We start from the raw sequence: 70137 nt of genomic DNA, 5'->3' as shown, positions 1-70137 counted from the left end.
ATGTTTCCAATTCAAAAGAATTGTTAAAAATATGTTCATGATTTTAAAAAATGTTTGTAAGTAGTATAATTTTTTATGAATTCAGAATATGTTCTTAATTTTTAGAAATGCTCAAAATTTTGTAAAAGTGTTCATGAATTTGAAATTGTTCATGATTTCAAATATGTTGACGAGTTTAAAAGAATGTTCATGATTTCACGAAATTAAGAGTGGTAGTGTATGTCGGTGATGTTGGAAAATGTGACCATAGCCATTGGAGATTATGAATTATTATTTTTCTTCCGTTGCAATGCACGGGCCCTTTTGCTAGTAGTAGTATCTTCTATATCTAAATAGTTAACCCCACTAACTATTTCTCTCCACATGCAAGCATGTCACATCATCCCACAACATGCATGAGAAAAGGCCCAACCCCACTATCATATGTCTCCCAACATACAAGCATGCCACTTCATCAGTAAACATACATGGAAAAAAGACTCATCTCAACATGCAAATATGCCTAAGAATTTTCATTCTTTTAAGCTATTTATATTTCATAAATCATATGTATTTTCAGTTTTAGCTTTTTATATTATTACTTCACTTTAAATATTCATGTTTCGTGCAACAAATCACATTGAAATATGTTACAAGTATTTCCGTAACAATGTGCGGGGTATCATCTAGTTATTAAAGATGGTAAAGAACAAGGAGAAGGACATTCTGCCTGTTGGGGAAGGTGAAGAAGTGAAATGGTCGTATTGTGTCCTCCTCCATGCCAAAGACGCGACACACGGACCAAACTACGGAAAGCGAGACACAAAGTAACGCACTGGTAATCAGGCACAATCAAGGAAAGAGACACACAATGTAAACGCACTGGTAATCAAGCACGACCAACTGGCTCCAATTTTTAACCCAAAGCTGGTACAAAGACAGACTGACGGACTACAACCTCGATCCTTTTGCGAGGGAAGTGCAGGAGGTAAGTGCAAATACCAAACTTAACTTGAGTAGTGGTGGAGGTGTACGGATAGGGACTAGCCTCCTTTATTCATACATACTCCCTCCGTCCCATAATATAAGAACGTTTTTTTATACTATATTAATGTAAAAAACATTCTTATATTATGGGACGGAGGGAGTAAGTAGCAGCAACTAACGATGCTGCGCAGTCCATGCAAGTGAACCGTGTGTTAGGCAGAGGATGCGTCGAGGCAGACCCACTGGCCGACGAAGATCCTGACGCAGTTGATGTTGGGGTTGAAGCCCAGGAAGTCCTCCTGGGTCAGCCCGGCGTCCTCCGCAAGCGAGGAGCAGGTCTCGCCCTGTTGCACCGCGCTCACCTTGTTGCACGTCAGCACCGGCACCGCCTTCTTGTTCGCCGCATAACCTGCGAAACGTACAGGCACATTTGGCCACTGCTACACATGCAGATCAACTGGATGATGTTGATTGGCTGACATGGACGCACCTCCGTTAACGCTGTCGCGCTGCACGTTCACGGTGATCCTGGCGTCGGCGAGGGTGACCGCCACCACGAGAAGGGACGCGATCAGGAGAGCGGCGACTCCGTGGTTGGCCATTGCAGATGCTATGCCGACGCCAAGGAAGGATAAGCGTAAGCGGATATGTGCTTGTTTAGGCTCTGCTTTGGTGGTGTTGTGGTGGAGAGAAGCTCAGCCCTGGCCCTTTTTATAGCGTAACGACTAACGAACTCGGTGCTTGAAAGTCGATAAGATGGAGGGAGAGTGTGACGACATGGTTTCGGTCATGGCCTTGGAGACGGCTCCAATGTACGGGCGATACTGCTTATGCTGAGGGTATGGACATGTCGTTCCTAACATTTACAAGCCGGGCCCGGGTAATCTCATCTGTGATTCCTATGGAACTGCTTTGTAATATTTTTAGCCGTGTGATTTTGACCGAGCAAATATTTTTTAGCTTCACGTTTCTCGCTTTTTCTTGAGAAAAACTGTCTTGCTCTATCACGGAACAGTAAAACTCAGCTACCTACGGCCTACGCCCTTCCGCAGCGCTTTGACGTCCTTTGCGGTCGGATTAGATACACTTATATATCAAAGCGTTCAGTATGTCAAGAACGTGTTTGGTAACCTGCATGAGATCCAATCAAGCCACACAATGCAAAAATCATGCATTTGAATGTGTATGCTATGTCAAAATCTTGGCATGCACGATGATTAAAGCATCCTCCAGTCAAGCCCATTAGAAACTCTTGATTCGACCGTTTCTACCAAGCCAGACTTGAGCGATGCAAAACAGTGCACTTGGGTGTCTCGAGCGATGCAACCTGATGGAGGTGTGATACATGGTTGAAGTGAGGTTGCACCTGATGCCTTGTGTCAACTCTTAATCTCCTCCACCTCTTAGTGTATTTCAATCTACACAACAGTGCTTCGATTTAAGATAAGATCTACATAAAAAAGATACACCTCGATGTTGTGGTCTCATTCAGGTGATCAGTTTGTAGTCACGCCTCCTCTTGGAGGCCGTGGCCACGGACGAAGAGTTCTTGCGGCACATCAAACTGCTGACAGAGCGGTCGCTCCGGGAACGTGGTCCAACGCCGCCCTCGCCGCCTCCAACACACGTGAAAGAGGAGCCGCACTTGCCACCATTCTACCGCGTCAAGCAGGATCTGGCATCGCCTCTCCGCCGCGTTAAGGCGAAGCTGACGTCCAAATCGGGTGCAGCGTGAAGGAGAAGCCACACTCGCCGCCATTCTGTCGCGTCAAGTAGAATCCGGCGTCGCCTCTCCGGCGAAGCCGACATCCAAATCGGGTGTCGCGTGAAGGAGAAGGCGCTCTCACCTCTGCACAGCCATTACACCCGGACCGACAGGCTAGCGTCGCTGTCGTGCCTCAACTACCATGGCAAGGTCGTCAAGGAGGGGCTGTCGCCGGTGATCGCGAAGGAAGGCAGGTGCATCCTCCACTACCTCGGTGGTTGCCGGTGCTACTCGTCATCGTAGGCCATCACATCGACTAAGGAGAGGGTAGCCAGGGAGGCGGAGTGGTGGGCGGCCCTCACCGATCCGCGTTCGCCAAGTCCGACGAAGCTCCGGCTTGCGTCCACGAGGATCCCGACCTCGCGGAGGCATGGACCTACAATCAATCACTAACCACTGCGGAGACGGCCGCATGGTGTCGTAGCCGCCTCGACAAGGAGCTCGCCAAGATCGATGAGTGGTGGCTCAGCGACACCTCTGTCGCTGCCGGCAAGGGCAAGACCGCCGCCGGGGTCGGCATTGGTCGCGGCAGCCCTCCGCATGGCACAGGAGGAACCAAAGTGGCTTCTCCGCGAGGAGCAGGCATTATCATGGTTACTCTGGGCAATATGATGAGTAGGCAGCATCTAGATAAGCAGCACGTACCACCAACGCAACCGGTAGTAGATCAGCAAAGCAGCACAACCTCACCTAGCAAATCCGACCGGCCTTTGGATCCGGGGAGCGCGAGCCAGAAGAGAGGGATCCCCATATATGAAGGAAATTAAACTAAGGACCAATTTTAGTGCTTAAAAAACAAGCACACAAACAAAGTGCAGCTATAACTTTTGATCGTCAGTTTGGTGTTCATCATCAGAACTAGGAGACTCCATTCAGATGGCTTGTGGATGTGTCCGTTGTTATGGTAGCCCTAAGCCCTAGCTGTGGATGTACATGAAACTGAAGATAATAACCCTTTTGAGTTCGCCGTAAACAGAGAAGTTCTATTTATTCGGCAACTACCAACTAAACCCTATTTTAGGAGAAGAAAAATCTCCTAGTTGTACTTCGAGTTGTTGAGCATCTCTCCTTTCTGAGAGCCATCTTTCACACGCCATGCGCTGATGACCTGGTGGACAATCGGTCTGCCGTTCTCCGTGAGGCGGCTCTGCCCGCCATCCTCCACGCGCCATGCGCTGATGACCTGGGGCTGGGGGACAATCGGTCTGCCGTTCTCTGTGAGGCGGTTCTGCACGCCATCCTCCACGCGCCATGCGCTGATGACCTGGGGGGCAATCGGCCCGCCGTTCTCCGTGAGGCGGTTCTGCCCGCCATCCTCCACGCGCCATGCGCTGATGACCTGGTGAACAATCCGCCCATCGCCGTCCATCGCGCGGCGGTTCTGAAAGAAACACAGGCGCGGTTAAAAAGTTGAGAGAAGAAGAAAACGAAACACGATCTGTAAAAGGGATAAAGAGCATGCATGTACCTGAGCGGTGGAGGACTCCGGCGCGGCTTGAGCAGATCGGGCGACAGGACCGCCCGAGGACCGCTGGGACAGGATTAGAGAGCCTGGAAAAATCTAGGGTTCTATCGTAGTGCGACGGCGTGGGGTAGCCCGGCGTGCGGATGGGTTTCTTTTATAGGCCCTTGCGTAAGTGAGGCTCTATGGGCCTCGGTTGCTGAAAGGCCCTCAGGGCATGTACAATGGTCACGCAAATCTGGAGAGGGCAATAAAAATCATGTACAATGAATAATATCATAGTCTTATCTTTGCTAACTAGATATCCTTATATATATAGTGAGAGAAATTGTGCTAAGAGATCATCTCTTAATTAAAAGAAGGCAAATATGGTTTCTCTCTCCTCCATCTTAGCATTTATCCTACGTTGCAGTACTAAGATAGCACCATTGTACATGCCTTGATAAGTGCATCTTCAACGCCGACCTCATGTCCAGACCGCGCAAGCCATCCAACGTGGTCCTGTATTGGTATGTGGTGCGGTCCCGATGCGTTTTCTGCCGCAAATCGAAGATAAACATGGGGGATTTGCGGGAGACGGACCAATCCCACGCCTGCTTCTGACCGCCCTAGCCCACCAAAAAAAACCCACCTGTCCTCCCGCGCTTTTCTTCCGATGCATGCGCCGCTTACCGCGCCGCATTCATGACAGAGTCGGCATCCCCCGTGCGCTCTCCATCGCGCAACTGTGGCGGTCAAATCGGACGCCCCATGAAGGAAGAGCACATCTCACTGCCGCCAATGTGTGACGCCCCATGAAGGAAGAGCACATCTCACTGCCGCCAATGTGTGACGCCCCATGAAGGAAGAGCGCATCTCGCTGCCGCCAATGTGTGTGAAGGAGGAGCGCCTCTCGCCGCTGCCCCAGCGTGTGAAGGAGAAGCCCCACTCTCCGCCCCGGCGTGTCAAGGCGGAGCGCCGCTTGCCGCCGCCCCGTGCCCCATGTGATCGCGAAAGCACGCGGTCGCCTTCGGCACTATCTCAGTGACGGTGGCAGCGGCAGCTCTTCGTCGTCCCAGAGCGCCATAATGGCTCGGGAGTACGACGACAGAAAGTGGCGCCGGCATGACAGGGGCAACCCGAGCGCACCGGTCGGAGTTCGTTGACTCCGTCGTCCCGCCGCCACACATCGCGGTGGGCCTGGAGCTGGCGTACGCTTGGGCTCTGGATCGCTCCATGACGATGGCGGAGATGAGCAAGCGTCATCTCCGCCGCCTTGACGAGGATATGGCAAAGTACGGAGAGGAGCGAGATCGCCGCCGCCAATGCCACCTCCTCCAAGGCCCGCCGGCCTTTCCCCCACCCACCATGTCGGTGGTCGCGGCCGCACTACGCACAACGCAGGAGGAAGCGGAGAGGATCATCCGCGAACTTCAGGTGGCTGCTAGGAAGCCCTACCGCGACGCCGCCACCTTGTGCCAAGCGAAGCCCGACGACTCCGAATCCAACGATGGAGCGGGCGACGATGACGGAGGAGGAGCCGCCGGCCAGCCCGGCATGGCGTACGAGGTCACCATCAAGTATAGGGTAGTTTAGGATTTTAGTTTAAGAAGATCATCCGGTTTTATGTACAAATTATCCCTTTTCAAATGAAATCCACCGTGTTTATATGAAAATTCGCCACGTTTGCACTAATTTTGTAGGGTTGGTTCAAACTATTGCCAAATGTATGCGGCTACAATTGGATGGCTGTCTCCCACATTCATGTCCGCAGACTAGTCCCCTCCCTCCTCACCCCCGGTTCGAGGAAAATGCGAAAGGAAATTTGCGGGTTGCCATTGGAGATGCCCTAATGGGTAGATCGAGTAGTCTTTTGCGGCGAAGGCTATATCTCCCATGACCAAAGGCGTTTGATGTTGCAGAAGCTTCTTGTAGTCGGTTTTTATTTTGGGAAAAACTTCAAATCTATTTATCAACTTTCAAGGAAGTACAAAGAACACCAGAAGTAGAAATTACATCATGATTGTTAGCCATCAAGCAACGGTTACAAGCACTAGAGCGAGCCAAAGGTGCGTCACCGCCATCGCCTCTCCATTACCAGAGCTGGGCAAACCTTGTTATAGTAAACAGTCGGGAAGTCATCGTGCTAAGGCCCTAAAAGACCAGCGCACCAGAATAGCAATGGCCACCGGTGAAGAGAGGCGTAGATCAGAAGAATCCAACCTGTAGACACTGAAAAATAGATGAACGAAGACCGGATCCACCGACGACAAACCCCGGCCAAATTTCCTGACATATGGCAGAGACAAATCTTCACACACCCTCCTGCGACGCTAGAAGCACCATCAGTACGGGGCCAGGTGGGCTGCAGGGAGAACCTCATTCCATCTTCAGGAAGCCATCGCCGCCTCACCTTCCTATGCAGGACACAATCCCTACCAAAACTAAAAAAACCTAACCATGGAACCCTCCCGTCGGTAAGAACTAGGATCCACCACGCCTCCATGGTCCTGAGGCCAAAGAAGAGAAGGCAGGCAGGCTGCGGCAGGCTGCGGAAAGCCTAGCATTGGGTGCCTTGCATGCGTCAGGCGTACTAAGGTTCTAGATGGTGCTGATGTTGGAGAAGCTTCTCGTAATCAGGGTTTTGTCAAGGCGGTAGTAGTTGTTGATGTTTTGTTGTTCTTCTCTTATTATTTCTTTTTTCTTATTTTTTCTGAACACAGGACGCTCATACATGCACATATACACTCATCTCTATGAATGAACACATGTGCCTTTCTGATAGATTTAGCTGACATATCATATTGAAATTAACAAAGTCATCACATGCGCCTCTATAGTCGACGGGAACATCTCCTTTCACTGAACGAACATCACCAGAAAGCCTGAAATAAATAAAGAAAAATGCGAGCACCAGTGCTAAGTCTAGGATTTGAACCCTAGTGTGCTGGTTATAGCACAAAGAACCTAACTATCTGAGCTAGGCTCAGTTCGAATAAAGGTTGGGTGTGTTTTCTTTGACATGACATTATGAGTCAATAAAAGCATCATTTATGGAAGAGAGAAAATCCAGTTACTCTCTCCGTCTCAGTTTACAAGTCTTGCACGTGTATCTAGGTCGTTAATTTGACCAACTAAATAAGAGGTATACATTACAAAAAAAATATCATTAGATACTTTAGATATTCTATTTTTTAATGATATAATTTTTATGTTAAACAATTTATTTTATATAAGTTAAATTGACGACCTAGATACACGTGCAAGCCTTGTAAACTGAGATAGAGGGAGTATCTCATTCTTTTGTGAGGCGTTGACGTATAAATGCATAACCCATGTTTTCTCATCAGCTTGAGCTTTTGGGTAAACTAACTGATGTGTGCACTTATACAGGAAAGTACAAGTACAAAACTCAACTCAAACTCCCTCTAATCCATATTAATTGACGCTTCTTTAATATAATTTGTACTGAAGTTATACTCAAGCGTCAATTAATTTGGATCCGAATGATAATAACATTCTGAGGAAAGGACTAGTGATGCTCTTAGGTGCAACCATGATAATTCGGAGACTGCAACCACGACACACGGACCAAATTTACGGAAATCGACACACCAATCTTACATCTTACATTCTTAAGAAGTTGCTCCCCACTCCTATCAATTCTCTCAACATGCACACTACCCACATCACCAAATCTGCCACATCATCAAGCATAACAGTCTTCGTTAGCCACCCGCATGCAGCATATAATTAGCACACAGAAAAGTCTCACTGGACACTGCATGCAAGCCTCCATCGCTTGGCACGACCAATAAAGGGCAATCAATACACCTCATGCAGTGGTTTTACAGATAGGCATCAATATAGGATCGCAAATGTACCGTCTACTCCTAGCTTAATTATTAATTAACACATAAGAAGATCAAGGAAACTACTTTGATTAGGATGGGAAGGTTCCTTCATCTCTCTGGTAGAATAAATCTCCACCGACTCCTACAAATAAACGCATTGATTCTTCTCATCTTCCCTTTACCTCTAACTCTCTGTCGCCATACCTCACCGCCGTCGGCCAAGCCTTCAAGGGCCATCACCGTAGGTACTTTTCATTAGTATATGCAGCCATCCCTGGTCACCAAAGCGATTCGCCGTTGTTTCCTCTTCTTAATTGAAGAAGCCTAAGTGGAACAGAACAGCGTTACGCAGCTCCTCCTCCCCCTAGAAAAGCGTTTGATCTCCTCCTTATCTTTCGTCTTATTGTTGGATTGAATTCTAAAATATATAGCCGGCTGCCACCGCATCAGCCGTTGCAGAACTACCAGATTGAAAGATCCTCACCTTCAGTAGAGATGGTGGTGCTGATGGCGTTGCTTGTCTGCCGAACATCGTCGCCTCCAGAGACCTGCTCGCTACTGCTGTCCCAGGCCCCTGTGATCTCCTCACTTGAACGAAGCCCCATTGCGGATGAATCAAGCCCCGATGGCTCCGCCTGCCCAAGCTCCGCGCCTCGGCGTTCACAAGAGATCCCGTCAGCCGACGGTGTCCTCCTCCAACATCATGCTCCCGGTCAATCACACACGCCACCATCGACGTTCTGCTCCAACATCACCTAAATCAAAGGTGGGGTCTCTCCTTCCGTTGTATCTCCTTGGATCTGAGATTTTTGTAGTTAAGATTGGTTTGGATCAGGCTTTTTTTTTAATAATACATTTTTTTTATTAATTTTCATAAATATTACGCTGGGTAAAAAAATTCAAAAATAATACACCGTCGGCCCGCTGCAGGCGCCTAGTCGGCCCACAGCAGGCCGATTGGATTCCAGTCGGCCTACAGCTGGCCGACTGGCCCCTGTCGGCCCACTGTGGGCTGATTGCGTCCTCTCGGCCCACTGTGGGCCGATTGAAGCTAATTGGCTTGCTGTGGGCTAATTATTTTTGCAAAAAAGTAGACATAAAAAATATATGTTTAAAAAATGTTAATCATGTAATTAAAAAATGTTAAACGTGTATAAAAAATTGTTCCTGATATATACAAAAAATGTACAATATATATGCAAAAAAGTTGACATAAAAAATATGTTTTAAAAAGTGTTAAGCATGTATTTAAAATTGTTAAATGTGTGTATAAAAAATGTTTCTTATCTATTCAAAAAATATAGAATGTGTATGAAAAAAAGTTGACACCAAAAAAATATGTTTGAAAAAAATGTTCCAGCTCCATACAAAAAGAGCAACAAATCATACTACAAAAATATGTTTTAAAAAGTGTTAAGCATGTATTTAAAATTGTTAAATGTGTGTATAAAAAATGTTTCTTATCTATTCAAAAAATATAGAATGTGTATGAAAAAAAGTTGACACCAAAAAAATATGTTTGAAAAAAATGTTCCAGTTCCATACAAAAAGAGCAACAAATCATACTTAGGTCCGTGATGCTCCCATACCGGATCCGGAGCTGAAACATTTTTTTATACACATTTAACCTTTCATTCCAATACATGAAACATTTTTGTGTACTCGTTGAACATTTTTTCAAATACATGATTAACATTTTTTTCAAACATATTTTTTGGTGTCAACTTTTTTTCATACACATTCTATATTTTTTGTATAGATAAGGAACATTTTTTCAAATACATGATTAACATTTTTTTCAAACATATTTTTTTGGTGTCAACTTCTTTTCATACACATTCTATATTTTTTGTATAGATAAGGAACATTTTTTATACACACATTTAACAATTTTTAAATACATGATTAACACTTTTTAAAACATATTTTTAGTCAACTTTTTTGCATATATATTGTACATTTTTTGGATACATCAGGAACATTTTTTATACACGTTTAACATTTTTTAATTACATGATTAACATTTTTTTAAACATATATTTTTATGCCTACTTTTTTTGCAAAAACAATTAGCCCACAGCGAGCCAATTAGCTCCAGTCGGGCCACAGTGGGCCGACAGGACCCAATCAGCCCACAGTGGGCCGACAGGGGCCAGTCGGCCAGCTGTAGGCCGACTAGGCCCAGTCGGCCTGCAGCGGGCCGACGGTGTATTATTTTTGAAAAAAATTTACCCAGCGTAATATTTATGAAAATTAATTAAAAAAATGTATCATTTAAAAAAAATTAGCTTAGATCAGTAGGAAGCCTTTTTTTTTAGAAGAGAAAAGCTCATTTCATCTCCAGGGCAACAAGTCTGGCCAGTTTGTCTCGCCTAAAATACTCTCCAAGTCAAGCACAACTGGCAAGTATGCGTCGAGATCAGGATTGGAACGGATCATGTTCATCTCTCTGATCTGGTTGATTTTGATTGGAAGCGCTACATGGTGAAAATTTCGTCTTCATTCGTTTCATTTATTTTTCTTCAAAGAATAAACAAACAGAACTTACCATTTACTATGTACAGCTAGAATCGTCTCTCTCTCACACACACACATACATATGTTATTTCAGTATACCTTTGATTTGCATTTTTATTGCTTTCCTTTGGTTGTTCTATAGAATCACAACATATGGCATAGCGCAGTTCATTTTCAGGTATGTTGCTGTGTGGCAGTATTATTCCAATATTTTGAATGACTTGAGATCGATCTAATACTCGACTGGTACCATTGTGTGACTGACATTGTCGTTCTTCTAATACAAAGGTTCAAAACAGAGGGTTTTGTTTGTCAGCTGCTAGGTATGATGGAGGTTCCATTGATAAATTACTTTAGTGTTTTCTTTCTCCTCTCGACCTGTGCATACAAGATTGCTCCTCTAGGACTTGATGAGTTAGAATTGAGAAGATGGATCATTGTTTACTTTTCTACGCTGAAATGTGTCAATCTAATAAATATCACACATGATCAATTTCTATTTTTTCATCTCTATAAATCATTGCTGCATTGCCCGCTGCAACGCGCGGGGTATTGTCTAGTTAACTCAGTGGCAATCAGCAACAACAAGGAAAGAGACACACAAGGTAAACGCAACACACTGGTAATCAAGCTTAAACCAACTCAACCAATTTTTAAGCCAAAGTTGGCACAAAGACAGAGTGACGGACTACAACCTCGATCCTTTTGCGAGGGAAGTACAAATACCAAATTCAACTCGAATAATGGCGGAGGCACACTGAAGAGCGTCAGAACGACTTAGCCTCCTTTATTCATAAATAAGTAGCAGCAACTTAACGATGCTGCGCACGCACATCCATGATCCAACGGCGTGTTAGGCAGAGGATGCGTCGAGGCAGACCCACTGGCCAACGAAGATCCTGACGCAGTTGATGTTGGGGTTGAAGCCCAGGAAGTCCTCCTGGCTCAGGCCGGCGCTCTCCGCGAGGGAGGAGCAGGTCTCGCCCGTCTGCACCGCGCTCACCTTGTTGCACGTCAGCGCCGGCACCGCCTTCGTCAACGCATAAACTGCGAAACGCACACGTCCAAAGGGTTACAATCCAGCACATTTGGCCAGGTCATGGACGATGTTGATCGGTTGACGTGGACGTACCTCCGTTAATGCTGCCGCGCTGCAGCTGCATCGCGGTGACCCTGGCGTCGGCGAGGGCGACCGCCGCCACGAGCAGGGACGCGATCAGGAGAGCGGCGGCTCCGTGGTTGGCCATTGCAGATGCAGATGCTGCCGACGAGAAGGAAGGATGTATAAGCGGATAGTAGGTGCTCGTCAGGCTCTGCTTCGGTGGTGATGAGATAGCTTGGTCCTCGGCCCTTTTTATAGCGTAACGAGAGCTCGACAGTCGAAAGTCGATAGGAGAGTGTGACGACATGGTTCCGGCCATGGCCTTGGAGACGGCGTCCAATGCACGGGCGATACTGCTTATGCTGAGAACGGTATGGACATGTCGTTCCTAACATTTACAGGCCGGGCCCGGGGGTAATCCCGTCTGTGATTCCTATGGAACTGCTTTGTACTGTAATATTCTTCGACCGCCGTGTGATTTCGACCGGGCCTAATATTTTACACTCACGTTGCTCACTTTTCTTTTTTCTGAAAACTGTCTTGCTCCATGTTGGTGGTAGCGCAGTGACAGTGGAGAAACAAGAACGAAAATCGTAGGAAAAAAAAAAGAGATAACAGTGGAGGAATGGGATTGTTGTCTATCAGTCTCGATCTGTTCGGTCAGTGCAGTTCAGTCTCCGGTGTATCAGTTACTCTAGATCTCGTATCCTCGATGATTTTCTTTTTCATACCATGCAGGAGAACACTCTCTCGAGCGTTTTTTCAGCGAACGGTCAAATTGACATGCAATTTCTTCAACTAAGAGGGTGCTTGGATCCAAGGGACTTATTTTAGTCTGACTAAAAATAGTCTCTTTAAGAGGCTAAAGTTCCAAGCACCCCTGACTAAAGAGGGGCTAAAACTAGTCTTGAGACTAAAATTTTCTAGTCAGGGTACCCCTACTAAAATGTGGATTAGTCCTCTCTCTCCTCATTTAACTCCTCTCTTTTAACACGGGCGAGTTCTGGATTGGAGAGTTTGGAGGATAATAAATGCTCATAAATTTGATTTTAGTCTCTTTAGTACTTGGATTCAAGCATGGGTGAGGCTAGCAAGTTTTAGTCCCACTACTTTTAGTCATGAGACTAAAACGTATCCAAGCACCCTCTAAGGATGCGTTTGGTTGAATGTGTGGTATGAATGGGTTGGGGCCGTTTAGTTTTTTTGGGACTGAACCATTCAATTCATGTGTTTGGCTCAATATAAGAGCTGAGCTAATTATTTAGTACGGGACCACCAGTCATGCTCACATGGTCATGCATGTAAAGGGTGGCCATTTGATTCGACCAATTTGGCTGGGTGAAACGGTTCAGCATCTTTGAGGCATATTTTCTTTTTTTTACTCGAACCATTCAAGTGATTTATTACCAAACACGTATATTTTTTGGACGATCCCAACCCATCCCTAGCCACCCTTGCAACCAAACGCACCCTAAAGTTGCCAGGCTCGACCATATGATTTGATCTATGCTAATCAATAAGGCAGTGACAGCTCTCTCTCCCCCTTTTTCCGATGGAGGAGTAATAGCTACTCAGCCAGATACTAGTACCAACAAGCAATGGGCAGGTGGTTTTTGGGTGCAGTTTATAGAGCAGTTTTGTTAAACTAGGACTGAATATGTCAAAATATACCAATCACAGCCCCCCCCCCCCCCCCCCCAAAATACATTCTTAAGATAACAATGACAACTAATATCTTGAGATCAAGCACTTGAGAGGTACCTGGAATCGCTTCAAAAGTGTTGTCCAATCTTTCTAGTTACTAAGCTCCCTTGAATTCCTTGCCTCTGGTGGCTCGGGGCTGAGGGCAGCGTTATTGGCCAATTTGTCAATGTGTGTCCATTGCTTAAGTGTGAATGAATATTAGTATATGTTGTTGTGTCTCTCAAATGCAAAGTATATGTATAGCATACTCTTATTTCTTTTTACTTCGTATATACATTTTGTCTTAAGTCAAACTCAGTGTAAGTTTGATCAAGTTTTCAGAAAATATTAACATGCACAATACAAAATCAATATCATTAGATCTATCACAGAAAATATTTCTAAATATAAACTTGATCAGACTTTACAAAGTTTGACTTCAGAGAAATCTAATACGTGTAGTAAAAATAAACAAATGCAGTATATAAGAACATCACTGTGATTCTCATTTTCCTGCTAGCTACCCACAACATCACATGCTTAAAGGAAGGACAACCTACTGTATAGCTGAACTGGAGACGGAAATGGCATTTTGGCTCTAGGGAGCATTTGTTGATGATAGTAAATTAAAAACAAATAGCAAACCACATTAGAAAATGTTAATTTTCTTTTCATGTCCATGTTAGTGTTCAAAAATGCGTGCAAATTTTCACGAGAGATGGAACAATAGTCTTTCGTCAATGAAAAAAACAAAACTAAGTATTCGAGAAATGTCAAAAATTTGTCGACCAACTTGTTTTTTACACATATTGAAATACTTTGGTATTTTATACATGAATATGTGCATGTTTGACATTTTAAATATTTTTTGTCATTTACAAAAAATAATTGGTAAACATGACCAAATGCTCCCTAGAGCCGAATTGAGTACTCTCGCCATTTCATAATGTAGTGCATATATATTTTTGAAGAAGTCAAACGACACAAACTTTGACCAAGTTTTTTGAGAAAAACTTTTACATCTATAATGCCAAGCATATATCATTAGATTCATTATAAGAAGTATTTTCATACTTTAGATATTGGAATTATAGATATATATAGTTTTCTCTATAAACTGGGTCAAAGATCACAAACTTTGACTTAAAAAATATTATATGCACTATATTATGGAACAGAAGGAGTATTTGAATTTATACCAAAAATTGATGGCTCTTTCTTTTACAATGCATGCAAGAGGCCGATGACAAATAGCTCATCGAACTTGATTGGTCGACGCATTTCATTCTGTGAACATGCACGAATCACCCACTGAACTAACAATTTAACCTATGAGCAACAATACTATGTAAGATAATTAACTAACAATTACGGACAATAAGTGAGCAAACCATAATAAAACCATGTAGAAAATAAATAGACGAGACTTAACTCACGACCGAAGAACGACGTGGCAAAGCGCGTGTCACAGTCTAGTTAATATCATGTGATAACATGATACTCTGTTGTCTGAACATATATTCACAAGCAACAGTAACACTCTTTATCTAATGGATACTCGATAGTAGTACTACCTACCATCCAGGCGAGTAATTGACAAATCATTCAGAGAGCAGCTTCCTTCAGGGACATCAGCTTCAGTTGGAAGCAACATGGATACGAAACCAGGTTGTTTTGCGGCCGGCAAGGTGGCATTTTCGTTAGTAATCATAGAAATGACTTCGGCCATGGAGGGCCGATCAGCAGCATTCTCCTGAACGCACAACAGGCCGACGTGAATGCATCGTAGCACCATATTCTCAGGACATGCATCGTGCAACGATTTATCAATGAGCTCGCGCCATCTGCCTTCTTTCCACAGCTCCCATGCCTGCAAAGTTCAGTTGCAGGCATCAAATTAGAATAAAAATCAGGTACAACAATTATAGAACAGTTTGAGCTTGTTGGAACTTTGACCCACGTGACCAAGGAGGTTTAGGGAGTTGCCATGTCCACGAGCTGCTGCATTTCTTAGTCCACTGATGATCTCCAGAAGCAGTACCCCGTAGCTAAATACATCGGACTTGACAGAGAAAATACCTGCCATAGCATATTCGGGGGCCATGTAGCCACTGAAAGAACAATAATCTAGTAAATTCGATGCCCATTTCTCAGTATAGTGGTTCTTCCACTTTACATGTAAAATACCAATAGAAGTGCTTACTATGTTCCAACGACTCTTTTCGTGTTAGCTAGTCCTCCTTTAGGATCAAATATTCTTGCCATTCCGAAGTCCGAGATCTTAGGGTTCATATCAGTGTCCAGCAGAATATTGCTTGGCTTCAGGTCCCTGTGAATAATTCTCAGCCGAGAATGCTTGTGGAGATAAATAAGACCTTGTGCAATCCCTTCAATTATGTTAAGACGCATTGCCCAGACTAAAAAAGCCCTTCTCGATTGTTCTTGCAAAATAAGACTTGATCGGTTCAACAAGGCATGGAAGGAAAATATAGCTATGAAGTAGGGATATTTATATACAAAGTGAACATACCAAATAGGAAGAAATCCAAGCTTTTGTTTGGCATATACTCATAGATTAGTAACATTTCTTCCCCGTCAATGCAGCAACCTAAGAGTCCAACTAAATTGCTGTGTTGAAGCTTGGCTATTAATAAGATTTCATTCTTAAACTCTGGTAGTCCTTGCCCTGAATTCGCTGCAAGTCTCTTAACAGCAACATCTTGTCCATTTGGTAAGTTTCCCTGGAGCATTGTGTCAATTTTTCAACAGTCAAACATTAGTACAGTCATATATCAAAAATAGATTCAGCTCCCACTATCCATGATATTGAGTTGATGGTTTAATGTACATTGAATTTGCCGAACTGCTTGATCGAACAACACAACGTATTTGCCACACATGACTAACAAGTAGAGGATGCTGTAACTATGAACATCTTACAGGACGACTGGACAAAGATATGCTCCATTTTCCCCTTTCAATTAGTCTGTTTTTTATTTAAGATAAGAACATTCACTATCATTACTTGGCTACAGACAAAGCTATACATGCTGACTACATGCTTCAGACGAAATTATCACAATTAGCAAACATTTTAACGAACAAAACTAAAGAACATAATTAACCTTGTACACAGGGCCAAACCCTCCTTCTCCAAGCTTGTTTTTAGTTGAGAAGTTGTCTGTGGCATTTTCTATCTGTGAAAAAGAAAGCATCATAAAGTGAGAGCCTGTGTCTTCGCTCTCCCAAAGTTTCATTACATCTGAAGCCATGACGAGGGGGTGATCATGCTGTTTTCCTTTCCCTGATTCACAAAAGGGGACTTATCATGTGTCTATCAGACCAAGGCATGTCATTTCTTTAACTACAAATTATTTTTCCAACTCAGAATGGTTACCTTTATTTTTCCATCTCCTAATCCAAATAAAAGAGATGAGACAAAAGACAAGGAATGCAACTGGCGGAAGTACATACGCTATCCAAAGCATTTTGTGACCTGCAAAAAAACAGAGCTTGTCACTTGACACAATAATACTATCAATAATGTTTCTGTTTTCTTGCAATTAACCCTATCTTCACATACTGTCTCCCCAGTGGCACTAGTCCTTTACCATGTGATTCTGATGCAGCTACACGAAGATGAAGAGTTTCAACTCCATTCTGCAAGTGTGTTAGATTGCCATGCCATAAGCTGCAACCATCGGAGAGCGAATGAGCATATGCCGTACAAGAGCAATTTTCCATACAGGCAAATTCACATTCACTTTTTTCCACAACTGACAGCTTCTGTCTGTTGTCAGGAAATGTCATATTAAGCATATCAATAAATCTATCACCATTACACTGCAGTGGGGTTTTTCTAGTGCACCCTTTCCTGGAATTTGATTGTTCTTGTGGTGCAAATCCTTCTGGACACTTACAAATGGATTCTGATGTTGATACGGATACGCTGCTGTTGCATACACCATTAACTCCACATAAATTAGACACATCACAACTATCTGGATGTCTCCATAACAATGTCCACAATTTGGCTTCCGAATTGAACTGTGTTATGTTCAGTGAACCACTTTGATCCAAAACAATCTTAGTCATTATGTCAGCAGGGTTGGGAGTGTACATGCATGTAAGGTTGTCACACTGAAATGAAACAGGGATGATACCCATAGATTTCAGTACTGGAATGAGAGAATTCGTGTCACCATTCCAGGATTCACTTGTCCAAAATGAAATCCGATTCCACATAATAATGAATTGTGATGCTGACGGATTAGCTATGCTCGGTCCAAAACCAAAAGTGTAATCTCCTGTTGCTGGGTCATCATAGCTCTTCCATGATTTCAGCAAATTTCCAAGTGTAATATTCATTCCTGGAAGCCATGTATCAGTAGGAGAGGCAAAGCTCTCCCATATGATTTTTGAACGGTCGGTCATCCTTAGCACAAAGTTGCCAGTGTCCAGTATTGCAGCCTCCCTGTCCCTCACTCCCATCTCAGAAGCAACTATAAACGAGCTGCCTGTGCCATTTTTGACTATCAGATTACCGACTTCATCAAACTTAAGTACGCCCGACTTATCCTGTACTGGATCATTCCTGTTAGCAATCCATACAGCCGTTCCTCTTGGAACACTGTTATACCATACACCAATATATCGGTGGCTTGAAGCTCCGGGGCTAAAGAATCCAAGCACAAATTTCTTGTTACTGGAAACAAGATTCTGCCCATCAGAAATGGATTCATTGAACGCGATGGTGTCTCTTGGCCTGGTAGCTGAGAAACATCTTATTGCTAACACAGATGGAATCAGCAGAACAACTGCGCACTTCTTCAAGTAGCTTATTTCCACCAACATGGCTTTCTCCAAGCATAAACTGGGAAAATTGCAAACGAAAACAGTAAAGAGGGAGAGAAAGATAATTAAAAGGATGGGCATAACATAAGCAAATCTCCAATTTCAATACCTCTGAGTTTCTCGAAGTAATGAATCAAGGGGTGAGCAGGGTAAGCAGGATACTTGTTGTAATCGTGGCAAGATGGTATGAACTTTTTGTCCAGCAAATGGCTCCACAGACCATGAACATACAGGGTTGCCAGCTTTGAAGATTCCATGAAAGCAATTTTCCAATTGCCAGTAAAGCATGGAAGATGGCTGCAGTCAATGCTGGGATGTGACTCTTATGTCTGTAGAAGAATAATCATACTACACACTGACCACAAATAATTAGGGACATCCTTTCCACGGTTCCACCTGAGTAGTGAGTTTTGACCGGGGACTGACTGTTGACTTATCAACCCCCAACATATTTCCACAAGACGAATGAACCAGCTGCGCCTGTGCAATAAAGATCGCAATCTTCATTCATTTTCCACAATTGTGAAACTGTTGTAATCTGCATCACAAGGGCGTGGTTAGCAATTACCATGCTCAAATATTGTGTGCTGATCTACAGCGTGTCTAACAGCACTTCCAGAAGAATAACAGTATTTACTCCACCCCGCAAAAAAAAAACAGTATTTTCTCCAGAAGAATAACAGCACTTCCAGAAGAAAATGAGTGGAGGACTGGAGGGGGGAGGGGAGGGGTGTCGTGATCTCGCTCCTTTCTCGTCCATCGACCCCATTTTTGCACGATCCGTCTTTCCCTACCACACACAACACACAAAATTATGGAAAACCAGACATAATAAGCCAAGAATCTCTAACAGCAATTTTAATTGCAGAAGAAATGGAGCACCAGGTTCGAACTGTAGACCAAAGACGACGCTCCGGAGTTGGGTGAGTGAGCTTCGCGTCCAGGTAAAATGACAGCAATAAAAAGCAGTGCAGCGGAAATCGCCTCGCAGCCGCCGCCGCCGCCGCCGGTGACCACTCATTGCCTCATGGGCCATGGCGGAATCGGTGCCAGCCAAAGGGGAAGGGGCTCGAGTTGGGCTATGGAATTCTGTTGCAGCTGGTTCGTATGAAGCCCATTCAGCCCAACGAATACCGCAGCTCGCTTAACTCAAGTGGACATTTTGACTGAATAAAGAACCCTATTACACTAAAAAAAACTCAAGTGGAAAAATAGAAAAAAGGTGAACATACAAGTACATACATTCACTGGGAAATGACGTCAAGAAGCTTCACATATCAAAAAAGGGTCTCTAAAAAAGTTTGACAAGACGAAGTACATCTATATGAACAATTTATAATTTTGATGCTCGGCTAAAACTTATTGCATTTAAAAAATTAATAATAATATATGTGTTATATGTCATAAAAGTTAAACCATTTAAAACTTTGCTTCAATATGAATCCAACAATCTCCCGCAAAAAATGTATGAATCCAACAATATATTTTCTGAGAAATATAACTCACACTTAATTGATTTAATTAATGGTTAAGCTTGCGTTTTGATATGTGTGTGCGTCACGTATGTGTAACAGCATGAAGTTTTTGGGGCCAATTATTCCCCACTCCGAGACACGAACTCAGAACTAGTTAGATGCAGTAGACAATTCTTACTTGTTACTCCCTCCGTCTCAAAATAAGTGTCTTAACCTTAGTGCAATTTTATACTAAGGTTAGTACAAAGTTGAGACACTTATGTTGGGGCAGAGGGAGTACAATTGAGAAAAAAAAAACCTCACCGAAATAGTGCTTACTCTTCTCATTGCACACGACCCAACAAAAAAATATTTTTCAAATTTAAGAAACTGGTGTATCTTTTTGAGGACATAAGCTCCTATCACTAGTAGAAAAAGAGTCTTCCATACGCCCCCATTAGTCCCCAAAATAATCGAACCGCGACCAAAGGGGTCTTTAGTCGCGGTTCGGAAGGGGACCCGCGACCAACTATCTGGGCCCAGCGCGCTCGGTCGACAGCTGGCGGACGGGAGGGGCTTTAGTCCCGGTTGGCTCAGGCTGGCCCGAAGTCCTTTAGTCGCGGTTGGCCAGACCAACCGGGACTAAAGGTTAGTCCTTTAGTCGCGGTTGGCCAGACCAACCGGTACTAAAGGGCCCATCAAACTCTACCCCCCCCCCCCGACCGCCTTTTCAGTTTTAGAAAAACCAAAAGAAAATGATGGAAATGTCAAAAAAAATAAAATAAAATAAGTTTCTCATGTGATATGTGGTCTAGTTGTTGGGAAAATTAACAAATATGAATTTCGACTTTATTTGCAAAATCTCTCTGGAATTTCTTAAAATGGGCATAACTTTTGCATACGAACTCGGATGAAAAAGTTTTTATATGAAAAATCATCTACTCAAAAAGTTACATCCGAATTTAACCGGGGAAACCCCGTTAAACATTTTCAAAATCCTCAAAAACCTAACAGAAAATAAGATACGGGGCTTTTAAGATCTGGAGAGGCAAAAAAATTCAAAAAATTCAAATTGTGGTCAAACTGTGGTCAAACAATGGTCAAACTAATTATTCTAGAATATTAGTGTTACTAAATAATTATTTCAATTTTTTTAAATTTTGGTCAAATCTGGTCAAACTGTGGTCAAACAGTGGTCAAACAATGGTCAAACTAATTATTCCAGAAATATTAGTGTTACTAAATAATTATTGTTTTTTAAAACAATAGTTTCAAACTCAAACAGTGAAATGTGTCACTTCATGCTCAAGCTAAATTCCTGAGGGTTAATAGAATTGACATCCCACTATTGTCAGGAAAACAACAAGTGCAGACTTGGAAACGAGGGAGAATAGAACCCGGAAGTTAAGCGTGCTCAGGCTGGAGTAGTGAGAGGATGGGTGACCGTCCGGAAAGTTAGATGATTTGGAATGATGAGGGGTGATTAGAGATTAGAGGATAAATTGAGCAGTGATGAGGGGTGGTGATTAGAGATTAGAGGTTAAAATAATTCAGAAATTTAAAAATAAAAAAATAAAAAAAATTCGCAAAAAAACCAGGTTTAGGGGGGAAAACCCTAAACCTGCGGAGGAGGCCTTTAGTCCCGGTTAGCCACGAGAACCGGGACTAAAGCCTTTAGTCGCGGTTCGTAAGAGGCGCGACTAAAGGGGGGTCTTTAGTCGCGCATATTTAGTCCCGGTTGCACAGCCGGGACTAAAGGCCTTTGCGAACCGGGACTAAAGGCCTTTTTTCTACCAGTGTATATATATTTACCACCGTTGAGCACAATGTATGGTTTTTTATTAGATCCTAAATTCAAAGATAATTCATTAGAATTACTAGCAAACAATCGGATGTGTTTTTCATATATTGTAAATAATATTGCACACCCATTCATCACCCACCTCATGGCTCAGTGGACAATTGTGTGCAAACAATCCGAGGTGTTTTTCATATTAGAATCCTTTTAGCTTGCACTTGTCCCTAATTTTCACATGAAAGACGTTAATATCAGAGGTGTTTCTATATCAAACCTAATTATGATATACCATCTTCAATTGAGAAGCTTCCTGTAAAAAAAGAGCTTAAGGTGGAAAAGGAGAAAATGAATTGAAAGAGTCGTACCAGGTGATTAGAAGTTGTAGCTAGTTGTACGTGGGTTCAAGTTTAGATTGATGGCGGGACAAAGGATCGGTGGTCAAGGCAACTTGTGATCTAGGTACAACATGCCTAAGGTCAAGGCCGGCGTGCAGCCGAACAACTCATCGCCATTACCTGTGACTCCCGTGCAGTACCGCATCACGTTTCATGTCGTGTCAGAGTCTAGCATCGTGCAGCTATGCGTACTCGCGATGGGAGAGACCGGCGTCCCGGGAATCCGTCCGTGTAAGGCCGTTTGGTTGAATCTTACGCTCATGCCGAGCAACGGTACGCTCTCTCAATAGACTCTTAATTCGTGGGGGCCTGCGGCTCACACGAACGACAATGGACCAAAAACCAGCATCTGGCCTACAGCAGCTGGAAGTGCGAAATGCACAGCGTAACAAAAATGTTACCTTCGGACTGGAGGTTGATTATAATGTCGGGGGTTTCTGAAAATTTCATGACGGACCAAAACAAGAATACCACATCTCTTTTATTGGAATCCAATAACTCCCGAACGTTCAGATTTTGAGCATTTCGTCCCGAACGTTTTTACATGGCAACTTTAGTTCATAGGGGATGACAACTTTAGTCTATAGGGGATGGCAACTTCGTCCTTTTTCATCTTTTTTTGTCAGAAAATTGCCATGTTTCCCTAATCTCACGTAAACTAAACTTGCCATCTAAACCTATTCGGGTTGCCATGTTTAACTCCCGAACGTTCGGGAGTTATCATTACCGCTTTTATTAGTAGGTAATAGATTAATAAGATGACCCTGATAAATTAGCAAGCAATTTTTAGATTGCCTCTTCTTTTTCGGGGGGGGGGGGGGGGGGGGGCTAGTATAGGATCTGGTTGTAGGTGAGATCAGAGAGATAAAAATATATTATGCATTCGAAATATTCCAAAAATATTTGCAGACATACATCAAGCTCCTAAGTCAAGCTACACTTATAGAAACAGAAAAAAAAAACAAAAAGCGAAGTGAATAATTTCAAGTACCATTCACCCAAATTTGACACTATCAACAATCGATTTTTTTATTGTAGGATCGATAAGTATGTCTGGGGGGTGGGGGGGGCTAGTATAGGATCTGGTTATAGGTGAGATCAGGTAGTAAAAAAATATTATGTATTCGAAAATTCCGAAAATATTTGCAGACATACATTCATGTTTGACGTACAATCTTAAAGCTCCTAATTCAAGTTACACTTCATCTCAAAAATCACATATTGGTAATCATCTAAAAAAATCAAGTTACACGTATGGAAATAAAAAAACACTAAATCGAATGTGAATAATTTCAAATACCATTCACCCAAATTTGACACTATCCACAATCAAATTTTTTAATTGTAGGATCGATAAGTATTTCCGCGGGGGGGGGGGGGGGGGGGGGGCTAGTATAGGAGCTGGTCGTAGGTGAGATCAGAGTGATTAGAAATAGTATTCAGAAGTTTCAAAAATATTTCCAGGCATACATCCATGTTTGATGTACAATCTCAAAGCTCCTAACTCAAGCTACACTTATAGAAACAAAAAAAAAAATACAAAATCGAATGTGAATAATTTCAAATACCATTCACCCAAATTTGACACTATTCACAATTGATTTTTTTTATTGTAGAATCGATAAGTATATCTAGAGGGAGGGGGGGGGTTGTGAATAGACTTGTTCAACACTTGTTTTTAAGCATTCTTAGGGGTCATCTTCCATTCCGGTTGTACCTAAGAAATTTTTTTATGAAATATACTTTGAAGTAGCATTAGTTCTTTGAGATATGTTGACATTAATTATCAAAATCCACCTTGAGGGTTAGATCCACTTTCAGTTATTTTTTAATCTCTAACTGTAGGTCAAGTTTTTCAGCTGGGTTTTTTTTTTTTGGAGTTGTATACATAATTATAGCTATGTTGTCAAATAATTCCAGAACTTTTCAGATTGTTTAAATAGAAATATTTTGGGCTGATCCTATGAGCTCAGCTAAAGGGCAGATTCTATTATAGTCTCCCCGGGTTTATTCTTATGAAGTAGTGTCATATAGAATAGAAGGTATAAGAAATGGATATAATGAAATTCTTGGTTCGATCTTGCGACATAATTTATTTGATTAAGAATCAACAACCAAAGAATCCATTTTATGAAAAAGAAGGAGCATAGTCCTATTCAAATTCAAAGCGCGTAATCTTCACCCAGTTATTAGCTTCAATGTAGTTTCACGGATTAAGTGCCATAGCTTGTTTGAAATACTCGGCCAGCTTGATCAAACTAAGCTTCCGCAATTTTTGAATAACCCTCCTGTTTAAATTCTTTGCCCAGCTATGCCAAGTTTCTTGTTTGCAGCTAGTCGTTAATGAGTCAAACAGTTCGGTTACGATAAAACCTAGGTGCAACGATGGTAATTTGGAGACCGGCTCCCACATTACCGCAGCACACGGACGAATTGAGGAAAAGAAGCAAGGGAAATACACTGATAATCAGGCACGATCAGCTGGTACAACAAACACACACCGACGGGCTACTTCACACCAGATAACACCAAGCAACATCTCTCAGACAAACAAAAAGGAGCAAGCAGCAAGCACACTTTGCAAGGGAAGTACGAGCAGGAGAGCACCCGGCGCCTCGATTCATAGCGCTAGCGGTGGTCGGTGCACGGGTGCGTACGTGCAGCAGCTTGTCAAGCAGTGGAAGCGTGGAGGCAGACCCACTGGCCGACGAAGGTCTTGCCGCAGTCGATGTTGGGGTTGAAGACGAGGAACGACTCGAGGGTCAGTCCTCCGAGCAGCGCGACGGAGAAGCACGTCTCGCCCGCCTTCAGCCCCTGCACCTTGCTGCACGTCAGCGCCGCCGCCGCCTTCGCGTCGCTCGCCGGCACCACGTGATCTGCTGCAGCTCCATCGCACGCACGCACGTACGTTCCAGGAGTCAGTTCAGATCACGATATGGTTCCAGTAGGTACAGTTATCGCTGGTTCGTGGAACACAGGCGCTACCGTACCATGGATTGGGTGGAGTCGATGGACACGTACCTTCGTTCAGGTCGCGGCGCACCTGCACGGCGACCCTGGCGTCGGCGAGGGTGACCGCGACGAGAAGGGACGCGATCAGGAGACCGGCGGCACCGTGGTTCTTCGCCATTGCAGATGTTGTCGATCGACGCCAAGGAAGCGTAAGCGGAATGGTGCTTATTAGGCTCTGCTTTGGTGGTGCTGTGGTGACGAGAAGCTTAACCCTCAAGCCTTTTTATAGCGTGTCAAACTCATCAAAACTCGAAAGTCAAAAGGTGACGACCTGCAGGCCAAGACCTTGGAGACTGCCCGCAACGTAAGGGTGCCCTCTATTTGAAAATACTTGTCATCAAAATGAATAAAATATGATGTATCTACTATAGATACATCATATTTTATTCATTTTGATGACAAGTATTTTCGGAGGAAGTAGTACTTATGTGGAGGATAACACCAAAGCTGGCTGTGTTGCGGGCTTAGCTTGTTTGTGGAACGACTCCGAGGTCAAAGCCGGTGAACAAACGCGGCAGGGCCGGACGCCGGACACAGGTTTTGGCCGGTAAACATGTTTCTAATTTGAGTTAGGCTGCCTCACGAGGAAGGACATGGTGCCCCAATGCTGTGTCGAGGAGCAACATGGGACTTCCCAGTGGCAAAATGGCAAGCCAGGATACGCCGTCTAAGACAGTCACAAGGAAAACAAATTAGAGGTCACGGTCTTGTCACATGACGACGATGTAGACCTTAACCCTTAACCATGATGTCGATGAGCGCTTAGGAGATGAAGGAAAACAAGAACCGTTGAAAATTATTGACAACTAATCCATGACAAAAGAACATCAGCGGCCGCGGTTTTGTCGGATGAACGCCTTGTGCATGATGGCATGATGGCATAAGCGCTTAGCTCGTCTCCGACATGAAAAGGAACAAAATCGTATCAAATATAGCCAGTGACAAAACCTGCTTGAGGGAGACAACACAAAAAATATTTTCATTTGGTAGCGAATGGTATGCATCGAAAACAAGGAAACTTCATGTTGGAACAACATGAAGAGATTAGCCATGCCCGGTCCAACAAAGCACTATCTTCATGTTGATGGGTCCTCTCCTCGTAGCCCGTCGTCCATGAGGTGAGCATTTGTCGCTCCAGGGTCGTGCTTTTAAGGCGGGCCCGCATGCACGGATTTTTGATCCAGTACGGGCACAACACGCAAATAAAAGAGTTGTGTCGGCCTTCGCCCTGCCACGAAACAAGGCTGGTCCTCAAAGCTAGGCCTACAAGCTTATGCGGCACGCCCCTTTTCACAACGTTTGTACCTTAGAGCAACTCTAGCAAACCCCGCATCCCGCCCGGCCCGCAAAATAACCGCCAAATTACGGGTCGGGGCGGGAAAACATGCCCAATCAGACCCCGCATCCCGCCCCGGCCCGCAAATATTTTTGCACGGCGCGGCAAATCTTCTCCCTCAACCTCTATCTTCACGGGCTGGGAGGCCGACTCGAGCTCAACCCCTATCCGCAGCGGGATTTGGCGAGAGGGACATTTCCGCGCGCCCTTTCCCGCTCCCCCCACCCTCCGCCACCATTGCCCCGCCTCCGCACGCTCCGATGCTTCCTCCCCAGCCGTCCCTCGCCGCCATGGACGACCCCATGCTGTCCCCCGTCACCGTCGAGGTCGCGCACGCTCCTTCCCCACGGGCGGATCTCGTCGCCGGCCATGTTGGCCCCGCCGCCGTCGCCCAAGCAAACGCCGCGCCTGCCCGCAAGCGGCAGGGCAACGTGGTCGTGCAGGGCGGGAATCCGGCTGCCCCCGCCGCGATGGCCCGCGCTCCGGGCGCCAACGCGGCAGCGCGATCCCGGCCGGCGGCGAAGAAGGTCAGCAAGGTCGCGGGCGTAAAGCGGAGGAAGATCCCGGCTACAAATAAGCCACCTTCTTCATCGTCTCACTCCATCCCCCCGCAAGGAGGTGCTCCGGCGATGCCGTTCAACGGTGCCGCACCACTCGCAAGCGAGGTGTTCGACGAAATGGCCGGAAGGTATGCATCTTCGGTCATGGCGATTTTCTTTCATTTTTCGCCATTATCCTCGATAGCTCGTGACTTGTTATTGTTCGCTATAGCGGTGGTTCAAACAATGCAACAACCGAGTTCGTGAACTTGTTGTACACGAACGCGGTTGACATTGATCAAGCCCCGTTCGCCGCATTCGACTACAATGAAACGGAGGGCGGCGTGGATGATCATGGTTGTGAGGACGAATTGAAGGAAATCGAAGCGGAAGTGTATGAGCAATCGCAAACAAAAACAGAGAAAAGCATAAGATCGAAGAACTACATGGTCTTGGAAGATCAAACTTTGATCAAAGCATGGAGTGTGGTGTCTCTTGATGCATGCACGGGAACTTCTCAAACCGCCAAGAGATATTGGCAAAGATCGAAGATCAATACTTCTGCATTATGGCAAAGCATCCCAATAGGACTCCACGCACATTTCGGTCGCTTCAAGGGCGTTGGGAGAACAAGATCATGTCAATAAACCGTAATGACATGGACGATCTCACCAAAACATGGCATGATATGATAAGGAGAGAAATCTTGAAGAGGAGAATGGTTGCGTCGGCCGATGCGTGCTACAGTTCCGGAGATGTTTTCTCCGCTCCATATGGTGGCAATGTTGATGATTGTTGGGGAACGTAGCAATAATTCAAAATTTTCCTACGTGTCACCAAGATCAATCTAGGAGATGCTAGCAACGAGAGAGAGGGAGTGCATCTTCATACCCTTGAAGATCGCTAAGCGGAAGCGTTACAAGAACGCGGTTCATGGAGTCGTACTCGCAGCAATTCAAATCGCGGAAGATCCGATCTAGCGCCGAACGGACGGCGCCTCCGCGTTCAACACACATACAGCCCGGGGACGTCTCCTCCTTCTTGATCCAGCAAGGGGAGAGGAGAAGTTGAGGGAGAACTCCAGCAGCACGACGGCGTGGTGGCAATGGAGCTCGTGGTTCTCCGGCATAGCTTCGCTAAGCACTACGGAGGAGGAGTTGGAGGAGGAGAGGGCTGCACCAGGCCAGGGGTGCGGCTGCCCTCCCACCCCTCCACTATATATAGGGGCAAGGGAGAGGGGGCCCGGCCCCTTAGATCCCATCTGGTGGGAGGGGCGGCGGCCAGGGAGGGTGGCTTGCCCCCCAAGTCAAGGGGGCGCCCCCTCCAGGGTTTCCTCCAACCCTAGGCGCATGGGCCCTAGGGGAAGGTTGGCGCCCAGCCCACTTAGGGGCTGGTTCCCTTCCACCTACAGCCCATAAGGCCCTCCGGGGCAGGTGGACCTCCGGAACCCCTTCGGTGGCCCCGGTACAATACCGGCATACCCCCGAACACTTCCGGTGACCGTATGATGACTTCCCATATATAAATCTTTACCTCCGGACCATTCCGGAACTCCTCATGACGTCCGGGATCTCATCCGGGACTCCGAACAACCTTCGGTAACCACATACTATTTCCCATAACAACTCTAGCGTCACCGAACCTTAAGTGTGTAGACCCTACGGGTTCGGGAACCATGCAGACATGACCGAGACACCTCTCCGGCCAATAACCAATAGCAGGATCTGGATACCCATATTGGCTCCCACATGTTCCACGATGATCTCATCGGATGAACCACAATGTCGGGGATTCAATCAATCCCGTATACAATTCCCTTTGTCTATCGGTATGTTACTTGCCCGAGATTCGATCGTCGGTATCCCAATACCTCGTTCAATCTCGTTACCGGCAAGTCTCTTTACTCGTTCCGTAACACATGATCCCGTGGCTAACTCCTTAGTCACATTGAGCTCATTATGATGATGCATTACCGAGTGGGCCCAGAGATACCTCTCCGTCATACGGAGTGACAAATCCCAGTCTCGATTCGTGCCAACCCAACAGACACTTTCGGAGATACTTGTAGTGCACCTTTATAGCCACCCAGTTACGTTGTGACGTTTGGTACACCCAAAGCATTCCTACGGTATCCGGGAGTCGCATAATCTCATGGTCTAAGGAAACGATACTTGACATTAGAAAAGCTCTTAGCAAACAAACTACACGATCTTGTGCTATGCTTAGGATTGGGTCTTGTCCATCACATCATTCTCCTAATGATGTGATCCCGTTATCAATGACATCCAATGTCCATGGTCAGGAAACCATAACCATCTATCGATCAACGAGCTAGTCAACTAGAGGCTTACTAGGGACATGTTGTGGTCTATGTATTCACACATGTATTATGGTTTCCAGTTAATACAATTATAGCATGAACAATAGACAATTATCATGAACAAGGAAATACAATAATAACCATTTTATTATTGCCTCTAGGGCATATTTCCAATAGTCTCCCACTTGCACTAGAGTCAATAATCTAGTTCACATCACTATGTGATTGTAATGAATCCAACACCCATGGGGTTTGTTCATATCTCGCTTGTGAGAGAGGTTACTAGTCAACGGGTCTGAACCTTTCAGATCCGTGTGTGCTTTACAAATCTCTATGTCATCTTGTAGATGCAGCTACCACGTGCTACTTGGAGCTATTCCAAATAACTGCTCTACTATACGAATCCGGTTTACTACTCAGAATCATCCGGATTAGTGTCAAAGTTTGCATCGACGTAACCCTTTACGACGAACTCCTTTTCCACCTCCATAATCGAGAAAATTCCTTAGTCCACTAGATACTAAGGATAAGTTCGACCGCTGTCATGTGATCCATTCCCGAATCACTCTTGTACCCCTTGACTAATTCATGACAAGGCACACTTCAGGTGCGGTACACAGCATAGCATACTGTAGAGCCTACGTCTAAAGCATAGGGGACGACCTTCGTCCTTGCTCTCTCTTCTGCCGTGGTCAGGTCTTGAGTCTTACTCAATACTCACACCTTGTAACACAGCCAAGAACTCCTTCTTTGCTGATCTATTTTGAACTCCTTCAAAATCTTGTCACGGTATGTGTTCATTTGAAAGTACTATTAAGCGTTTTTGATCTATCCTTATAGATCTTGATGCTCAATGTTCAAGTAGTTTAATCCAGGTTTTCCATTGAAAAACACTTTTCAAATAACCCTGTATGCTTTCCAGAAATTCTACATCATTTCTGATCAACAATATGTTAACAACATATACTCATCAAAAATTCTATAGTGCTCTCACTCACTTCTTTGGAAATACAAATTTCTCATAAACTTGTATAAACCCAAAATCTTTGATCATCTCATCAAAGCGTACATTCCAACTCCGAGATGCTTACTCCAATCCTTAGAAGGATTGCTGGAGCTTTGCATACTTGTTAACATATTTCAGGATTGACAAAACCTTCTGGTTGTATCACATACAACCTTTCCTCAAGAAAATCGTCGAGGAAACAATGTTTTGACATCCTATCTGCAAGATTTCATAAATAATGCAGTAACTGCTAATATAATTCCAACAGACTCTTAGCATCGCTACGAGTGAGAAAGTCTCATCGCAGTCAACTCCTTGAACTTGCCGGAAAACATCTTAACGACAAGTCGAGCTTTCTTAATGGTGACACTTACCATCATTGTTTGTCTTCCTTTTAAAATCCATCTGCACCCAACAGCCTTACGACCATCAAGTAGTTCTTCCAAAGTCTACACTTTGTTTTTATACATGTATCCTCTCTCGGATTTGATGGCCTCGAGCCATTTGTCGGAATCCGGGCCCACCATCGCTTCTCCATAGCTCGTAGGTTCATTGTTGTCTAGCAACATGACTTCCAAGACAGGATGACGTACCACTCTGAAGTAGCATGCATCCTTGTCGTCCTACGAGGTTTGGTAGTGACTTGATCCGAAGTTTCATGATCACTATCATAAGCTTTCACTTCAATTGGTGTAGGTGCCACAGGAACAACTTCCTGTGCCCTGCTACACACTAGTTGAAGTCATGGTTCAATAACCTCATCAAGTCTCCACCATCCTCCCACTCAATTCTTTCGAGAGAAACTTTTCCTCGAGAAAGGACCCGTTACTAGAAACAATCACTTTTGCTTCCAGATCTGAAATAGGAGGTATACCCAACTGTTTTGGGTATTCTATGAAGATGCATTTATCCGCTTTGGGTTCGAGCTTATCAGCCTGAAACTTTTTCACATAAGCGTCGCGGCCCCAAACTTTTAAGAAACGACAGCTTAGGTTTCTCTAAACCATAGTTCATACGGTGTCGTCTCAATGGAATTGCGTGGTGCCCTATTTAAAGTGAATGCGGTTGTCTCTAATGCCTAACCCATAAACGATAGTGTAATTTGATAAGAGACATCATGGTATGCACCATATCCAATAGGGTGCAGTTATGATGTTCGGACACACCATCACACTATGGTGTTCCAGGCGGTATTAGTCGTGAAACAATTTCCACAATTTCTTAATTGTGTGCGAAACTCGTAACTCAGATATTCATCTCTATGATCATATCACAGACATTTTATCCTCTTGTCACGACGATCTTCAACTTCACTCTGAAATTACTTGAACCTTTCAATAATTCAGACTTGTGTTTCATCAAGTAAATACACTCAGCATCTACTCAAATCATATGTGAAGTAAGAACATAACGATATCCACTGCATGCCTCAGCACTCATTGGACTGCACACATCAAAATGTATTACTTCCAACAAGTTGCTTTCTTGTTCCATCTTACTGAAAACGAGGCCTTTCAGTCATCTTGCCCATGTGGTATGATTTGCATGTCTCAAGTGATTCAAAATCAAGTGAGTCCAAACGATCCATCTGCATGGAGTTTCTTCATGCATATATACCAAGAGACATGGTTCGCATGTCTCAATCTTTTCAAAAACGAGTGAGTCCAATGATCCATCTACATGGAGCTTCTTCATGCGTTCTATACCAATATGACTCAAATGGCAGTGCCACAAGTATGTGGTACTATCATTACTATTTTATATCTTTTGGCACGAACATGTGTATCACTACGATCGAGATTCATTTTAGGTGCAAGACCATTGAAGGTATTATTCAAATAAACAGAGTAACCATTATTCTCCTTAAATGAATTACCGTATTGCGATAAACATAATCCAATCATGTCTATGCTCAACGCAAACATCAAATAACAATTATTTAGGTTTAACACCAATCTCGATGGTAGAGGGAGCGTGCGATGTTTGATCACATCAACCTTGGAAACACTTCCAACACATATCGTCATCTCACCTTTAGCTAGTCTCCGTTTATTCCGTAGCCTTTTATTTCGAGTTACCAACACTTAGCAATCGAACCGGTATATAATACCCTGGTGCTACTAGGAGTACTAGTAAAGTACACATTAATATAATGTATATCCAATATACTTCTGTCGACCTTGCCTGCCTTCTCATCTACCAAGTATCTAGGGTAGTTCTGCTTCAGTGACCGTTCCCCTCATTACAGAAGCACTTAGTCTCGGGTTTGGGTTCAACCTTGGGTTTCTTCACTAGAGCAGCAACTGATTTGCCGTTTCATGAAGTATCCCTTCTTTCCCTTGCCCTTTTTGAAACTAGTGGTTTTACTAACCATCAACAATTGATGCTCCTACTTGATTTCTACTTTCGCGGTGTCAAACATCGCGAGTTGCTCAAGGATCATCATGTCTATCCCTGATATGTTATAGTTCATCACGAAGCTCTAATAGCTTGGTGGCAGTGACTATGGAGAACCATCACTATCTCATCTGGAAGATTAACTCCCACTCGATTCAAGCGATTGTAGTACTCAGACAATCTGAGCACATGCTCAACGATTGAGCTTTTCTCCCTTAGTTTGCAGGCTTAAGAAACTTGTCAGAGGTCTCATACCTCTTGACGTGGGCACTAGTCTGAAATCCCAATTTCAGTCTTTGGAACATCTCATATGTTCTGCGACGTTTCAAAAACGTCTTTGGCGCCTCAATTCTAAACCGTTAGCATTACGCACTGAACTATCACGTAGTCATCAAAACGTGTATGTCAGATGTTCGCAACATCCATAGACGACGCTCGAGGTTTAGCACACCGAGCGGTGCATTAAGGACATAAGCCTTCTGCGCAGCATTGAGAACAATCCTCAGTTTACGGACCCAGTCCGCATAATTGCTACTATCAACTTTCAACTCAATTTTCTCTAGGATTATATCTTAGTAGAACTAAAGCGTAAGCTACGACATAATTTGCAAAGACCTTTTGACTATGTTCATGATAATTAAGTTCATCTAATCAAATTATTTAATGAACTCCCACTCAGATAGACATCCCTCTAGTCATCTAAGTGATACATGATCCGAGTCAACTAGACCGTGTCCGATCATCACGTGAGACGGACTAGTCATCATCGGTGAACATCTTCATGTTGATCGTATCTTCTATACGACTCATGTTCGACCTTTCGGTCTCTTGTGTTCTGAGGCCATGTCTGTACATGCTAGGCTCGTCAAGTCAACCTAAGTGTTTCGCATGTGTAAATCTGGCTTACACCCGTTGTATGCGAACGTTAGAATCTATCACACCCGATCATCACGTGGTGCTTCGAAACAACAAACCTTCGCAACGGTGCACAGTTAGGGGGAACACGTCTCTTGAAATTTTAGTGAGGGATCATCTTATTTATGCTACCGTCGTTCTAAGCAAATAAGATGTAAACATGACAAACATCACATGCAAATCATAAAGTGACATGATATGGCCAATATCATCTTGCGCCTTTGATCTCCATCTTCGAGGCGCGGCATGATCACCTTCGTCACCGGCATGACACCATGATCTCCATCATCGTGTATTCATGAAGTTGTCTCGCCAACTATTACTTCTACTACTATGGCTAACGGTTAGCAATAAAGTAAAGTAATTACATGGCGTTTTCATTGACACGCAGGTCATACAATAAATTAAGACAACTCCTATGGCTCCTGCCGGTTGTCATACTCATCGACATGCAAGTCGTGATTCCTATCACATCCTTTTGGCCATATCACATCACATAGCATACCCTGCAAAAACAAGTTAGACCTCCTCTAATTGTTGTTGCATGTTTTACGTGGCTGCTATGGGTTTCTAGCAAGAACGTTTCTTACCTACGCAAAAGCCACAACGGTGATATGCCAATTGCTATTTACCCTTCATAAGGACCCTCTTCATCGAATCCGATCCGACTAAAGTGGGAGAGACAGACACCCGCTAGCCACCTTATGCATCAAGTGCATGTCAGTCGGTGGAACCTGTCTCACGTAAGAGTACGTGCAAGGTCGGTCCGGGCCGCTTCATCCCACAATGCCGCCGAATCAAGATAAGACTAGTAACGGCAAGCAAATTGAACAAATCATCGCCCACAACTACTTTGTGTTCTACTCGTGCATAGAATCTACGCATAGACCTAGCTCATGATGCCACTGTTGGGGAACGTAACAATAATTCAAAATTTTCCTACGTGTCACCAAGATCAATCTAGGAGATGCTAGCAACGAGAGAGAGGGAGTACATCTTCATACCCTTGAAGATCGCTAAGCGGAAGCGTTATAAGAACGCGGTTGATGGAGTCGTACTCGCAGCGATTCAAATCGCGGAAGATCTGATCTAGCGCCGAACGGACAGCGCCTCCGCGTTCAACACACGTACGGCCCGGGGACGTCTCCTCCTTGATCCAGCAAGGGGAGAGGAGAAGTTGAGGGAGAACTCCAGCAGCACGACGGCGAGGTGGCAATGGAGCTCGTGGTTCTCCGGCAGAGCTTCGCTAAGCACTACGGAGGAGGAGGAGTTGGAGGAGGAGAGGGCTGCGCCAGGCCAGGGGTGCGGCTGCCCTCCCACCCCTCCACTATATATAGGGGCAAGGGGGAGGGGGCCCGGCCCCTTAGATCCCATCTGGTGGGAGGGGCAGCGGCCAGGGAGGGTGGCTTGCCCCCCAAGTCAAGGGGGGCGCCCCCTCCAGGGTTTCCTCCAACCCTAGGCGCATGGGCCCTAGGGGAAGGTTGGCGCCCAGCCCACTTAGGGGCTGGTTCCCTTCCACCTACAGCCCATAAGGCCCTCCGGGGTAGGTGGACCCTCCCGGTGGACTTCCGGAACCCCTTCGGTGGCCCCGGTACAATACCGGCATACCCCCGAACACTTCCGGTGACCGTATGATGACTTCCCATATATAAATCTTTACCTCCGGACCATTCCGAAACTCCTCGTGACGTCCGGGATCTCATCCGGGACTCCGAACAACCTTCGGTAACCACATACTATTTCCCATAACAACTCTAGCGTCACCGAACCTTAAGTGTGTAGACCCTACGGGTTCGGGAACCATGCAGACATGACCGAGACACCTCTCCGGCCAATAACCAATAGCGGGATCTGGATACCTATATTGGCTCCCACATGTTCCACGATGATCTCATCGAATGAACCACAATGTCGGGGATTCAATCAATCCCGTATACAATTCCCTTTGTCTATCGGTATGTTACTTGCCCGAGATTCGATCGTCGGTATCCCAATACCTCGTTCAATCTCGTTACCGGCAAGTCTCTTTACTCGTTCCGTAACACATGATCCCGTGGCTAACTCCTTAGTCACATTGAGCTCATTATGATGATGCATTACCGAGTGGGCCCAGAGATACCTCTCCGTCATACGGAGTGACAAATCCCAGTCTCGATTCGTGCCAACCCAACAGACACTTTCGGAGATACCTGTAGTGCACCTTTATAGCCACCCTGTTACGTTATGACGTTTGGTACACCCAAAGCATTCCTACGGTATCCGGGAGTCGCACAATCTCATGGTCTAAGGAAACGATACTTGACATTAGAAAAGCTCTTAGCAAACGAACTACACGATCTTGTGCTATGCTTAGGATTGGGTCTTGTCCATCACATCATTCTCCTAATGATGTGATCCCGTTATCAATGACATCCAATGTCCATGGTCAGGAAACCATAACCATCTATCGATCAACGAGCTAGTCAACTAGAGGCTTACTAGGGACATGTTGTGGTCTATGTATTCACACATGTATTATGGTTTCCAGTTAATACAATTATAGCATGAACAATAGACAATTATCATGAACAAGGAAATACAATAATAACCATTTTATTATTGCCTCTAGGGCATATTTCCAATAGTCTCCCACTTGCACTAGAGTCAATAATCTAGTTCACATCACTATGTATTGTAATGAATCCAACACCCATGGGGTTTGTTCATATCTCGCTTGTGAGAGAGGTTACTAGTCAACGGGTCTGAATCTTTCAGATCTGTGTGTGCTTTACAAATCTCTATGTCATCTTGTAGATGCAGCTACCACGTGCTACTTGGAGCTATTCCAAATAACTGCTCTACTATCCTTGGCCCAAATACGTTCATCGATCAAGACTTCCCTATCTTTCTAGATGGGCGACTCAAGGCGTTTTCAAAAACTATTATTGGTAATGTTTGTGTGTGTGGAAAGGTGACAACATCGTTGCTCTAGTCCAATTGCAGCTTCCTTATTGAAGTCTTTGGAGTATTTCTTCTAGCAAACATTGATACCATGAATAAGGTGTTTTCAAGAGATACATTATATTTTTTAGTCACATGAGTTACTTTATATTTTCTTGAATTTTAGATCAAAGTCAATATATCTGTGATTATTATGCGTATGAATAAAATTATACTCCCTCCGTCCCATAATATAAAAGCGTTTTTGGGAGTAGGGGTGTTCCTAAAAAAAGAAAAATCCCTCGTCCAAAAAAAAAAACTCCTGGCAAAATTCCCCTTCACTTCCTCTGTTCCTCAGTTCCTCAAAATCTCCCCGATCTGACGACCCTGCCGCCCGTTTGCGCCTCTCGCCGAGCTCGCCGCTCGCTTCTGCCTCCTCTATTCCTCCCTCAAAGGGGGGCTCCGTGGTCGAGCTCATCGCCTTCCACGCCGCGGTCGGCGGCGTCAGCGAACCCTCGCGCGTGGTCCTCTCCTCCGGCAGCAGGCCTCTCCGCCTCGTCGCCGGATTCCCCCGTTGCGTCGTGTACGACTGTCTTTGTCGTGGACGGAGGGAACACGGCCATCCACCTGTGCCTCGCGGCAGGTCTTCTGGAACCCTCCCCTTTTCCCCACCACACAAGATGCCGACGCCGTCTCATCGCCATTGCCCTAACCATCCAAAGGGGGGTCACGGCGACTGTGCTGGAGCATGCGGCGGGGACGGCATCCCCGTCATCGACCTCGGCGTCCTCCTCAACGGCAACGCCGAGCAACGATCTCAGGCGACACGCGAGCTCGGCCAGGCCTGCGAAGACTGGGGCTTCTTCATGGTACGGCACTACCACCGATGAACATCAGAATATTCGATTCATGTCCCAATGTTGCATGCTCCCTTCGTCTGGGATTATTATTCCCGCTCATATCTTGTTCAATTTTTTTTACCATATACATACTGTATTTGATTAGCAAAATATAAGTTATATGAATTCATATTTGAAAGAAAATTCCAACGGTATTTGCTACATAAAACATATATTTTGTTAGTTAAATTTACGGTAAAAAATTGACCCAAAATACAAAGGGGAATAAACCTGGATAAGTACAAGGAAACAATTCGCTAGAGGCGCCATTAATTGTTTTTATTTTTCTGATCTGGCGTGAAGGTGATTAACCATGGGGTGCCTGAGGTGCTCCAAGAAGAAGTGATGGAGGCGTGTAAGGAACTATACAGCTTACCGAGGGATGAGAAGGCAGAATACATTGCTGCTGGCCCAAAGGATCCTATACGTATTGGAACAGGTCTCTTCTACTCTGACGTTGACGATGCCATATGTCGGAGGGACTATATGAAGATGATTGCTCACCCAGAGTTTCACTGCCCTGCAAAGCCTGCAAAGCTGAGGTAGCACAAACTGCTAATTAACACCATATTTACTTTCACATTATTGTTTTGATGTTGCAAAAGCTATATTGACTACACAGTCATTGTTAGAGATATTGCTGTGGAGTACTCTGCTCGAACGAGGCAGCTGTTGCTGGAGCTTGCGAAGGCGATCTCCGAGAGCCTGGGACTTGACCGTGGCCGCATTTCTGAAGTTCTAAACCTTGAGTCCTGCTTCCAGATCCTTGTCGGGAACAATTACCCGCCATATGCTGGCTCGGATGGGGTTATGGGAATTTCAGCCCACTCTGACCATGGCCTTCTCACTCTGCTCTTCCAAAATGGTGTGGATGGTCTCCAAGTCATGCACAACGGCCAGTGGGTCACCGCAAAGCCCCTTCCAGGCTCACTGTTCATTCTCACTGGCGATCAGTTGGAGGTATACGAATGATTTACAGTGTTCTTAACTTGACAATAAATGGTTATGAAAACAGAAGCTCTTAGTACCTGTACTTTATCTTAATGATACACATGCATGTCCTATGTATGTGGGTGCAGATTGTGAGCAATGGAAGGTACAAGGCCGTGCTCCATCGCGCACTGGTCCACGGTGGGCAGACGAGGATGTCGTTCGTGAGCCTGGTCGGGCCGTGCCTAGATGCTGTCGTAGAGCCAGTCCTGGAGTTGGCACAGAATGACCCCCAGGGCATGAAGTTCCGGGGAATCAGGTACAGGGACTACATGGAGCACCAGCAGAGCAGCAAGATGAACACAAAAGCAGCACTGGACATCGTTCGTGTGCAGGGTGACATATTGACATGTGAGAGCACACCTAACAGTTCAACAGAGGCTGATTCTTCAGGTTACAGTCCTACAAGTTGATATGCTGAACATTTATGTCTTAGTGAATCAGTGCATTCCATGTCGTAGTATTCCCTCCTCTTCGGTTCCTAGTAGTTGATAAGACTGATTAGACATTCTACTATTCTCTGTTGGGACAAGCGCTAGCAGCAAGGTTGGAAAAAGCGCTAGGCGGTAGGCGGGCGATGACTCTCTGCCTAGCGCCTAGCCTGCCTAGGCGTAGCCTAGGCGGGCCAAGGCGTTTTGTATGGTAGCAGGTTAGGAGGACAATTTTTTGTCTAGGCATAGCCTTAGGCATTTTCTACTACAGTAGGTTAGGACAATTGAATGATAATAAGATACTTCCTCCATCCCATGATATAAGATCTTATATTCAGATCTTATATCATGGGATGGAGGGAGTACATCACAACAACGTGAATAACTAAAAATGATCTACTCAAGGGAAGTAGCAGTAACATAGGAACATCAAATATTCAAATATACTTGAGGCAAACATCACGCAAGACCCAATATGGCATATAGCATTATAAATTATGAGCTCAAGTTCACAAGTACTTTATTCCTAGAATCTTATTTGAAAGACTTCTCTCAAGTCACAACAGGGATAGTTCCACACAGACGCACAACTTGAGTTAATTTAGGATCAATAGGATGTGTCCACTGTCAATGGGACCTATCTTGTGTGGCTCGGCGCTTCCAATACAAGTAACTTAAGCATCTCCAACACGAGAAATATTCACGCCTTCTCTGAGCTCTAGCTCACGAGAAGTCTTTTCCCTCCTCTTCTTAGATGCCTCCTCAAGAGATTTCCTGCACCTATCTTTAGCTTCCTGCGAGCTTTTCTTGCATTTAGCCACAAAATTACCAACGTGAGCCACATGCTGCTTGTGACGATAAACACCTCCAATGATCACATGGTTACAAAACAAACACTTCACTTTGTCCTTGTTGGAAACATCGGCTAGACTCCCATACTCCCATCCCACATCATCCGACTTTCTCTTACGGGCATTCTCTTCCAGCAACATTGATGTTATATTTGTCTCCAACATCCTACAAATGCTCGAATACACAGCAGCAATAGTTCAGTAATTCACATCGATAATGATAAAAAATATGGACCAGATCTATCAAAGTGGAGACCACAAGTAGGCATAAATCAAGATAATAATCAAAGCAAAAAATGCAATATAGTATGTCTGTACGGGTGTGCGCGTGTCCACATCCGAAAAACATACAGTAGAAGATAAATCATTACCCACTTAATTAGGTATATGATTTTTACAGAAGAAGACAGAAGCAAAGCAATATAAGTTATAATATCATAAATTCATAGTATATGCAGATCAAATATGAAATAGGTAGGAAGCTGCCTATGGAGAGATTCCAAGCAAAACAAACTAAAATAGAAAATACAAAAACTACAATGAGGGAAACCAAAGAACATATTTTTTTGCATTACAAGTTTATAAATTTGTTGCATAATTGCATTGGGAACTTATTTAGTCCTGCAAGGCTGCAATGCTCGATACAGATCCAGAAGCAAATCCGTTTTTATACCGACTAAACAACCCTCTGATTAATGAACCTCTAGTCTCCACAGTAAAGATTACCAGCAACCACATACATATGATCCTACTTTTACACTAGGACTAGTTCTGGCTGGTGTTGCATCTTGGCATCAGGCAACAGAAGAGAAAATCATAGCACAAACTTCCAAGAAACTTTCTGTTGTGAAGTAAATCGATAATACAAAAACTACCATGGAGGAAACCAAAAGAACATATTTTTTGCATAAGCTCATAAATGTGTTGCATTCGAAACTTATTTTGTCTTGCAATGCTCAATACCGATCCAGAAGCAATTTCCTTTTTATACAAACTGAACAACTCCTCTGATATACTAATTTGAAGTATCATGTGATATAAATAACCTCATATCTCTACATTCAAGATTACTAGCAGCCACACTCACACGCATATGATCCTACTTTTAGACTAGTGTACTAGTAGCAGCTATGTCACTGTCACATTTTGGCACCATGCAATAGAATATGATCCTACTTCTATACTAGTACAGTAGTACTAGACTACTAGTAACGTCCAGTATCACATCTTGGCATCATGCCATGTATATAACTTATGAACTGAGACAATCATAGAAGGAACTTCATTAACATGAATAGTGCACAGAATGATTACCTTCAGACTAGTGGATACTTGCCTTGCTTCTTCAGGCGCTAGATATGACCAGCCCACTTTAACCTCCTCGTCGGATGAGCTGTCGAGTACAACTGCATCACAAAGTTACTATTATTTTCAGTCATGTCTTATTCCATTAGAAGTGATCAGTAAAGAAAATTTCATAGGTTCAGAGTCTAGGATGGTCAGGTCATTTGGTGCAACGGCCAGCGGCAGTAGGCGTAGGTCAGGCAGAGGGAGCACTGCAGGCTGCCGAGCTGGCTGCCGGCGAGCACGGGCATGCCGGATTGCGGTGACTAGGCGAGACCAAAGGCATTGACCCAGGCCAGGAGCAGCTTTTACCTTGAGCCTGAGCATAGTTCCTGTCTCCCACTATATTGTTTATGCCCAAATACTAATTGCTTCTTACTGTATTTGTTTTTTTAGAACTTTCTTACTGTATTTGTTACATCTTGTAAATGCATGAGCAAATTCAGACACAACAGCATCAAGGCATGTATAAATCAGTTGCAGATCGAACAAACTAACTACCATTTCTTTTGTTGACTCGATTATGGTACTACTACGTGATGCTGACATGACATTTAAATTGTGAGATCTCTGCACAATTTTTTTATTGAGTGGCACCCCTGCGCTGCAATCCTAGATCCGCCAGGGATGGATCAAACAACACCCAATTAACAATCTAGATAAATCAATATCAATACATAAAGTGCAGATCAAGTGATTCCATGCGAGGGACAGGGCAGCAAGTAGCAACAAACTAGCAATCCAGGGGACGATGCAGAGGCAGTACACAGGCACAGTGAATACACGAGAAGAGAAGGGACAGACAAAATCGAATTGGTAGCTCACCTCTAGCAGGGAAGAAGACCGGATCTCAGCTTGTCTTCGAGCAGAGGGATGGAGAGGAGGAAGAAGTCATGGCTGCATGGTGAGAGGATGAGGTGAATCTCTTCGTCTCGGCGGCCGAAGGACGAAGCGAGGACGGAATAGATCCAGCCGCCGCCACCCTTTTCAGTGTATATATATCCAAAGTCTAGCCAAATCTCTCCTTTCCTCCGCCAGCAAACTTCCCGCAATCTTCTCCATCCTCTCGCGATCTTCTCGCCACCTTCCCGCCCAGGCTTGTAACCTCTCCGATTCCATCTCCGGCCCGCCTTGCTCTGCCTTGCGCCGCCTCCTCGCCGCTTTTCTCCGCTTCATCGCGCTTAGGCGCACGCCTGGATCCGCCTAAGCGATGGGCCCGCCTAGAGCACCGATTAGGCCCAAGGCTACGCGGTGGGCTGTCGCCGAGCGCTTCAGCGCGCCTAGGCGTACGCCTAATAACGCTTTTTCCAACCCTGGCTAGCAGTAATGATCCAAGTTAATATGGATTAGGAAGAATGCTCGCATGTTCAGATTTGGTGAAGCCTTGGGTTCAGTGGTTCTGAGAGATGAATGTGATAAAGTGGGTTGGGCAGTGGACAATAATCTACAATATCAATGTACAGTCAGCGGAGCTTTAGGGATATTATTCACTGGCACAACTGAACTTCTGTTGGTGCTAGTTTGTGGAACGCAAAATTTCCTTTTGAAAATCAAGGTATGCATGTGATTAATGGTTCAAGATTGAATACAAATATGCGGAGCAGATTTCTGAACGTGAAGGACCGTGCAGCAAGAGTTGTTTCTTATGTCGGGTTTTCGAAAAATGAAGACCACATCATGTTTCATCGCTCATTGGCTGTCTTTGTGTGGGTCAGCTTGAAAGAGGCGATTGCTGGGATCAAAGACTAGTTTGTAAATCTAACTTCATGTGGGGTTGGTGAGATGGAACAAATGGAACAAGTGCTAAGGGTAGAATTGTTCACTCGGGTTTTGCAGTGATGTGCTGGACCCTAGGTAGGATTCGAAACAAATTGTTCACTCGGGTTATATTTATTTAGGTTTTGCCAAAACAGCACCTGAAATTGTTATCGGAAAACAGAAGACCGGACCTAAATGACCGAAATGATTTCGTTTGGTCTGTACATATGGGTAAATAAAACAACTCAAAACCCCTCAACATACTTAGCACCTCAGCATCTCTAAAGCAGTAGTTTGTACTACCTCCATTCCTAAATATAAGCCGTTTGGGCAGTTTTTCTTTTTTTGCGAGTATTGGTCAGTTTAAGTACTCCCTCCGTCCCATAATATAAGAGTGTTTTTGACACTACATTCCCATAATATAAGAGTGTTTTTGACACTAGTGTAGTGTCAAAAACACTCTTATATTATGGGACGGAGGGAGTAGCAAGCAATAGGAAAGTAGCATGGTAAAAATGGCAACATGTTTTCCTTTAAGGAAGCAACTCTTTGCATTTGGTAACTTTGTTGTGCATGTTGGTTGTGAACTAATGAACCTGATGAATGAAAAATTCAACAAAAAACCTGATGAATGAGAATGTGTATGTGTATGTCATAGAATAAACTTGTACTTTCATCATTGTAGCCGTGAGCTAAATAACAGCTAGGCAAAAGAGGCTGGAGAGGTAACGAGTGACAATCCATCACCGGTGTGCTTTACCAGTGACGGACACTGGTAACCACCGAGGCACATACACTGTCAAAGGATTAATGACAGACGGTATGATCGTCACTGGAAGCGGGTTTCGGCTGTCCGATGGATCTGGGAAGAGTATCTGGTGCTACCGAGGCTTAAATGCTACCATGATACGGGCATCTATCTGGATCTCTGCTCGTGGTGGCTAGAGAGGAGGAATGCCTATCAAGGGCAGAAGAGGAAGAAAGTTTTTTTTTGCGACTGAAGAAGAGGAAGAAAGTTGACAGTCTATGTCGTCTGTTTAGCAACTTCATTATTCCAATCATATCATCCAGGCCGTGGATCAGTTAAAGGAGGATTTAAGCTTCTGGTTGGAGAAGATTTAGCTGTGTTCTGTTGATCGTTGTTGTATCTCTGTCTTCGGCTTAACATAACAGTAGTCTAGATTCCTCGAGAATGCTTCTTGTGTCTCTGTACTATTCTTCCAGTACGTGCTTCGGTCTGAAAGCTGAATAAAATCGTTGCTTATTGATGATTTGGTGCGGCATACAAGAGTATATAAGAGGGTACAAACCGACTTGGGGTAGGGGTACAAAACTGACTTGGACTAGAAGTCGTATACCATAATGACTACTCTAACATCCCCCCGCAGTATCAACGGCAGGCTCGACGACGTTGAGACTGAAACAGATATCTTGAAACGGCTTAGTAGGCAGTGCCTTGGTGAAAATGTCAGCAAACTGAGCCGTAGAGGGAACATGAAGCACCCGAACCTGACCAAGAGCAACCTTTTCACGAACAAAATGAATATCAATCTCAATATGCTTTGTGCGTCGGTGTTGAACTGGATTGCTGGTCATGTAGACTGCTGATATGTTGTCACAGTAGACAATAGTGGCCTGCTCAATAGGCCTGTGTAGCTCGGAGAGTAACTGCCGAATCCAGATTGTATCTGCAACGGCATGTGCCACAGCGCGATACTCAGCCTCGGCCGACGAACGTGAGACTGTAACCTGTCTTTTCGAAGACCAAGAAATCAAATTGTTACCAAGAAAAACACAAAAACCGGAAGTGGACCTTCGAGTGTCAGGACAACCAGCCCAGTCTGCATCAGAGTATGCGGTAAGCGAGTTTGGAGAAGAATTATTGAGGTGGAGACCATGATTGAGAGTTCCTTTTAAATACCGAAGAATGCGTTTAACATGATTATAGTGAGGAACCCGGGGATCATGCATATAGAGACATGCTTGTTGAACAGCAAAAGAGATTTCAGGACGAGTAATGGTGAGATATTGGAGAGCACCTGTTAGGCTACGATAGAGAGTAGGATCGGAAAAGGGTTCACCGGTAGCCGAAAGTTTAAAACTAGTATCGACAGGAGTGCGAGATGATTGACAGTCAAGCATACCAGCACGATTAAGAAGATCAAGAATATACTGGCGTTGGGAAAGAAAAAGGCTGGAGGAATCTCGAACAACAGCAATGCCTAAGAAATGATGAAGGAGTCCTAGGTCAGTCATAGAAAATTCAGATCTAAGAAGAGAGACAATATGATCTAAGAACTTTTGAGAGGAGGCGGTAAGAATGATATCATCTACATAGAGAAGTAAATAGGCAGTGTCAGAAGTTTGATGATACACAAAAAGAGAGGTGTCGGAGAGAGATGGAGTGAAGCCTATTGTTTGAATGAAGGAGGAGAAGCGTTGAAACCAAGCTCGTGGGGCCTGTTTAAGACCGTAGAGAGATTTCTGAAGAAGACATACATGAGTTGGAAAGGATGGATTTTCAAAACCCAGAGGTTGCTGGCAGTAGACAGTTTCTTGAAGGGAACCATGGAGGAAAGCATTTTTAACATCAAGTTGGTGAATGGGCCATGAAGAGGAGACAGCAACACTAAGAACGGTGCGAATGGTGCTAGGTTTAACAACAGGAGAGAAGGTTTCTTCGTAATCAATTCCTTGTTGCTGAGAAAAGCCACGACAAACCCACCTGGCTTTATATCGTGAGAGGCTCCCATCGGAGTGGAACTTTTGGCGAAAAATCCATTTGCCAGAAACAATATTTGTATTGGGAGGACGAGGAACAAGTTGCCAGGTGTTGTTTTGAAGTAAAGCATTATATTCTTCTTGCATGGCAGCGGCCCAATTGGGATCAAGTAGAGCAGTTTTGTAATTCTTTGGAAGAGAAGTGAGAGATACGGAGGTATGAAGGTTTAGGCGGTCTTGGGGTTGATGAAATCCTGATTTGGCCCTAGTACGCATGCGATGATCATTAATCGGGGCTGCTGTAGGAATAGCACGAGGGGGTAAGGTGGGTACTGGTGAGTCCGGCGCAGCGGAAGAGTCGGACGAAGGAGTAGGGCTGGGTGGTGGAGTGGGAGTAGGGGCCGGGGTGTTGGGGAGGGAGCAGGGGTCGGGGGTGTTGGGGACGTCTCGGGTGGGGTGAGTGTATGGTTGGGATTGGCTATGGTGGGTGTTAATGGTGGTGGTGATAAGTTGTGTTCGGCAGGTAGGGGAGTATATAGTTGGAAAGGACGGGGAGAGGGGGTGTTTGCGGAGCTAGGGGTGTTGGATGGTGTAGTAGTGCGTTGTGAGAAAGGAAAAATGTGCTCAGCAAACGTGACATGACGAGAGACATGAACGTGTCCGGTGTGAAGGTCGAGACAGCGATAGCCTTTGTGCTCGTCAGAGAAGCCGAGAAAAGCACATGGGATAGAGCGTGGTGACAATTTATTTGCAGAAGTGGCGTAGGCATTGGGAAAACAGAGACAGCCGAAAACACGAACCGCGGAGTAGTCGGGGTGGGAAAGAAAGAGGGAATAATAGGGAGTAGTGTTGGGTTTAGTTTTAGAAGGTCGAATATTTAGAAGGAAGGTGGCCATGTGTAGGGCTTCAGCCCAAAACTTGGGAGGCATAGATGATTGAATGAGGAGAGTGCGAACTATATCATTGAGGGTGCGAAGAGAGCGTTCTGCTTTACCATTTTGAGGGGAGGTGTAGGGACATGAGAACCTAAGCAGGATGCCATGTTGTAAGAAGAAAGTACGATTTTTAATGTTATCAAACTCGCGACCATTGTCACATTGGATAAAGCGAATTGGGAGGAAGAAGTGAACAGACACATAGCGTTGAAAATTAAGGAAAAGAGAATGGACCTCGGATTTGTTGCGTAGAGGAAAAGTCCAGACAAAGTGGGTGAAATCATCTAGGATAACAAGGTAGTATTTAAAACCCGAAACACTTGCAATGGGAGAGGTCCATAAATCACAATGTATTAATTCAAAGGGATAAGTGCTACAAGAACTAGAGGAACTAAAGGGAAGACGCACATGTTTGCCTAATTGACAAGACTCGCAAAACACAGAATTATGAGAGTCCCTATTACATGGTATGGTAAATTCACTAAGCATAGAAGCTAAGACGGCGGGGTTGGGATGGCCCAAGCGACGATGCCAGAGATCGACGGAGGCCAGCATGGATGTTGGAGGGGTGGCGGCAGGAACTCCATTAAGAGAATAAAGATCACCGGAGCTATTGAAGCGAGCGATCTCGGCCTTGGTCAGGTAATCCTTCACAGATAAACCAAAAGGGTCAAATTCAGCCGAAACTAGATTGTCGCAAGTAAATTGGCGAACAGAGATAAGATTTTTAATGAGGGCGGGTGCAACTAGAACATCGCGAAGTAAAAGAGGTTTGGTGGAAGAGGGAAGTTGAGCCTGACCAACACAATATATAGGAATAGATGATCCATCTCCAAGGATAATGGAAGGGAAAGGAGATTTAGTGCAAGAAGATAACCAATTACTAGATGCAGACATATGACTAGAGGCCCCTGAATCAAAGATCCAATCCGTACCTGAGTTTCCTTGTGCAGCAAAGTTATTCATGGCCTGGAGAAAGGCAGCTTGATCCCAGCTCGGCGTCGCAGGTGAGGGTGGCGTCGGAAGCAGTGCCGGCGGATACGATGGTGAAGGCAGTAGGGCCGGCTGGGGAGTGTAGTAGGCATTGGCCGGCTGTGGTGGGGGTGGCGTCGGGAGCAGGGCCGGCTGAGGTGTGTAGTAGGCGCCGCCGTCGGTGGTGTAATGACCATAAGGAGCATACGTCGGGGCGGCGTGATAGGCATTGGCCGGCTGTCGGGGGTTGAGAACCCCGGGAGCACCAGTAGGCGGCCGAAGGCCGGGTTGCCAGGCACCTGAGTATGCCGGCGGAGCACCGAGGGTGGACGGAGCGGACCAGGGCATGGGCCATGCTTGAACAAGCCCCGTCCAAGGATCATGAGGAGGCCGCCATGCAACCGCAGATGGAGCACTGGTGGGTGGTGCAGGACTCGGTGCTGGTGATGTCGTAGGCGGAACCGAACGAGTCGACGGCGGCCTGTAGATAGGGTTTTTGCCGCGGTAGTTCGGACTAGGACGCCAGCCTGGGGGCGGTTGAACAGATGACGATGCGGACGGCCCGGCGGCAGGAGCCGGCCTGGAAGGCGGCGCTGGTGTAGACGACAGAGGAGGACGAGCCGCAGCATGAAAGACCTTGGGGCGAGAGTCCTTGCGAGCTTGTGTTTCCGCCGCGAGTTGTAGCAAGGAACGAACTTCAGCGAAGGTAGGAGGGGGCCGTATCATCGGTATGAACGAGGCTTGCTTGTCAAAGTCTTCGCTGAGGCCGACGACGACGATATTGATTAGCTGTGAGTCGCTAACTGTATCGCCGAGTTCGCGGAGCTCATCACCAATGGTCTTAACGCGCTGGCAGAACAGGTTCACCGGGGCGTCTCCTTGCACCATATTGCGAAGCTCGGTGTGGAGAGCGTTTTTCCGAGCGTCGGTGTTGCTTTGGAAGAGCTGACGGAGGGAGTGCCAGATGTTGGCAGCGGTGGCGCCGTCGTGATCGAGCATGTTGAAGATCTCGGTGGTGATGCGGGTGTAGAACCACTGGACGATCGCGAGATCGTCTTTCAACCATTGCGGATCGTCGGGGCGGGGAAGACAGTTGGCGGCGACATGCGAGCGCAGGTTGCAGCGGCCGAGGTGGAGATCGAAGAGATGTCTCCAATGGTAGTAGTTGTGGGCGGCGAGATCAAGAACTATGGGATGTAGGGGCTGACGTCGGAGATTGTGTCAGCAAGAGATATTGGTGCGGCGAGGATGGGTGCAGTGTAGTTTTGTGGAGCTATGGTGAGGGCCGAGAGAGAAGCGGCCGCGGTGTTGGCAGCCTTGGCGATGAGTGCGGCCCGGCGCTCGAAGTAGCCGGGCGGCGGCGGCGGCGGTGGCGTTGGCGGAGCCATACCCTAAACCCTGGGACCGGTATCTGATACCATGAAAGCTGAATAAATTTTTTGCTTATTGATGATTTGGTGCGGCATACAAGAGTATATAAGAGGGTACAAACCGACTTGGGGTAGAGGTACAAAACTGACTTGGACTAGAAGTCGTATACCATAATGACTACTCTAACACGGTCGTCTCAGGACTCTATGTTTTTTTAACCCATTTTCTTCTATCTATTGATTAATTCACATGCAGTCGGGTCGGCTCGTCGCTTACAGTAGTGTGGAAAGCGAGAACGGTTGAGAGGACGTAGGCAAATTACAAGTTATCTTCCCAAAAGAAGAGGCCCTCCCATGTCTACGATGCTTCCTGTCACCTACTATAGCTCCACCAAGAAATAATCAGGTGAATAGTATCGGTACTGCATCAAAACACACCGGAATCCGAAAACTAGGCCTGCAAAATTCTCTTTAATCCTCATCGCAAACCATCAAGTGTGATCACAACTGACGAGCAACGGCGTTAGCGCGTAGGACTCGAACACATATCAACTGAACGGAAATTTCCTGCGAGTCGAGTCATTTAAGATGACCACGTCAAAATGCCGTCCAGCAGCTACACAAATCGGAAATAAATACGCCACCTTCCTCGAGATCACCTCAGTTTATACTAGTTATATGATCAGCCAGACACATTGACCTGACTCTGCCTATTTTCTTAATGACTCATAAAGAAAAAGAGGCACACATCATCACATCACATGAGACCCCTGCAAGCAATCCGGCACAAGCCTCCTTCCTTCCGTCGTACGACGTGCTGGCTACTTCGCAGAAACCAACCGAAAACCGCCGGGCGCAGCAACGTCCTAGACATAGCTAAGCCAGCCACGACGCCTGCAATTACCTGTACTTTGGTTGGCATCCATGGAGAGGCTGCTTCCTTCCCAGAACCTATGGACTCCTTCCTCCCCCGTCACCACCCCCTTATTTAAGCACCCACCCACCATTCTCCTCTCATTCTCCATTCACCACTGTTGCAAGCTGGGCCGGGTGTTCTTGATCCTTTGTTCTTCGCCGTCGACGAGGATCGGGCACAGCATGGGCGTCGACAGGGGGAGCACCTCGGTGCAGTTTGACGACTTCCTGCCGTCGATGGCGAAGAAGCTCGGCGCAGAGGGGCTGATCCAGGAGCTCTGCAAGGGGTTCCAGCTGCTCATGGACCCCAGGGCCGGCAGGATCACCTTCCAGAGCCTCAAGAGGAACGCTGCTAGGCTGGGGCTCGGCGAGCTCCGGGACGACGAGCTCCAGGAGATGATGAGGGAGGGGGACATGGACGGGGACAGCGCCCTGGATCAGACCGAGTTCTGCATTCTCATGGTCAGGCTGAGCCCTGAGCTCATGGAGCAAGAGTCGCATAGGATGTTTGAATGTTGATGTAACTTGACTTTTGTTACTTGCATACAATAGAACATACTGATTGCCAGTGATACAGAGATCCAATCCATTGTTTGTGCACTCCCTACTGAAACATAATAGTACTAGTCTGGCTGATCATGCTATTGAAATACCAACACACAATTTTTGGACAGCAGGCTTATAAAAAACAGATCACAGCACGCAAACGGTTGATTATATAACATGAAGTATCACAGGCCTATGTCCCGCCATCGGCGAAAGCCAGACGACTTATTAGGCAACCCATTAGAGCATTTCGTGCAAAAATGTGCAGTACAACAACTCCTTTGGTTTACTTGACAGAATCAACATACTAAAAGATGCCATCTCGTTTACTTTGCCGAGAAATGTTGTCTGCCCCCTCAAACTTAGCTATGTGGCATTTTCCTATCCCTTTATGAAAGGTCTACTGGAGTCCCACAGAGCTCACCGATCTCCTTCTCTAGAAGCCGCATGAGATTTACTCCAGTCCGCCTATAAACCCAACTGTCTGTTGCTGCATCCCAGTCAAACCTCGCAGGCCCACTGCAGACATGATATAGACACCCCTTTCAGATAAGAATCAACACGTAACAGACCAAAGTTGAACAGCTTATGGGTAATGGGCAGTTCAATTTAAACAAACACTTGGATATCTGAGCAGGATCTTTTAAGAGTGGGATCTTTTAAGGAAATCAAGCGTTGGGGAAAATTTAAAGCCATGCTGAAAAGCACAAAGCCATAGCCCATATGGGATAAGTATCAAAATAATGCTGTAGAATGCAAATATACTCTTCTTAAACTGAAAAGGTACCGATGCCAGTAAACTGTCCTAGACAAGTATCAGCGTAACATAATAGCAAGCACAACTTCAAAGTTATACAGCATGGCAAATAAGATAATAATATGCTTAAGTTCAAGTAGTATACACATCAAACGAGCAGCAAATAAGACAAGACAACCATACCTCACAGGTGAAGATAGCCAGATTTGTCTGTTTGGCGTTTGCTTGTTTACAACATAGGTCCCCAAATCGCCTAGCCTCAATGTTAGAACTTGATTCTTAAATTTCAGCGAAATGGAGAAAACAATATCAGTGATCCAATGCACAAAAACAGTTCAAAATAGTGAAACTAACATGAGTGCATGATATTTCATTATAACTAACCCCATAATCTATGTCGAAGCCATCCATCTGCTGAGAATCACCATATTCCTGAAACAGGCACACAGAAAAGTGTTAGCCAAATAGAGGATGAACTTTTGTATTCATTGGTGAAGTTTCCTGTGAAGTACTAAGATATCAAGAACTTATCAAGGGAATCAATTACCTCAAGTTTTTCAAGCAAATCATGTATTGTATCATCTGCTAATTTATGGAACTTATCCTCTGGAATTATCAACCTGTTTCATGTACAAAAATGTGATAGCCAGTTATACAGTGTGGCATTACAAATGATATACTATATGCTAATATGAATCACAAAGAGAAGTGGGTTTCCTGCTCTAAACTCTAGTCATTTTTTAGCACAGCTTTTCATACTACACTAATTTCATGCACATTTATTTACTTCAGCCACTACAATCGCTTCTAAATATAAATACTGACTATAGCTAAGCCCATGCAACCGTAATGACGAAATACGTAGTGTTTGAGCCCTTGAGAATCTGTTTTGGGGCTCGCTGCAATGAAAGGCAATGGCACAAAATCACAAGAATTATTGTACAAAATCTTCCCTGGATATAAGATATATGGTTTTCCTCATTTTTCCATGGCCCAAGTCTATCTATCTATTATATTATTAAAGCAATAGAAATGTTACGTTGGAGATTTTGTGAAATTAACATGGGGTCAAGGTTTAATCTAACAAAAAGTCACAAATAATGGTTAAGATTTAATCAGATCAATACATGAAACGGAATAGAATCATGTACTAGATTTGGTCTCTTTGCTAGCCATACATGAATCGTGTTTCTCGGCATAGATTCTGTAACGCATATAACCAACTCAGATATGGAAATCAGTGCCCATGTCCAACACAAATTTTAGGACCAAGGTTATTTCATAATCGTATACACATATAGTTTGCCCATATATTGAGCACCTAATTGACTCACAGCCTCCTCCAGTTCGCTGTCAGTTCGTCATCAAGACGCTCACATACAAGGACATGGCCCATGACATTGCCAGCATGGTCAAGCTTGATGCTATGTTCTCTCCGCCGAGCATGAACAAGGATGCCTTCCTCAATCATGCTCACAGACACGGCCATGTGAGGCACCCCCACACAGCTTCGCCTCCACTCGGATCACTGGCTCCATCAATATATGGACATACAGACCGACGTTCAACATGACGGTGATAGCTCATACCTCGTGTATCGTTGTAACAGATAACTTCTCTGTCACATCCATAACGAGCATCCGGCGTCACCTTGCCGAAAAAATTACTCAAATGCTAGAGGGGAGCATGGTCACGCTACGGATTTATAAGGTGTGTGCTGATTAATTAACTTATCAACCCAGTGGAGTTGGCGACTTGGCGGCATTGTAAATAGATTTGGAATGGAACAACATGTCCTGTTCGGATTTCACGCTTCAATGGATGAGCTTCATATGTTGTTTGATAATTCGAACTCTGCGTTTTGATAGATAAGCATGTTGGCAACAACATAAAAAAGGTAGCATAGAGAAACATCAGATCATGCGCCGGCAATCACAGATATGCCAATTTGACTAGTCCTATTTCAGGGACGGAGTAGCGCCTCATGAACAACCATGCTTGAACTTGACGATTAATTGGATGTGATGCTACAATTAGCAGAAACTATAGAAACGCAAATGCTGAAGATAGGAACGCGACAAGGAGCTTTAAAGAAGGAGAGACAAACTTGTGGTCCACCGCGGATGGGGCGGGCACATCTCCGGCGGACTGTTGAGCCGGAGGGGTCGACGAGAAGACCCTAGAGGAGAAGAGCAGCGCCCTTGGCGATCCATTCGTCGCGGCGGCGGTGGCGTGGGAGGCAGAAGTGGAGGCTTCCAGGAGGGGTGAAGCCCGGAGGAGTACAGAGGCCCGAGAACTGGCTCGCCTTGCTGCTGTGAGGCCGAGGATGAGCTTCCGCGCCGCCATCGCCGCCGGCGCGCCGTCGATGGAGAAGATGCGTGAGTGTGTCGTGGACCGTCCCAACTCGGCCTGGTCGAAGGCGCTGCGCTTTGGGTTGGATCTAGAAGTAAGATGGGCCGTATTTGCGACTCCAACAGGCCAGGCACTCCACCAAACCAGAAGATACCGGGCCGAATTGCACACAGGTCAATGGCGTCAGGGCTAGCTCCTCCGAGGCATGGGGTCGCAGCTCCTTGCACCCCGCGCGGCTAGCGGCGCCGAGGATGGGATCCGGCGGGAATCAGCCTGGGATGGCCGGATCTGTAGGCGGAGGACGGGTTCCGGCCGGCCACGGGGCAGCCGGGCGTGGCGGCGGGAATGGCGCTGTTAGGGTTTGAGAGGAGAAGACGAGCGAAAGGGGAGATGTGGGCGAGCGGGTGCGTGCGGGATCGAGCGAGGACGTGATCGAAGCGTTTTTCTTGGCGGTGGCATAACAGCCGTAAAAAACTCGAACTCCAGATTCAGAAAAACGTTTTTCTAGACATTCTCGCCAGGCTTATTCAAACTGTTATGGCATTTTACATGGATAAAATTCAAATTTTCGGGTTGTCCTAACCAAACATGGCGACCGAGCCCAAGTGAAAGAGCATGCCTAGCGAGAGTGTGAGGCTCGAAATTCGAGCTCCTAAACTCATGGATAATGTTACAAGCGATAAAAAGACGCGAACGACCTATGATTTCATGTATAATAGCTGCATGCTCCGCCGATGATCCCCGCTTGATATAATCCACAATCTTCTTGCAATCAAACGCCACATTAATTTTTTGTAAATATAATCCTCCGCAATTGCTAGCACCTCATGTACCGCCAAAGAGTTATGAATATATTTGAAAGTGATTGCCGATGCACCCAGAAATACTCCGCAATTGCTAGTGCCTCACGTACCGCCAAAGATTCAGAAAAACGTGGAGCTGGGAATCCCTCGCTCCAGAAAAATAAACTAGAGCCCATGATCGCTTCGTGAATTCAGCTTCCTGGAGTTATAGCGTTCGGGCGGGCTTCGGGCCGAAAATTGATGAAGTTTGGAGTGGGAGGAGATCACAACAAGCCCTATGCTTTAGCTCTTGCAAATTTTTCATTTGGGGAATGATTAGAATCAGCCGGTCGATCACGCCTAGTGTTCCGCCACTCGTCCAGCCGCCAGATCCAAGTTCCATCTGATGGTGCACAGCGTACATCTTAGTGCAACACAATAGGTGTTGCAAAACATCTAATTCGTGGCACCATCCGACTCAATTCGCACGGGACGCGTGCCTCTGCCACCTTAACAATTTTCTGCAACATCATCTGTGTTGCAGAAGTTCTTTCGCAACAATAACCATTTTGTAAAAATATTAAGACGGAAAAATAAATTCTACAACATCATCTTTGTTGCAACATCATCTGTGTTGCAGAAGTCGTTCTGCAACAACATCCATGTTGCAAAAAATTTAACACAAAAAAAATTCTGCAACATCATCTGTGTTGCAGAAGTCTTTTCGCAACAACACCCATGTTACAAAAGAATAGCAACAAAAAACTAATAAACTCTATAATATAACCTCGTTGCAAATGTTTCTGCAACATATGGTGTGTTGCAAAGAAGGATTCTGCAACCATGCCTTTGTTGTGATGCTGTGGAAATATCCGTGCCGTTGGATAACGCCGGATCAAACGACTGTCGAGGTGGCGGATCTTTTAAAAAAATCCACCGGCCGACGCGTAGCATTGCCATATTCATTTTGGCTTAAAAGTCAAAAAATCATTTAAATAGGGGCTTTTGGTTTTGGCTTTTGGCTTATTTTATTTATTTATTTTGAGTCTAAACACACTTTATTGATTACACAGTAATGTTCATGGGAATACAAGATAAATATGGAAGATTTAGAAGCCACAAATGGCAACCTATCCCCACGCCAAAAGCATGTCTAGCGAGGCTAGCCATGAGCCTCAAAATTGGTGTCTCGCCCTTCAAAGATGAAAGAGCAACTCTAAAACTATGTAATGTCTATAATTTCCTTGATAATTGCTCCATACGTCCCACCTGTACCTTGCTTTATATCATTGATCACCACCTGACAATCTGATGCAATTTGCACATGCGATAATGAGAGGTCAAGGGAAAGGGCCAAAGCTTCTAGGCACGCTAACGCCTTCAGGGTCGTCGGGTCTATGATACCTGAGCATTGATATCTACTACGCTACTTTATTCTTGTAGAATCATGTTGGTGTTGGGGAACGTAGTATTTCAAAAAAATTCCTACGACCACGCAAGATCTATCTAGGAGAAGCATAGCAACGAGCGGGGAGAGTGTGTCCACGTACCCTTGTAGACTGAAAGCGAAAGCGTTTAGTAACGCGGTTGATGTAGTCGAACATCTTCGCGATCCAACCGACCCAAGTACCGAACGCACGGCACCTCCGCGATCTGCACATGTTCAGCTCTGTGACGTCCCTCGAACTCTTGATCTAGTTGAGGCCGAGGGAGAGTTCCGTCAGCACGATGGCATGGTGACGGTGATGATGAAGTTACCGGCGCAGGGCTTCGCCTAAGGACTACGACAATATGACCGAGGTGGAAAACTGTGGAGGGGGGCACCACACACGGCTAAAGATCAACTTGTGTCTCTATGGGGTGCCCCTTCCCCCGTATATAAAGGAGGGGAGGAAGAGGAGGAGGGCCAGCCACAAGAGGCGTGCCCAAGGGGAGGATTCCTACTCCTAGTAGGAGTAGGTTTCCCCCTTTCCTAGTCCAAGAAGGAGAAGAAGGGAAAGAGGAGAGAAGAGAAGGAAGGAGGGGGGCGCCCCCCTTCCCCTTGTCCAATTCGGACTGGGCAAAGGGGGGGCACGCGCCACCTCTGGCCGGCCCTCTCTCTTCTCCACTAAGGCCCATTGTGGCCCATTAATCCCCCGGGGGGTTCCGGTAACCTCCCGGTACTCCGGAAATTACCCGATACACTTCGGAACCATTCCGGTGTCCGAATATAACCTTCCAATATATCAATCTTTATGTCTCGACCATTTCGAGACTCCTCGTCATGTCCGTGATCTCATCCGGGACTCCAAAAAACCTTCGGTACATCAAAACACATAAACTCATAATACCAATCGTCATCGAACGTTAAGCGTGTGGACCCTACGGGTTCGAGAACTATGTAGACATGACCGAGACACATCTCCGATCAATAACCAATAGCGAAAACTGGATGCGCATATTGGCTCCTACATATTCTACGAAGATCTTTATCGGTCAAACCGCACAACAACATACGTTGTTCCCTTTGTCATCGGTATGTTACTTGCGCGAGATTCGATCGTCGGTATCATCATACCTAGTTCAATCTCGTTACCGGCAAGTCTCTTTATTCGTTCCGTAATGCATCACCCCGTAACTAACTCATTAGTAACATTGCTTGCAAGGCTTATAGTGATGTGCATTACCGAGAGGGCCCAGAGATACCTCTCCGACAATCGGAGTGACAAATCCTAATCTCGACCTATGCCAACTCAACAAACACCTTCGGAGACACCTGTAGAGCATCTTTATAATCACCCAGTTACGTTGTGATGTTTGATAGCACACAAGGTGCTCCTCTGGTATTCGGGAGTTGCATAATCTCATAGTCAGAGGAACATGTATAAGTCATGAAGAAAGCAATAGCAATAAAACTAAACGATAATTTATGCTAAGCTAACGAATGGGTCTTGTCCATCACATCATTCTCCTAATGATGTGACCCCGTTCATCAAATGACAACACATGTCTATGGTCAGGAAACTTAACCATCTTTGATTAACGAGCTAGTCTAGTAGAGGCATACTAGGGACACTTTGTTTTGTCTATGTATTCACACATGTATCAAGTTTTCGGTTAATACAATTCTAACATGAATAATAAACATTTATCATGATATAAGGAAATGAAATAATAACTTTATTATTGCCTCTAGGGCATATTTCCTTCAGTCTCCCACTTGCACTAGAGTCAATAATCTAGTTCACATCGCCATGTGATTTAACACCAATAGTTCACATCACCTTGTGATTTAACACCAATAGTTCACATCACCATGTGATTAACACCCATAGTTTACATCGCCATGTGACCAACACTCAAAGGGTTTACTAGAGTCAATAATCTAGTTCACATCGCTATGTGATTAACACCCAAGAGCACTTAAGGTGTGATCATGTTTTGCTTGTGAGATAAATTTAGTCAACGGATGTGCCACATTCAGAGTCGTATGTATTTTGCAAATTTCTATGTTTACAATGCTCTGCACGAAGCTACTCTAGCTAATTGCTCCAACTTTCAATATGTATCTAGATCGAGACTCGGAGTCATCCAGATAGGTGTCAAAGCTTGCATCGACGTAGCTCTTTATGACGAACTCTTTATCACCTCCATAACTGAGAAACATATCCTTATTCCACTAAGGATAATTTTTGACCAATGGCCAGTGATCTACTCCTAGATCACTATTGTACTCCCTTGACAAACTCAGGGCAGGGTATACAATAGGTCTGGTACACAGCATGGCATACTTTATAGAACCTATGGCTGAGGCATAGGGAATGACTTTCATTCTCTCTCTATCTTCTGCCGTGGTCGGGTTTTGAGTCTTACTCAAATTTACACCTCGCAATACAGGCCAGAACTCCTTCTTTGACTATTCCATTTTGAACTACTTCAAAATCTTGTAAAGGTATGTACTCATTGAAAAAACTTATCAAGCGTCTTGATCTATCTCTATAGATCTTGATGCCCAATATGTAAGCAGCTTCTCTGGGGTCTTTCTTTGAAAAACTCCTTTCAAATACTCCTTTATGCTTTCCAGAAAATTCTACATCATTTCGGATCAACAATATGTCATTCACATATACTTATCAGAAAGGCTGTACTGCTCCCACTCACTTTCTTGTAAATACAGGCTTTACTGCAAGTCTATATAAAACTATATGCTTTGATCAACTCATCAAAGCGTATATTCCAACTCCGAGATGCTTGCACCAGTCCATAGATGGATCGCTAGATCTTGCACACTTTGTTAGCACCTTTAGGATTGAGAAAACCTTTTGGTTGCATCATATACAACTCTTCTTAAATAAAATCATTAAGGAATACAGTTTTGACATCCATTTGCCAGATTTCATAAAATGTGGCAATTGCTAACATGATTCGGACAGACTCTAAGCATCGATACGAGTGAGAAAATCTCATCGTACTCAACATCTTGAACTTGTCAAAAACCTTTTGCGACAATTCGAGCTTTGTAGATAGTAATACTACTATCAGCGTCCGTCTTCCTCTTGAAGATCCATTTATTCTCAATGGCTCACCGATCATTGGGCAAGTCAATCAAAGTCCATACTTTGTTCTCATACATGGATCCCATCTCAGATTTCATGGCCTCAAACCATTTCGCGGAATCTGGGCTCATCATCGCTTCCTCATAGTTCGCAGCTTCATCATGGTTTAGTAACATGACTCCCAGAATAGGATTACCGTACCACTCTGGTGCGGAACATATTCTGTTTGACCTACGAGGTTCGGTAGGAACTTGATCTGAAGTTTCATGATCATCATCATTAACTTCCTCACTAATTGGTGTAGGCATCATTGGAACTGATTTATGTGATGAACTACTTTCCAATTTGGGAGAAGGTACAATTACTTTATCAAGTTCTACTTTCCTCCCACTCACTTCTTCCGAGAGAAACTCCTTCTCTAGAAAGGATCCATTCTTAGCAACGAATATCTTACTTTCGGATCTGTGATAGAAGGTGTACCCAACAGTTTCCTTTGGGTATCCTATGAAGACGCATTTCTCCAATTTGGGTTCGAGCTTATCAGGTTGAAGCTTTTTCACATAAGCATCGCAGCCCCAAACTTTAAGAAACGACAACTTAGGTTTCTTGCTAAACCACAGTTCATACGGTGTCGTCTCAACGGATTTAGATGGTGCCCTATTTAACGTGAATGCAGTTGTCTCTAATGCATAACCCCAAAACGATAGTGGTAAATCGGTAAGAGACATCATAGATCGCACCATATCTAATAAAGTACGGTTACGATGTTCGGACACACCATTACGCTGTGGTGTTCAGGTGGCGTGAGTTGCGAAACTATTCCACATTGTTTCAAATGAAGACCAAACTCATAACTCAAATATTCACCTCCACGATCGGATCGTAGAAACTTTTATTTTCTTGCTACAATGATTTTCCACTTCACTCTGAAATTCTTTGAACTTTCAAATGTTTCAAACTTATGTTTCATCAAGTAGATATACCCATATCTGCTCAAATCATCTGTGAAGGTCAGAAAATAACGATACCCGCCGCGAGCCTCAACACTCATCGGACCGCATACATCAGTATCTATTATTTCCAATAAGTCAGTTGCTCGCTCCATTGTTCCGGCGAATGGAGTTTTAGTCATCTTGCCCATGAGGCATGGTTCGCAAGCATCAAGTGATTCCAAAAGTCCATCAGCATGGAGTTTCTTGATGTGCTTTACACCAATATGACCTAAACGGCAGTGCCACATATAAGTTGCACTATCATTATTAACTTTGCATCTTTTGGCTTCAATATTATGAATATGTGTATCACTACGATCGAGATTTAATAAACCATTTATATTGAGTGTATGACCATAGAAGGTTTTATTCATGTAAATAGAACAACAATTATTCTTTGACTTAAATGAATAACCGTATTGCAATAAACATGATCCAATCATATTCATGCTCAACGCAAACACCAAATAACATTTATTTTAGGTTCAACATTAATCCCGAAGGTAATGGGAGTGTGCGATGGTGATCTTATCAACCTTGGAATCACTTCCAACTCATATCATCACCTTGCCCTTAACTAGTCTCTGTTTATTTTGCAACTCCTGTTTTGAGTTACTACTCTTAGTAACTGAACCAGTATCAAATACCGAGGGGTTGCTATGAACACTAGTAAAGTACACATCAATAATCTGTATATCAAATATAACTTTGTTCACTTTGCCATCCTTCTTATCCGCCAAGTATTTGGGGTAATTCCACTTCTAGTGACCATTTCCTTTGCAGTAGAAGCACTCAGTTTCAGGCTTGGGTCTAGCCTTTGGCTTCTTCATGGGAGTGACAACTTGCCATTCTTATTGAAGTTCCCTTTCTTTCCCTTGCCCTTTTACTTGAAACTAGTGGTCTTGTCAACCATCAACACTTGATGGTTTTCTTGATTCTACCGTCATCGATTTCAGCATCGCGAAGAGCTCGGGGAATCGTTTTCGTCATCCCTTGCATATTATAGTTCATCACGAAGTTCTAGTAACTTGGTGATAGTGACTAGAGAACTCTGTCAATCACTATCTTATCTGGAAGATTAACTCCCACTTGATTCAAGCGATTGTAGTACTCATACATTCTAAGCACATGCTCACTGTATGAGCTATTCTCCTCCATCTTGTAGGCAAAGTACTTGTCAGAGGTCTCATACCTCTCGACTCGGGCATGAGTCTAAAATACCAATTTCAGCTCTTGGAACATCTCATATGCTCCGTGACATTTCAAAACATTTTTGAAGTCCCGGTTCTAAGCCGTAAAGCATGGTGCACTAAACTATCAAGTAGTCATCATACCGAGCTTGTCAAACGTTCATAACGTCTGCATCTACTCCTGCAATAGTTCTGTCATCTAGCGGTGCATAAAGGGCATAATTCTTATGTGCAGCAATGAAGATAATCCTCAGATCACGAACCTAGTCCACATCATTGCTACTATCAACTATCAACTTAGTTTTCTCTAGGAACATATCATAAATAAAACATGGAAGCTATACGCGAGCAATTGATCTACAACATAGATATGCAAATACTATCAGGACTAAGTTCATGATAAATTTAAGTTCAATTAATCATATTACTTAAGAACTCCCACTTAGATAGACATCCCTCGATCACGTGATCCAAATCAACTAAACCATGTCCGATCATCACGTGAGATGGAGTAGTTTTCAATGGTGAACATCACTATGTTGATCATATCTACTATATGATTCACGCTCGACCTTTCGGTCTTAGTGTTCCGAGGCCATATCTGCATATGCTAGGCTCGTCAAGTTTAACCCGAGTATTCTGCGTGTGCAAAACTGGCTTGCACCCATTGTATGTGAACGTAGAGCTTATCACACCTGATCATCACGTGGTGCCTCGGCACGATGAACTGTCGCAACGGTGCATACTCAGGGAGAACACTTATACCTTGAAATTTAGTGAGAGATCATCTTATAATGATACCGTTGTACTAAGCAAAATAAGATGTATAAAGGATAAACATCACATGCAATCAAAATAAGTGATATGATATGGCCATCATCATCTTGTGCCTTTGATCTCCATCTCCAAAGCACCGTCATGATCACCATCGTCACCGGCTTGACACCTTGATCTCCATCGAAGCATAGTTGTCGTCTCGCCAACTATTGCTTCTACGAGTATCGCTACCGCTTAGTGATAAAGTAAAGCAATTACATGGCGATTGCATTTCATACAATAAAGCGACAACCATATGGCTCTTGCTAGTTGCCGATAACTGTTACAAAACATGATCATCTCATACAACAATTTATATATCATCACGTCTTGACCATATCACATAACAGCAAGCCCTGCAAAAACAAGTTAGACGTCCTCTACTTTATTGTTGCAAGTTTTACGTGGCTGCTATGGGCTTAGCAAGAATCGTTCTTACCTACGTATCAAAACCACAATGATTTTTCGTCAAGTGTGTTATTTTAACCTTCAACAAGGACCAGGCGTAGTCACACTCGATCCAACTAAAGTTGGAGAAACAGACACCACTAGCCACCTGTGTGCGAAGCACGGCGGTAGAACCAGTCTCATGAACGCGGTCATGTAATGTCGGTCTGGGCCGCTTCATCCAACAATACCGCCGAATCAAAGTATGACACGCTGGTAAGCAGTATGACTATTATCGCCCACAACTCTTTGTGTTCTACTCGTGCATATAACATCTACGCATAGACCTGGCTCGGATGCCACTGTTGGGGAACGTAGTATTTCAAAAAAATTCCTATGATCACGCAAGATCTATCTAGGAGAAGCATAGCAACGAGCGGGGAGAGTGTGTCCACGTACCCTTGTAGGCTGAAAGTGGAAGCGTTTAGTAACGCGGTTGATGTAGTCTAACGTCTTCGCGATCCAACCGATCCAAGTACCGAACGCACGGCACCTCCGCGATCTGCACACGTTCAGCTCGGTGACGTCCCTCTAACTCTTGATGTAGTTGAGGCCGAGGGAGAGTTCCATCAGCACGATGGCGTGGTGACAGTGATGATGAAGTTACCGGCGTAGGGCTTCGCCTAAGCACTACGACAATATGACCGAGGTGGAAAACTGTGGAGGGGGCACCGCACACGGCTAAAGATCAACTTGTGTCTCTATGGGGTGCCCCCTTCCCCCGTATATAAAGGAGGGGAGGAGGAGGAGGGCCGGACACAAGGGGCGCGCCCAAGGGGAGGATTCCTACTCCTAGTAGGAGTAGGTTTCCCCCTTTCCTAGTCCAAGAAGGAGAAGAAGGGAAAGAGGAGAGAAGAGAAGGAAGGAGGGGGGGCGCCCCCTTCCCCTTGTCCAATTCGGACTGGGCAAAGGGAGGGGCGCCACCTCTGGCCGGCCCTCTCTCTTCTCCACTAAGGCCCATTGTGGCCCATTAATCTCCCGGGGGGTTCCTGTAACCTCCCGGTACTCCGGAAATTACCCGATACACTTTGGAACCATTCCGGTGTCCGAATATAACCCTCCAATATATCAATCTTTATGCCTCGACCATTTTGAGACTCGTCGCCATGTCCGTGATCTCATCCGGGACTTTGAAAAACCTTTGGTACATCAAAACACATAAACTCATAATACCAATCGTCATCGAACGTTAAGCGTGCGGACCCTACGGGTTCGAGAACTATGTAGACATGACCGAGATACATCTCCGGTCAATAACCAATAGTGAAACCTGGATGCTCATATTGGCTCCTACATATTCTATGAAGATCTTTATCGGTCAAACCGCACAACAACATACGTTGTTCCCTTTGTCATCGGTATGTTACTTGCCCGAGATTCGATCGCCGGTATCATCATACCTAGTTCAATCTCATTACCAGCAAGTCTCTTTACTCATTCCGTAATGCATCATCCCGTAACTAACTCATTAGTAACATTTCTTGCAAGGCTTATTGTGATTGCATTACCGAGAGGGCCAAGAGATACCTCTCCGACAACCGGAGTGACAAATCCTAATCTCGATCTATGCCAACTCAACAAACACCTTCGGAGACACCTGTAGAGCATCTTTATAATCACCTAGTTACGTTGTGATGTTTGATAGCACACAAGGTGTTCCTCCGTTATTCAGGAGTTGCATAATCTCATAGTCAGAGGAACATGTATAAGTCATGAAGGAAGCAATAGCAATAAAACTAAACGATCATTTATGCTAAGCTAACGGATGGGTCTTGTCCATCACATCATTCTCGTAATGATGTGACCCCATTCATCAAATGACAACACATGTCTATGGTTAGGAAACTTAAACATCTTTGATTAATGAGCTAGTCTAGTAGAGGCATACTAGGGACACTTTGTTTTGTCTATGTATGACATGTATCAAGTTTCCGGTTAATACAATTCTGGCATGAATAATAAACATTTATCATGATATAAGGAAATAAAATAATAACTTTGTTATTGCCTCTAGGGCATATTTCCTTCAGTTGGGCCTCCAAGCGCAGAGTTTTGTAGGACAGTAGCAATTTTCCCTCAAGTGGATGACCTAAGGTTTATCAATCCGTGGGAGGTGTACGATAAAGATGGTCTCTCTCAAACAACCCTGCAACCAAATTATAAAAAGTCTCTTGTGTCCCCAACACACCAAATACAATGGTAATTTGTATAGGTGCACTATTTCGGCGAAGAGATGGTGATACAAGTGTAGTAATGATAGTAGATATTGATTTTTGTAATAGGAACAATAAAAAACAGCAAGGTAGCAATTGATAAAACGGAGCACAAACGGTATTGCAATGCTTGAAAATGAGGCCTAGGGACCATACTTTCGCTAGTGCAATCTTTCAACAATGCTAATCTAATTGGATCATATAACCATCCCTCAAAGTGCGATGAAGAATCACTCCAAAGTTCCTATCTAGCGGTGAACATAAGAAAAACTTGTTTGTAGCTATTCTTCCGGATCGATCTATCCAAGAGTTCATACTAAAATAACACCAAGTTATTCTTTCTAATCGATCTATCAAGAGTTCGTACTAAAATAACACAAGTTATTTTTCCCGATCGATCTATCAAGAGTTCATACTAAAATAACACCAAAGCAAATTCATATTCATAATACTCAATCAACACAAAGAACCTCAAAGAGTGCCCCAGGATTTCTACCGGAGAAACAAAACACGAGAACGTGCATCAACCCCTATGCATAGATTACCCCAATGTCACCTCAGGAATCCACGAGTTGAGTGCCAAAACACATATCAAGTGAATCAATATAATACCCCATTGTCACCACGGGTATTCATATGCAAGACATACATCAAGTGCTCTCAAATCCATAAAAGTATTCAATCCGGTAAAACGAAATCTCAAAGGGAAAACTCAATTCATCACAACAAGATACAGAGGGGAAAACACCATATGATCCGACTATATTAACAAAGCCCGCGATACATCAAGATCGTGACATCTCAAGAACATGAGAGAGAGAGAGAGAGATTAAACACATAGCTAGTGGTACAAACCCTCAGCCCCGAGGGTGGACTACTCCCTCCTCATCATGGTGGCCGCCGGGATGATGAAGATGGCCACCGGTGATGATTTCCCCCTCCGACAGGGTACCATAATGGGCTCCCGATTAGTTATTCATGGCTACGGAGGCTTGCTGCGGCGGAACTTCTGATCTAGGGTTATCTTCGGGGTTTTTGGAATATTTGGGAATTTATAGGGCGAAGAGGCGGTACCGGAGGCCACCGAGGTGGGCACAACCCCAGGCGCGCCCTGGTGGGTTCTGCTCACCTCAGAGCTCCCCTCTGGTACTTCTTTGGCCCACCGGGTGTCTTCTGGTCTAGAAAAAATCCACAAAAGTTTCGCTACGTTTGGACTCCGTTTGGTATTGATTGTCTGTGAAGTAAAAAACAAGCAAAAACAACAACTGGCACTGGGCACCATGTCAATAGGTTAGTCCCAAAAAATGATATAAAGTTGCTATAAAATGATTGTAAAACATTCAAGAATGATAATATAACAACATGGAACAAGCAAAAATTATAAATACGTTGGAGACGTATCAAGCATCGTACCACTGAAGCACCCAAGTAGGTACCGATAGAATCACGACACACAGCGATGTAGGCTCCATCATTGGACGCACACGAGACCATGTCGTCCACTCTAATCTTGGCTATACCATGCTTCGGTTAGATCCACCACGGACAAGGTTGTCTTGCTACAGTCGGCCTTGTCGCAGTAGCCTTCTTTTGTTTGCAATCATTCAACTCTCCAATGTATCTCAATATGAAGCTATGAGTGGCATGTGGACTTTGGAATATCTGCTCGTGGAGCGCTTGCCTGCGAGCATATCAGATCGCCCAAAGGGTGACAAGTACCTGGACGAAGTCATCATGTGATAGCACATGCATCCATCACCGAGAATGTCCAACGTAGCAAGTGAATAAAAACGATATCACAATGCTTGAAAACAAGACCTAGGTTTCATACTTTCACTAGTGGCAAACTCTCAACATCATTAACATAGTTAAACAACATGATATGCCCTCAAAAAGTGCAGCAAAAGAACCACTCCAAAGTCTATATTTTTATTGAAGAAAGTATGATGAAATCACGTAGGTGTGCAATCTTGATCATATATTGAACAACCTCAATGTGCCACGGATAATTCCAGAAATCCTATTGCGGCAACCTATCATTCAACCTTTATGCATAGAGTACCCCACTGTTACCATGTGTATCTGCAATTTAATTGTTAGACATGCATCATGTGATCTCAAATTCCAAGCATTTTATCCAACATAAAGAAATTTCAAAGAGCAAGAATCGATTCACCACAGAAATAATAAAGGGGGATGAACATCATAAGATCCAACTATATTAATAAAGCTCATGATACAATCAAGATCGGGATCCTACAAGGACATGGGAGAGAGAGATCGAACACATAACTACTAATACATACCCTCAGCCCCAAGGATGAACTACTCGCACGTCACCATGAGAACGGAGATACATTTGTTGGTGATGGTGACGATGGAGATGTCCCCGACAGCATCCTGGCGCCACCAAAGGTGAGGGGAAGGTCCCCCTCTTTCTTCTTCTTCCTTTCCCCCCAGGGAGAGGGGGAGCACTCCCTAGATTGGATCTCTCTTTTCTGTCTCGCATTTTCACTTTTGTTTTCTGGCCGAACATTGTTTCTTAAATATCCATAACTCCGATCAGGCTGAAATTTTAAGAGAGCTTTTGTTCTATAAAATTAGTTTTCTTGTGGTGAAAGAAGGGCGTCAATTGATTTAAGGAGCCTCCACGGGAGCCTCCACGGGAGTGTCCCACACGGCCCTGGTCGCGCCATGAGGCCATGTGGAGCCCTCGTGCACCGCCTTATGATGTTTTATTTGCCCAAAAATCTGATATTTTTCATAAAAAATCACAAAAAAATCATGTTCATTCTGGCTCCATGATTTTTTTACCTGAAAATCCCAAAACAATACAAAACAGGAATTGGCCTCTGGCATTTGATAGGTTAGTACAAATAAATATTGTGCCAAAAACATAAATAAGTTATATAAATATTGATGGAAATATGCCCTAGAGGCAATAATAAAATGGTTATTATTATATTTCCTAAATCATGATAAAGGTTTATTATTCATACTAGAATTGTATTGAGCGAAAACTTAAATACATGTCTGAATACATAAACAAATACCGTGTCCCTAGTAAGCCTCTACTAGACTAGCTCGTTGATCAAAGATGGTTAAGGTTTCCTAACCATAGACATGTGTTGTTATTTGATAACGGGATCACATTATTAGGAGAACGATGTGATGGACAAGACCCATCCGTTAGCTTAGCATATTGATCGGTCAGTTTATTGATATTGCTTTCTTCATGTCAAATACTTATTCCTTCGACTATGAGATTATGCAACTCCCGGATACCAGAGGAATACCTTGTGTGCTATCAAACGTCACAAGGTAACTAGGTGATCATAAAGATGCTCTACAGGTATCTCCAAAGGTGTTTGTTAAGTTGGCGTAGATCGAGATTAGGATTTGTCACTCCGAGTATCGGAGAGGTATCTCTGGGCCCTCTCAGTAATACACATCATAAGCTTGCAAGCAAATGACTAAGGAGTTAGTCACAAGGTGAAGTATAACGGAACGAGTAAAGAGACTTGCCGGTAACGATATTGAAATAGGTATGAAGATACCGATGATCCAAACTCGGGAAAGTATCATACCGATGGACAAAGGGAATTATGTATGTTGTCAAAACGGTTCGACCGATAAAGATCTTCGTAGAATATGTAGGAGACAATATGGGCATCCAGGTTCCGCTATTGGTTATTGACTGCAGAGGTGTCTCGGTCATGTCTACATAGTTCTCGAACCCGTAGGGTCCGCACGCTTAACGTTCGTTGACGATATAGTGTTATATGAGTTATATGTTTTGGTGACCGAATGTTGTTCAGAGTCCCAGATGAGATTACTAACATGACGAGGAGTCTCGAAATGGTCGAGAGGTAAAGATTGATATATAGGATGATGGTATTTGGACACCGGAAGTGTTTCGGGACGTACCGGGAAGGAACCGGGTCACCGGAAGGGGTTCCGGGCACCCCCCGGCAAGTTATGGGCCTTATGGGCCAAAGGAGGGGACATACCAGCCCACAAAGGGGCTTGTGCGGCCCTCCCTTGTTTGGCCAGTCCTAGGGAAGGAAAAGGGGGAGGGCTAGCCCCTCCTGCCTTTCCCTCTCATGGGAGAAAGGAAAGGGGGCACCCTCCCCTGCCTTTCCCCGCACTACAAATAAGGAAAGGGGGGCGCGGCTTGGGATGGACCCCAAGTAGGATTCCTACTACTTGGCGCCTTCTTTGGCTGCTCCTCCCTCCCTCCCACCTATATATATGTAGGAGGGGGCCGCCTAGCACACAACAGACAATTGCCTAGCCGTGTGCGGCGCCCCCCTCCACCGTTTACACCCCCGGTAATATTTCCATAGTGCTTAGGAGAAGCCCTGCGGAGATCACTTCACCGTCACCATCACCACATCGTCGTGCTGCCGGAACTCATCTACCACCTCGCCGTCTTGCTGGATCAAGAAGGCGGAGGACGTCACCGAGCTGAACGTGTGCAGAACGTGGAGGTGCTGTGCGTTCAGTACTAGATCGGTTGGAGCGCGAAGAAAGTTCGACTACATCAATCGCGTTGTGAAATGCTTCCACTTACGGTCTACGAGGGTATGTAGACACACTCTCCCCCTCTCGTTTCTATGCATCTCCATGGATAGATCATTGCGTGTGCGTAGAAATTCTTTTGTTTTCCATGCAAGGATTCCCAACAGTGGCATCAGAGCCAGGTCTATGCGTAGATGATATGCACGAGTAGAACACAAAGAGTTGTGGGCGGTGATAGTCATGCCGCTTACCACCAACGTATTATTTTGATTCGGCGGTATTGTGGGATGAAGAGGCCCGAACCAACATTACATGTCCACGCACATGAGACCGGTTCCACCGACTGACATGCAACTAGTTTTGCATAAAGGTGGCTGGCGGGTGTCTGTTTCTCCTACTTTAGTTGAATCGAATTTGACTGCGGCCGGTCCTTGAAGAAGGTTAAAACAACAAACTTGATGAATCACCGTTGTGGTTTTATGTGTAGGTAAGAACGGTTCTTGCTCGAAGCCCGTAGCAGCCATGTAAAACTTGCAACAACAAAGTAGAGGACATCTAACTTGTTTTTGCAGGGCATGTTGTGATGTGATATATGTTGATGTATGAGATGATCATGTTTTGTAATATCGACAACCGGTAGGAGCCTTAGGGTTATCTCTTTATTATATGAAGTGCAAGCGCCATGTAATTGCTTTACTTTATCACTATGCGTTAGCAATAGTTGTAGAAGCAATAGTTGGCGTGACGACCTCGACGCAACGACGCTACAATGGAGATCAAGGTGTCAAGCCGGTGACGAGCCTAGCATGTACATACATGGTCTCGGAACACTGGAGACCGAAAGGTCAAACATGAGTCATACAGTAGATATGATCAACATAGAGATGTTCACCATTGATGACTACCCCATCTCACGTGACGATCGGACATGGGTTAGTTGATTTGGATCATGTAACACTTAGACAACTTGAGGGATGTTGTTTTAAGTGGGAGTTCATTAGTAATTTGATTAATTGAACTTAATTTATCATGAACTTAGTCATAATAGTTTTGCATATCTATGTTGTAGATCAATAGCTCGCGATATAGCTCCCCTATATTTTTGATATGTTCCTAGAGAAAACTAAGTTGAAAGATGATAGTAGCAATGATGCGGACTGGGTCCGTGATCTAAGGATTATCCTCATTGCTACATAGAAGAATTATGTCCTTTGTGCACCGCTAGGTGACAGACCTATTGCAGGAGCAGATGCAGACGTTATGAACGTTTGGCAAGCTTGATATGATGACTACTTAATAATTTAGTGCGCCATGCTTTACGGCTTAGAACCGGGACTTCAAAAACATTTTGAACGCCACGGAGCATATGAGATGTTCCAAGAGCTGAAAATTGGTATTTCAGATTCATGTCCGTATCAAGAGGTATGAGACCTCTGACAAGTACTTTGCCTACAAGATGGAGCAGAATAGCTCAGCCAGTGAGCATGTACTCAGAATGTTTGGGTACTACAATCGCTTGAATCAAGT

General features: G+C 44.7%; 7 protein-coding genes and 1 long non-coding RNA gene across 9 annotated transcripts; 2 read left to right on the top strand and 6 right to left on the bottom strand.

The window, feature by feature from the left end:
* Nucleotides 1–3485: 3485 nt before the first annotated feature.
* Nucleotides 3486–4340, bottom strand: LOC123074853 (uncharacterized). The gene is made up of 2 exons (XM_044497587.1): nucleotides 4200–4340; nucleotides 3486–4112 (listed from the first exon to the last, which is right to left on the bottom strand). Exon 2 carries the CDS (start codon nucleotides 4098–4100, stop codon nucleotides 3768–3770), a length of 333 nt encoding a protein of 110 aa, XP_044353522.1. The 5' UTR covers nucleotides 4101–4112; nucleotides 4200–4340; the 3' UTR covers nucleotides 3486–3767.
* A 6827-nt stretch (nucleotides 4341–11167) lies between these two features.
* Nucleotides 11168–12394, bottom strand: LOC123074852 (uncharacterized). Its single transcript, XM_044497586.1, has 2 exons — nucleotides 11676–12394; nucleotides 11168–11590 (listed from the first exon to the last, which is right to left on the bottom strand). The coding sequence occupies exons 1-2, from the start codon at nucleotides 11962–11964 to the stop codon at nucleotides 11397–11399; spliced, it is 483 nt and encodes a 160-aa protein (XP_044353521.1). The 5' UTR covers nucleotides 11965–12394; the 3' UTR covers nucleotides 11168–11396.
* Nucleotides 12395–14734: 2340 nt separating this feature from the next.
* Nucleotides 14735–19257, bottom strand: LOC123079395 (G-type lectin S-receptor-like serine/threonine-protein kinase B120). Its single transcript, XM_044502164.1, has 10 exons — nucleotides 19065–19257; nucleotides 18579–18972; nucleotides 18292–18479; nucleotides 16940–18201; nucleotides 16726–16824; nucleotides 16454–16632; nucleotides 15859–16069; nucleotides 15532–15769; nucleotides 15289–15439; nucleotides 14735–15198 (listed from the first exon to the last, which is right to left on the bottom strand). Exons 2-10 carry the CDS (start codon nucleotides 18687–18689, stop codon nucleotides 14899–14901), a joined length of 2739 nt encoding a protein of 912 aa, XP_044358099.1. The 5' UTR covers nucleotides 18690–18972; nucleotides 19065–19257; the 3' UTR covers nucleotides 14735–14898.
* Nucleotides 19258–24314: 5057 nt separating this feature from the next.
* On the bottom strand, nucleotides 24315–25009 carry LOC123074851 (uncharacterized). Its single transcript, XM_044497585.1, has 2 exons — nucleotides 24851–25009; nucleotides 24315–24708 (listed from the first exon to the last, which is right to left on the bottom strand). Exons 1-2 carry the CDS (start codon nucleotides 24957–24959, stop codon nucleotides 24500–24502), a joined length of 318 nt encoding a protein of 105 aa, XP_044353520.1. The 5' UTR covers nucleotides 24960–25009; the 3' UTR covers nucleotides 24315–24499.
* Nucleotides 25010–36597: 11588 nt separating this feature from the next.
* Nucleotides 36598–41159, top strand: LOC123079393 (2-oxoglutarate-dependent dioxygenase 19). Of its 2 annotated transcripts, XM_044502162.1 has the most exons (5): nucleotides 36598–37142; nucleotides 37476–37714; nucleotides 37805–38132; nucleotides 38252–38555; nucleotides 40926–41159. In XM_044502162.1, the coding sequence occupies exons 1-5, from the start codon at nucleotides 36954–36956 to the stop codon at nucleotides 41075–41077; spliced, it is 1212 nt and encodes a 403-aa protein (XP_044358097.1). In that variant the 5' UTR covers nucleotides 36598–36953; the 3' UTR covers nucleotides 41078–41159. The 2 variants fall into 2 exon arrangements, with proteins under 2 accessions (XP_044358097.1, XP_044358098.1); XM_044502163.1 differs by lacking the exon at nucleotides 40926–41159 and having other exon boundaries at nucleotides 36602–37142; nucleotides 38252–38625.
* On the bottom strand, nucleotides 39053–42063 carry LOC123079394 (uncharacterized). Its single transcript, XR_006437953.1, has 3 exons — nucleotides 41614–42063; nucleotides 40759–40850; nucleotides 39053–39610 (listed from the first exon to the last, which is right to left on the bottom strand). It is a non-coding gene; the product is annotated as an uncharacterized lncRNA (long non-coding RNA).
* Nucleotides 42064–49453: 7390 nt separating this feature from the next.
* LOC123079392 (calcium-binding protein PBP1) lies at nucleotides 49454–50093 on the top strand. Its single transcript, XM_044502161.1, has one exon. The coding sequence runs from the start codon at nucleotides 49469–49471 to the stop codon at nucleotides 49976–49978; it is 510 nt and encodes a 169-aa protein (XP_044358096.1). The 5' UTR covers nucleotides 49454–49468; the 3' UTR covers nucleotides 49979–50093.
* A 64-nt stretch (nucleotides 50094–50157) lies between these two features.
* On the bottom strand, nucleotides 50158–53533 carry LOC123079391 (frataxin, mitochondrial). Its single transcript, XM_044502160.1, has 5 exons — nucleotides 52870–53533; nucleotides 51310–51382; nucleotides 51147–51194; nucleotides 50946–51040; nucleotides 50158–50524 (listed from the first exon to the last, which is right to left on the bottom strand). The coding sequence occupies exons 1-5, from the start codon at nucleotides 53106–53108 to the stop codon at nucleotides 50395–50397; spliced, it is 585 nt and encodes a 194-aa protein (XP_044358095.1). The 5' UTR covers nucleotides 53109–53533; the 3' UTR covers nucleotides 50158–50394.
* Nucleotides 53534–70137: the final 16604 nt, after the last annotated feature.

Source organism: Triticum aestivum, chromosome 3D (genome assembly GCF_018294505.1).
Source record: "Triticum aestivum cultivar Chinese Spring chromosome 3D, IWGSC CS RefSeq v2.1, whole genome shotgun sequence".
NCBI lineage: Eukaryota > Viridiplantae > Streptophyta > Magnoliopsida > Poales > Poaceae > Triticum > Triticum aestivum.
The sequence above is the reverse complement of the archived record's forward strand: the minus strand, read 5'-3'. Positions and strand labels throughout refer to the sequence as shown.

What these genes read in the sequence shown, in the direction of transcription:
- LOC123079395 (XM_044502164.1), bottom strand. Translation starts at nt 18,689, where the DNA reads ATGAAGATTGCGATCTTTATTGCACAGGCGCAGCTGGTTCATTCGTCT. An exon ending in TAGGAGATGGAAAAATAAAG is followed by an intron (nt 16,633 to 16,725) that starts GTAACCATTCTG and finishes TTTGTGAATCAG; the next exon opens with GGAAAGGAAAACAGCATGAT. An exon ending in CCCTAAACCTCCTTGGTCAC is followed by an intron (nt 15,199 to 15,288) that starts GTGGGTCAAAGT and finishes TGAACTTTGCAG; the next exon opens with GCATGGGAGCTGTGGAAAGA.
- LOC123074851 (XM_044497585.1), bottom strand. Translation starts at nt 24,959, where the DNA reads ATGGCGAAGAACCACGGTGCCGCCGGTCTCCTGATCGCGTCCCTTCTC. An exon ending in GCGCCGCGACCTGAACGAAG is followed by an intron (nt 24,709 to 24,850) that starts GTACGTGTCCAT and finishes ATGGAGCTGCAG; the next exon opens with CAGATCACGTGGTGCCGGCG.
- LOC123074853 (XM_044497587.1), bottom strand. Translation starts at nt 4,100, where the DNA reads ATGGACGGCGATGGGCGGATTGTTCACCAGGTCATCAGCGCATGGCGC.
- LOC123079392 (XM_044502161.1), top strand. Translation starts at nt 49,469, where the DNA reads ATGGAGAGGCTGCTTCCTTCCCAGAACCTATGGACTCCTTCCTCCCCC.
- LOC123079393 (XM_044502162.1), top strand. Translation starts at nt 36,954, where the DNA reads ATGCCGACGCCGTCTCATCGCCATTGCCCTAACCATCCAAAGGGGGGT. An exon ending in TCACTGGCGATCAGTTGGAG is followed by an intron (nt 38,133 to 38,251) that starts GTATACGAATGA and finishes ATGTGGGTGCAG; the next exon opens with ATTGTGAGCAATGGAAGGTA. An exon ending in AACAGAGGCTGATTCTTCAG is followed by an intron (nt 38,556 to 40,925) that starts GTTACAGTCCTA and finishes AAAATTTCATAG; the next exon opens with GTTCAGAGTCTAGGATGGTC.
- LOC123074852 (XM_044497586.1), bottom strand. Translation starts at nt 11,964, where the DNA reads ATGGCCGGAACCATGTCGTCACACTCTCCTATCGACTTTCGACTGTCG. An exon ending in GCGCGGCAGCATTAACGGAG is followed by an intron (nt 11,591 to 11,675) that starts GTACGTCCACGT and finishes TGCGTTTCGCAG; the next exon opens with TTTATGCGTTGACGAAGGCG.
- LOC123079391 (XM_044502160.1), bottom strand. Translation starts at nt 53,108, where the DNA reads ATGGCGGCGCGGAAGCTCATCCTCGGCCTCACAGCAGCAAGGCGAGCC. An exon ending in CCATCCGCGGTGGACCACAA is followed by an intron (nt 51,383 to 52,869) that starts GTTTGTCTCTCC and finishes TACATGAAACAG; the next exon opens with GTTGATAATTCCAGAGGATA. An exon ending in GCTTCGACATAGATTATGGG is followed by an intron (nt 51,041 to 51,146) that starts GTTAGTTATAAT and finishes CTGAAATTTAAG; the next exon opens with AATCAAGTTCTAACATTGAG.